Below are 60,948 nucleotides of genomic sequence, written 5' to 3' on the forward strand. Positions count from 1 at the left end.
TTTGCTTGTGTACTTACATTCAGGAGGTACTTCAGGGATAAACAATAAATAGCTGCCTGAGCTATGAAAACTAGGGTTTTAAAACCTAAGTATTATTTGATGATGCCACTACTGTTGAGAGCAGGGAGGGGAACCACCAGAGAGCAAATGCACCTTGTGCTTTGACAAGGATGCTGACTAATTTGTAGAAATAGAAAAAACAACTTGCATCATGGATGCCAAAAAAAGACAATCTGATTTCTTCTGTAACTTCTGATGACCACCTTGCTAACACTAATAAGAAGTCAAAACCACCTGGACCATCGGAAAACAACTTACTTTGCACAGATGTGGCCAAGTAAAAAAAAAAACAAAAACCACACCACAAAAATAAAACCAAAACCCCCCAAAATACCAAAACCCAACCTTTAAATCACTGGAAAAAAAATCCCCAAAAGCATCCAAATCCAATTTCAACCGTGACTCATTTCCCACTATCCCATTATTATTTCTAGTTTCATTCAGTTAATCATCCATTGCCTTTCACATCATGGCAGAACAAGTACATAAATTCTATACTTCTGCTTTGGCAGTATTTTGCATCCATTTTGGATGACTACTGAGTTGAACAGCAACACTGAATTTGGCTCAGCAAATTCTTACATAGCTGAAATGTTTGCCAAAATAACGCAAACTCATGTTTAGTCACCATTAAATAAAGAACTGGATCTGCAGAAAGAGAGAAAAGAGGCTGCATAAGGAACTGCTATCTCATGACCTTCTCCTTGCAAATCCTTGCCACAGCGAGATTTAAGTCTAGGTCAAGGGATCGTCTTTGTGTCAGGCTTAACTGCCATTGATCTACTTGCATATTTTTAGCCTTCATCATTGTGACTCGAAACTGGAAAGGATGACCCAAGTGCACAAGATGTATTGCTCTCTACCTGAGATTGCAAAGAGCTTAAAACTATAACCCTGAGTACAGCACACCAGAAACTTGACAATGACATTATCGGAATCCCTAGAAAGCTCCTGAGAGGGTGATGAGAAGCTGGTCACTTTCCAGACAACTGCTGAATGAAGGAAAGAGGGCTGCACCCGAAAGATTTGGCATGAGGTTAAGACTCAGGTTCTGCAATTCTTGGGCTAGGTGCGTTCTTCTTCCACATCTGGCCAGGCAAAACAGATTCCGAGACGCCAGCTTAAAATTTCAGAGTTTAAGCGTGAGCAAGAAAGACAGCTCTGTGTTTACTGCATTATCTTGCATCGCTCCTGGATAGATGCAAAGAAATTCCCTTTCTTACTGGGCACAGAACTATGCTGCATCATCTGTAACTCACTAGAGGATAAAGGTTACCTGATGATTAGTGCAAAACAGTAGATGCACAGCAAAGTTCTGGGGCACCAAAAGCCATTAGAGACCTCACACCACTGAAAAAATACAGTGGAACGCAAACTACCCAACACCACTTCTCGGAAAAAGGGTTTTCTTCAGAGAAGTTTTATAAATGCCAGCACAGAAGGTGGTTTGGTACATCTTGCTGCCATTTGACAATTTCAAGGTCAACTGCAGCCCTGAGTTTAGGAAGTTTGCTTTAATTCTGCCTTGTAGGTGGCTATTCATTTTACAGACATAAATTTTGTTATCCCTCTGAAGGAACTACTCAATACAAAAGAAACGACGATCCTGATTCTAGCAGCACTTTTAACTCATCTCTTAAAGCGACTACTAATCTGAAAGGTTTTGCAATTGGTAGAAACTTTCTTAAAGTTTGATATGCAACTTATTTAGACAATAAATATAAAATTCCATAAACATTTCTGTCACAACCCTTTATGAAAACAATCAAGTGGTCAAAAGTGCAATCCTGGGCATCACTGGCAAAGAAAAAGTAATTAGAGAAGAAAGTGACCAAGCACCATAAATTACCCAGCCACATTTTACAGAATTTGACAATGCTCAATCTTTTTGTTAGTTGCATAATAAAACAAAACATTTCTTTACATTATTTTAACTTTTTTTAGCCAGTTTTATTAAAAGTGAAAGCAGTTTCTATTCTTCTCGGCAATATCTGAGAGATATAGACCAACCAGTAAGACAGTTAGGAGAGCTGTTAGAACTGTAACACATATTTCCATTCTATATCAACAAAGACAACAAATTGTACATAAGGAGACTGGTTTAGAAAAGCAAGTAAACACCTTAAGTAAGTAATATATCACTACCAAGTGATATATTACGTTTACGCATAGTGATAGTGTGGTAGATTGCTGCCACCTTTTGGTTACAGATTGCTATGGAATTAAATTATGTACCTAAAACGCACATACAGTGGAAATGCATACTGTGATGTGTGGGTTCCCAGCATCCTGGAGACAGCAGGACAGCACAGCAACATCATTTATACTTTCTGTAATCTATATGGTGTGTGGCTGCATGTCTTGACATCTACTTAGCACTTTCCAGCTTATAATATCTTGACTGGAAGGAAGACACACATCTTCCTTCTACTGCTGAAACCAGCTCCCACTGGAATGCATGTAATTGTTGTTAAATTATGAAATCACAGAATCACATGAGGCTGAAAGGGACCTGCGGAGATCATCTAGTCCAACCCCCCATGCCAGAGCAGGTCCACCCAGAGCAGGTTGCACAGGAACTTGTCCAGGCAGGTTTGGAACGTCTCCAGAGAAGGAGACTCCACCACCTCCCTGGGCAGCCCATTCCAGGGCTCTGCCACCCTCAAAGTAAAGAAGTTCCTCCTCATGTTTAGATGGAACTTCTTATGTACAAGTTTGTGCCCATTTCCTCTTGTCCTATCCCTGGGCACCACTGAAAAAAGACCCGCCCCCTCCTCTTGACACCCACCCTTTAAGTATTTATATATTTGATCAGATCCCCCCTCAGCCTTCTCTTCTCCAGACTAAAAAGACCCAAGTCCCTCAGCCTCTCCTTGTAAGGGAGATGCTCCAGACCCCTAATCATCTTTGTAGCCCTCTGCTGTACCCTCTCCAGCAGTTCCCTGTCCTTCTTGAACTGGGGAGCCCAGAACTGGACACGGTGCTCTAAATGTGGCCTCCCCAGGGCAGAGTAGAGGGGCAGGATAACCTCCCTCGACCTGCTGGTCACAACCTTCCTGACGCACCCCAGGATGCCATTGGCCTTCTTGGCCACAAGGGCACGTTGTTGGCTCATGGTCATCCTATTTACCACCAGGACTCCTAGGTCTTTCTCCTCAGAGCTGCTCTCCAGACAGTCTTAGAATACCTTCTAAGATTAAAATTAACAAATATATTAGCCAAGAAAAAAAGAAAAAAGGAAGAGGACTCCAAGGAGGTAAATACATCAGAAACTACAACGTGCAGTTTGTGCAGCCTGTAGCAGATTACTCAGGTGAGGCATTAGCCAAGACAAAGCTTTTGTTTTGCACTTTGCAATAATTAACTTCCGAATAACAATATCAAGAAACTACGGAGTTTAAGTCAAAGGCCACATTTCACCCTAAAATCAGCTCTTTGAAATTTTTTACAGCACCGATTCTACTTTTATCCTCTTCTGTTCATTTTAGAAACTATTACTAACTAGTTGATGAGAAGTAAAACACGCAAAAAAAAAAAAGACTGCCACGGTCCATTTGACCTACGCAGCCCATGTTACAACTTGAGCGTCTACGTACGTAACGCGCGAGCAAGCGAATCCAGACTGATTTCCCCACGAGGAAGGTATTTCCAGACTCCAAGATCTGACTGCACCATAAATCCTCGGCCTTCAAATCAACGGCAAACGCTCCCCAACTGTAGAAGAAACAGCTACAATGACACTAACAGACAAGCACAAGATTATTTAAAAAAAAAAAATAAAATCTTTTATCTATTATTCTCCTTTTTAAAGACTATGCAAGCCAATCAAATGTTATTTGAACGAGGCAGCACATGTATCTGGTCAGCGAGGACACGAAATTCGTAGCATAATGAAAAGGCGGCAATACCACATGATGGCTCTTTGAGCATGGAGGCAGAGCAACGTTTTTAATAAGTAATTACACATGAACTTGCTCGCTGTCAGCAGAACGTCTCTTGACATCCTTTTATGTTTCCCCACCTCCCCACTTGTGTAAAAAGAAAGAATCCAGCTGCAGGCAACTGCTAATTAAATACTTTGGCTTTCAGCTACAGTTGCTCTATGCACACATCTGCTGTGCAATAAACACTGTTTTAAGTGTAATTGACGTATTTTCCATGCTCTAGGAGAGAATATTTATGACATGAAGGAAGAAAAAGCAAGCAGGGTCCAAGCCCCTGCCTCATATTCACTAGAAAGTAAAAGCTGCAAAGTATTTAAAATTAAAACTCCTTAAAACGCCTTTATTGCTTAAGGGCAGTCTTTAATCTCACATTCCAATGCTTTGCTCCCAAAACAACGTATTTACTAATTTTTTGGCCGTGAAGTTATGTAAATCCAAACATCTATTTCAGTGCCTAGACACGTTTAAGTGGCTCACGTTGAGCATTTTGGCTTAAATGAATTGTAAGCAACACCACGTTCCATTCCTCCCGATTTCACAATCTGGGTTTCAGACAAAGGATTTGAACTGAGGTGGACAAGTCAAATATCTGTGATGTCGTTCTACACTCAACAATGCGTTGGTCAGACTCCATATGCCTGTACAGATCTCACTGAGCTACGTGAGCTTAGACGTAACACGGATGGGACAAGTCAAAAACCAGAACAGAGCAATGACATTCAGGCAAAGGAGATCTTGGAGATCTCCAAGTTGGGTCAGAGGCATTAAACGTCTATATAACATAATTAGCTTTTGACTGTCAACTTGTCGTGCGTTACTAGTAGTCAGGTATTCCATAAGTCCCTCTGGAAATGAGAGTGAAATATCTTTCATGCCTTTTGCTTGACATTGTTGAAAGCAGCTTTTCTCACAAGTAGTAACGTTTCCATTTAGATTCACCTATCTCCTTACTACAGTAAACATTCTCCTTAAATAAAATGCAACTATACACTTTCAAGTAAAATAAAATAAAAAATCACCACCCCCCCAAAAAACCCCAGCAACAAACCACCACTGACTCTGCATTTCCTTGCTTCCCCTTGTTATTCAGAAGGGCTGACTGTCTCATTTCAGAGGCAGTTCACAGAATCACAGAATCTTCTTGGTTGGAAGGGACCTTTGAGATCATTGAGTCCAACCAACAAAAACCAAAAAAATAAAAAAAAATAAAAACCCCCAAAAAACCCCCACAACACCAAAAGCAAACCAAAACACCCACCCACAACCACACCCCACACCCACCCACAAACAGACACAAACCAACAGTCTCGGGCACTAGAGCATGCCCTGAAGTGCCATGCCTACACGTTTCTTAAATACCTCCAGGGATGACGACTCCACCACCTCCCTGGGCAGGCTGTTCCAGTGCCTGACCACTCTCTCAGTAAAGTCATTCTTCCTAATATCTAATCTAAACCTCCCCTGCCACAACTTCAGACCATCTCCTCTGCTCCTGTCATTATTCCCTTGGGAGAAGAGGCCAACACCCACCTCTCTACAACCTCCTTTCAGGGAGTTGTAGAGGGCAGTGAGGTCTCCCCTCAGCCTCCTCTTCTCCAAACTAAACATGCCCAGCAGTTCTTCAGAGTAAACATATGAGGGAATCTTCTATCCTCCACTGAGACTACAAACACGGGCAAAGTACTAAGACAACAGGATATTACAGTTTGACAAAACTTTTGAACAGCATCCAGTAGACAGTACTCAAATCTTCTGTAAGCAAGCCAACCCAAGGGTATGCTGATCAGCAATTATCTCTCATCTGGGATGAAGTAAACAGATACATCACATTACCTATTATTCGTGCTCTACTACCAAGGAGGATTTACACGAGTGAAAAGGGCCATTTTTAGAATTAATAAAAAGAAATAATGTAGCATAAATCACAGCGCATTAATCTTTGCAAAAATTTGAAAAAATTGAATTTACCCCTCCCTAACTGGCTGTCAACAAACAGCCCACTTTTAGCATGCAATCAACATAATTTTATTCTCTTTACACTTAGAACTACATTTCCTTATTCTGATGTAAGTTACACATCAAAGACATCTTGATTTTAACTCTTCTGTAGAAAAGAATTAGAGATTGAAGTGCAAGTATGTACATGGGCGAGAAGGGGAAATAAATATGAGAAACTTGATGTACGGCTAACAGCAAAACAGGATTGGATCAGAAGAGTAAGCGAGATCGGAACATTCCTTTTCTTTTTTGCCTTAAAACATTGGAAAGCAGAAAAGAAAAAAAAAAAAATTAAGTGTAGGACATAAGATCTCTAGTTCACAGTTCCTTCCAGCCTAGGACGCAGCACAGTATTACCAACTCTCAACATTCAACAGAGACCAACCTCAGAAGTAGCATCTCCTTCCCCTCTTGTTCAAAGTTGACATGAAAGATGACATCCACTACTGGTCCTAGTTACTCTATTACCTCCAACAGGACAGCTCAGCACAGTCAGCCTTGTGGCTATCAACAGATAACTCCCAACTCTGCTAATCACCCCTAAAAATGATGCTACGATGCTATATACTGGAACTGGCATGTATTTTTAAATCAGTTAAGAAATTACAGATAAAAGTAGTTTAAGACCAGGCTGCAAAACATGCTTTCGAAAATCGGGGCACACAAGAATTATGGGTGCACGTCGAACTTTACTTTGGTCCACCTCTGTACTTGTACTACTGCATGCTGTAACACAGTGTAAATGGATTAGCAGGGAAAGTACCGGACAGAAAACAAAGTTGGTGAATTTTTTTAAGGATTACACAGCATTAAGAGGCAGACAACAGTATTCCAACTATACAGTTCATTAAAGCGAAGAAAAGCACAAAGCAGTGATGACAGGAGATTTTGATAAAGCTACATCAAACCCCAAACGTAGGTACTCTGTAGATTACTGTAGAGAGTATTGTATACTGTAGTATAAAAATTAAGACACATGGACATATATTCCGGGGGCAATTTTTCACTGTAAGGACAAGTGCTGTAATACAATAGGAAAGTAAATTCTCAGTATTGCCATTTCCAGTTAAAATCTGAAAATACAGGTTGCAACACTGGCCTCCACTCATCACCACAGTTTCTTACCTGAAGGAATAAATCCACAACTCCTGTCTCCTGGAACCAATGTCCTGCTTTAAACACAAAATACTAACCTCTTGTTGTTTTACCCCCTCCAGGAGATAACCTGAGATTTGACAGCATAACTAAGCCTATTTATTTTTTCTAGTTTGTCAGCTATACTCAACAGATGGTTGAAAACAAAAAATCTTAATCTTCCAGGAATATGATGGAGTTGGTTAGACTTTAGTTCATTCTACATTAGAAAACAGAATTATAATAGAGATTACAATAGTGATGCCCTTCAACACTGTAATAATTCTTCTCATAAAAAAACCACTACTTTGAGCAATTCACCTCTAGCATTTATACCTGTTCTTCTCATTACAAGCACGACTACAGCTGTATTAATATGAGCATTCATTCTTTTAGTCTCAATTTGGTTTATGTAATTGCAAGCACATAGAATTTTAGAAAAAGGGGCCTTTTTAAAAAGGCATGAACAGACAGGTATTCTTAAAATACTTTCCCCCATTGTAATGCTCAAAACAGGAGTGCAGGTGGGGCTTTCTTCCCCCCTCAAAATATGTAATTGAGAAATTTTTATTAGAAGTTGAAGCAACATAGTTTACAAAGAGTATTCTTTGCTTGGAATCAGTAAACACCAGGATAACTAACAGATCTAAGGGCATCTTTACTTGACTAAGAAAATCTACATACTGTTCAGATCGTCTTCAGCTGCTGGAACGTTTTGTTTAGAATATCTTGTTTTAGGGATCAAACTGTTTATTTTACTTTCAGAGCCATGTGCATATAGGAGCCATTCAAAGAACATCTACTTAATAACTTACAGAAAATGACCACAAGAAACAATATTCAGCTGCTTTTTTTAAAAGCCAGCTTTCCCGATGAGATTTTTTTTTTCCTGTTTTATTTGTCATACAGTAATGTGAGAAGAGAAATACTTATGATAGGTTCATACGCAAGTTTAAAGTGTCACAGCAAGAACGCATTAAGTGAGGATATATCAATTTCAGACTGAAGTATTAAATAAGACTGATTTTCTCTGATAATCAATTCACATGCTGCACCGAAAAGCTGAAAGGAACAAAAATCAACCACTTAAATTCCTCTTATTAAAAACAATGCAGATTTAAATATAAATAATCTATTTGTTCCCCAAATGAAGCTGGTCCAGATTTAATATGTAATTTAAATCGGAAACTACTTATTACTTAATAGAACACAGAAGGCGAGAAAAACATAGTGTTGCAGATTATGCAATTCAGCCAAAATCTGAAAAATCACAGTAACTCAGAGAAACTTCTATGCAATATAAGTATTAGAAATGAACTGCTTGGTTTTCAATTCAAACAGCTCCAACTCTACTCATGATCTACGAACATACCAACAGTTTGCTAACGGGATCTAAACATAGCGGATGTCTTCCTGATTTAGTTCCGAATGACAGAAACACAGAATTCATGTTGGGAGGGACCTCCAAGGGAGCATCTGGTCTAATCTCCCGCTCAGTGCAAGACTAGTAACACTGAATCTAGACCAGGTTGCTCACAGCTTTGTCTGCATCTTGAAAACTGTAAAGGACGGAGATTTCTGGGATCTCTGGGAGTCATCTGTTCCAATGCTTGACTATCCTCATAGTGAAAAAAGAATTCAATTTCACTTTTTCAATTTATGACCACTGACTCTCAGCCTCCTGCTGTGCAGTTTTAAGGAGCCTGGCTCCACCTTCTCAGTAACTTCTTACGTACTGGAAGGCTGCTGTTAGGCTTTCCCAAAGCGTATTTTTTCAGGCTGAACTCATCCAGCTCGCTCAGCCTCTTCTCGTAGAGTACACACTGAAGTGTACTTTCCCATGATTTAACTTTACCTGTAAAATGAGTCATTTTCTTTTGCTCACCTTCTATAATGTGTTAAAGCTAATACAGAACCTCTAATCCAAAAAAGTATAAATTTAGGGTATTCATATAGTTACTCATTAAGGCAGCCTGCAAACAGACTGCAGCAAAGTGTCAAACCAACTACAGGTTTGTCTTGGTGACATTTCTCTACAAAGAAAATAAACACACTATCTGGGACGGAATGCATTATGTAGGTATTTATAAATGCTATTAAAAAGTATGTGCTTCAGAAAGACAAAGGGAAACCTCTATATGTTGCATCCCAAAGGAAAGAGCGTGGAACTACTCAAAAGGGGAGAGGGCAATTATTTCCTTAACACTTTTCAAGCATAAGAGCAGCAAGATTTTTTTCAGAACAAAGTGATCCATGTCTCCCAGCGTGCCGTGACAGTTCCGTGTACCTAGTGCTCTGACAAAACTGAAATTCATCCGGGGACACACACAAAACCTGAAGCAGAACTTTAGAGAGACACGACTGTCATTTGAAACAAAAAAACCACAGAGCAGTTACATAATTTGTAGAATGTAAACAACTTTCAAGCATAAATAGTTTTAGCAATTCACTTTGATAACTTCAAGGTAAAAACCAGCCAAAACTCCACTTACCTTTTGACTACTATGGCAAGTTTAATTCCAATACATCCATTTGTTCACAGGTGTTTTGAATTTAAACTGGATTTCTCCTTCCGAGGCAGAAGTTGTACCATGAGAACGTTAGATTATATTTTTCTTAAACCCAAGAAAAGAACATCACAGTCTATATGAGTAATATATGACTTGAATCCACGACTTCCCCATTTTGCAAAGGTATGTGTGTTACTGCTTACAGAGGAAATAGAGAGTGGCATTTTTATATTTATCTTTGAAAACTTCATTGAAATGTTACAATTTTGAAAGCTAATTAGGTTTGTTTGCTTTGTTTTATTAGAAAAAATACTCAGGCAAGGTCTACAATCATCTGTCAATTATAAATGACTTACAAGAAACTCATGAAGCAATAAAATTAAAAAAATACAAATACAAACTATATCTGAAACACTTCTATTTGGCAATTTTATAACAAATCCAAAAAAAAGAAACAAAGATTACGGATTACTTTATAGGTACAGAAAAAGCAGTAGGTGAAGTGCTTAAGCAAAAAAAAAAAAACAAACCCCAAAACACTGCATTTTTTCAAAAATAAAGTCACATCACTACAGATTTTATGAATAATACCCTTATTAAACAACCATTCCAGAACATCTTATATTAGTGGTGCTTTTAATCTGCACTTCATTTTGCTTGATAAGATTTTTTTTTTTTTTGTGTATATAAGTAAAATTTTTAACCCACTGGAGCTAAGCAAGACTCTCGTGTCAGTACCAATGCAGAATGCATTTGTATTATATTAGGATATGCTCACTTCTGCAACCAAAGGGTTACTTTAAGTTTTATTCTATTTAATAAAAATTTAGTGTAAAAACTGCTGGTTATTAGTTTCACTGTAGTAAATTCCTCCCCAATAAGGAGGACTAACTCTGCAGTTTGACTGCATATATCCATACAAATTTTACATATTAGTTCCTTCCAATAGTAAGGAAAAAACTAATTTCATGTTCACTATTAGAAAGGAGCGCCATGAATTAATTATGGGTACTATTCATCCCTCTAAGATTTCTGGGAAGGATGTTCAATGTATTTTTGTTCTTACAACAGATATTAACAGTAGTATATAGTCCCTTAGGTATGTAAAAGAAGGTTTTTTTATTGTTAAGGAAGGTGCTTTTTTTAAACAATTCTTCTGGCAGCACTAGTGAATTACAATATCCTTCAATATTATTTCTACCGTAATATATACATTTTAACTTTCATGCCTCTAGAAAAACATCTACAGTACATTTCATAATATAAAAATATATTACAAATCTGCTGAAATATTTACAAGCAATGTCCTATTATCTATATGCAACATTTTTGTCTCCATACAAAGACTAACAGGTTAGACACATCTCTATTTGTCAGTTACAAAAATCCATGGCTTCTTGCTTATTAAGCAAGAAAATGATTTTACTTTCCTTTTCAAAGCCAACTTTGGTGCATAAAGGATTGACTTTCTAGATTATTTTTTTTTAAAAATACCATTTTCTTTACATCTAGAAAACATTAGGCCAAATAAAAAAAAGTATACTTTACAAGTGAATGGGGATCCTAAAGGGTCAAAAAAGTAAAAATAAAACACCAATAACACTAACTGCTTAAGTAGAGGTTTTTCAAAAACCGTCCATTGATACGGATCACATAGAAGCAGATCTCATTAACATACTATACTACTCCTGAAAAGGGGGTCAGACATACTGCAACACTCTTAACATCTTTAAACCGTACTATATGTATTCATAGTTGATTGGAAAAGACAAGCATTCCATCAACATTTGTTTAAACATTATAATCCAACATATTTTAGGGATCTGCAAAAGGACACGAGATTACAAATGACAAATGATTACTATCCACCATACTCAAAGGGCAAGAGGATAATCCCCTGGTAGCTGTTTTATTGTCTGGCATGTGTTATATTTAGTTAACATTGACAAGAAGCCTAATAGCTTGTTAACAGTTCTCCTGGGAGTTGTGAGTAAATGGTGATGGTTACTTTTTCTTTTCATCAAATATAAACTACTGTATTCACTAAAGAAAAAAGCAGCTTAAAGAAGCAAGCATGCAAAGCCTTTTAGTTGTTCCACTAAGTTGCCAGAAGAGTGTTCGCTCAGTCTCCCACTGTACCATTCCATGAAAATGTGGATATACAGTAATATATTAATATATTCCACGGAAGCATCAACTTCATTCACAGAATGTTTACACTAAGCATAAATATTTATCTAAGAAAAAAAAAAAAAGGATGGGATTTGACTAATGTGCAACTTTATTTCTAAATCCATTGTCAGTGACTAAGACTGCAGGTGTCCCCACTTGCTTGGTTTTTACCTCTTCAACCTCTTCTGGGGCATTGTTCTGTAAAAGAAGATAGTACAGTTTTACATAAAGACCCCGAGATGTAAATTTGAGTCAGCTAGAGTATACTATAAAATCTTGACTATATAAAAATCTACTTTCATGTAATTTGATTAAAACTGAAAACCACTTTGGATGATCCCATATTAGTGTACACTTCAAATAATTATTTCAAACTTTCTACTGGAGTCATCATTTTAGCACGACATTAACAGCTGTCACTGAATTGCCTTAACCACTTTTTTCCCCTTGCAATGTTTTGGTCTTTCAACTTTATTTCTTTGCTCTCCCACAGTTGGTCCCACAGCTCTTTTTAATCACACGCTGATCTATACTACTAAAAACCTAGCACAACATTATGTGAGGGGACCTTCATTTTAGTTGGGAGAGGTAGAAGGGGCTGCTCATTTTTGTCCAAGGACCTAATCCCAAAGATCAGTACATTTTTATTTTAAAAGGCTATTTTTCCCTTTTCAAATCAAACTATTCTATCAAGTTCTGCAGAGGTAATCAATATGAAAGATGATTAACACCTCAATTAGCTTATAAAACAGTCACTGTGTTAAGCAGTTTTGAAAACACACAATCTGATTTCCTCATAACATTTTTATGATTTACTGTTAACATCAGTAATTCATATACTGTAGTACGTATTTTAAATTTACGTTTACAAAGATAGCAAATATAGTATGATGATTTATTTTCATATTGCAAACCAGGTTTTCATTAATTTGATTAGTGAAATACACTGAATATTAAAGGTGAACTGAAAGGCTTATCACATAACAAGACCTCAGATTAGTGTCCTAATTACTCCTTTAGATAACAGGTCACCGGGTGTTAAGGAAGAAACATAGGAACACTGAACTTCTGTTATGGTAGAAAAAGCTTTCTTTTTTGATTTTCATGAATTTTTAATTTAAGCCCATAAATATGTATCTTTGGACATTCAAAAGCTTAAGAGTGAATTAAGCATTTCAGATTACCTTTAAAAACTGTACACACAGAGAACTGTGGGTACTAACAATTATGTGAACACACTAATAAAGAGAGGGGGGGAAAAAAAAATCAGGAAATTAGAAACGAGATGGATTAGAAGCCAATCTGAAATCCTAAAAACACAGATATGAATGCAGTTTAAAGACAAGTAACATGTACTGTCCCCTTCTGTCCCCCTCTATAGAATCTTGTATTAAAAAATAACAGTACTTGTATACAAGTACAGATTTCAAGGTAATACTGCATGTATTACAGTTGAATATAAAATATGTAAAGATAAATTTGGACTTTAAAAAAATTGGTATACAAACCAGTATGTGATCTTAACAGAAGTGATCTTTCAGGATTCCACTGTATGTACCTCCTTTACTAGAATTTCTGTACACCAAGCACAAAAAAGTAAAATACACTTGGTAAATACACACATTCCCCGTTTCTCAGTAACTAGAGTTCAGTTCAAGAAGTTAAGTAATTCTGAAACAACTTAAGACCTCAGAACTTAACTCCTGGACGCTGACAGGATCAAAGCTCCCTGGTCTGGTGTATAATGCATTTGCAATCCCGATTTTCCAACGTCAAAAAGTTAAGTGAGGCTTAAGACTATATTTAAGGAAATAAAGTTTCAAAATTAGGATGTTACCTGTATATGTTTGGGTCCAGAAGCAAGGCAGTATCTTTTGGTAGTTTTGATAAATGAACTACTTTAGTTTTTAACTGATGTCGCTCACTTTCATTTACCCACACATCAGGCAGACTATGAATAAATAAATAAAATAAAAATATTCAAAAAAGATCAACTGTTTTTCTTACCATAAAATTATGCGGTAAACTAGTACATATGAAGTTTTTTTAAAGTAATCTTCACATTTCACTGGTTAAAAAGAATCTTCACTGGAGTGAGAAAAAGATAGCCATTCTTTACACATTATACATCAAAGTTTTTCAAGTTCTCAGTATGAAAAAAGATACTAAATAGATTATTCCAGAAGAACACTAAACCAAACATACAATGACAACGGCACTACATTCTCCATTTTAACAATTTAATGTGAAAATGGGTAGCAGGAAAAAAAAAAAAAACAAAAAAAAAAAACCACGCAACAGATCTTTGAAAAGACTTTATTTTACTGGGCATGAAATTCTTTGATGCTGTCAAAAAAGGTAAAGACCAGAAATACTGCAGGCACTGAGCTTCGAGTTACACTAATTTGCTTGCTCCAAGTTCAAAGCTTTCAATGTCAAAATGCTCCAACTTTGCTGAAGTTAATTGTTTGATTATCTTCTGAGAAAAAACAGGCAATCGCCACAATATTTTGGCTGTGTAACAGTTCTCATTGTGAGATGGAAGAAAACTTGGTCTTTACAGATTAAAAGGAATTGTTGCTTCACTGCCACTTGCCATAAAGGTGGGGAAGGGGGCTGGAGATAACATATACAATTGATCTACATTTTGTACTTTAATTCTTCAAAACCAAACATGCCTCCTTCAGAATGGCTTATTGCATTCTTGCTTCTTTTACTGAAAGCACATTGGGTTTTTAAGGCCCTGCTGAGGTTTTCAGTAACACATTGTTAAGAGAGGCACTGGGCTTGCAGAGGCCATCAAATGTCTTACTTGAAAACCCTCTTTCCTGCCTCCTGCCAAAAGTTAGCATTGACCAAGGCTGTGGAAAGCAAACAAGTGATCCATTTCGCTTCCACTACAAGGGGAAGAATGAACAAAGAAAAGAACAATGCCCCAAAAAGAAAAAACAAAACAAAACAAAACAAACAACCACCCCCTGAGATTATTTTCAGCCCACATAAAGTTTGGGGAGAGGGATTTGTGTGTATTTGGTATTTTTGTGGGGTTTGTTTGGTGGCTTTGTTGGGTTTTGTTTGTTTGCCTTTTTTTTTTTTTAATATGACCTAGGAGCTAAAAATTCATTTTGGGTTGGGGAAAAATGTTGAAGTTTGTAATTAAGAATTCTAACATTTTAACACAAGTTTCAAATTGAGAAACCCAATGTTTAAGACTATTTAAATGAACCAGTTCTTTCTCTGAGCAAAGCTATACGCAATTTTAGACTTCTACAAATTATTAAACTGAATCGCTATTTGTCAGCTATAAAAGTTAGCCGTAACTCAAATTTTTTGGGTAAGCCATCCAAAAAATGAAATGAAACAGAACTTCTATGCCAGCAGGAGAAAAGAGTTTCTCCAATGATACTTTTCAGATGCAGGTAGAATGAAAAAGAAAATAAGAAAGCAGGTGGGGGTGGAGAGGGTGAACCACCCATGAGGCAATCTATATATCTACTAAAGTTTTAATATGGATCATAAAAGGTGAAAAAACATCATAAGGCTTTTTTTTTTTTGTAAGTAAGGCCAAAATAATTTTTTTGACAAGCAACATGGGTAAGACATTTTAAGCAACATTGGTAAGACATTTTTAATAGAAGCTATATGCTGAAGATGCAAAACAATACAAACAGCAAATAAGAAAACTTTTCACGTACAAAGACTATTTGAAATGTACATAAAGACAGGGACTCAGTAAGCTAAGTAGTACTGGCACATAGAATAAATTCCTGCTCTAAATACAAGATTTGAAAGTTATTTCCCTCTTGCATAGGAAGCGGGCTAAAGACTAATACTTACTTTTCCTGAAAAAATACTTAATGTACAGATAACCTGGAGCACTTTAACAGTTTCTCAAGATGACTCAGAGTAGAAAAAGCTAAATCATTATTACTAGCTCCATCTGAAAGGCTGATGAACAGCTCAGCACAACGGAAAATAATCATCATGACTGCATTCAACTTTTCAAAGTGCGAGTACGTTCACTGTGTAAGACAGATGGATGACATGAGCCAAGAACCCTGCATTTGCTGTTCTTAACTATAATGATCAAGATTAAATTGAATATACTGAATACTTAATAATTCAAAACTACATCAATTAAGTGCAGGAAATAGACACTACTTAACCCAACCAAGATGCAAGAAATACCACAACATAAACCACATTATTCCTTTGACCTGACCAATCAAATCTACATTCTATCAGGGATGTCCTGACATTACTAAATAACTTGTCTCCTCTAATGCACAGATTCTAATATTATATTCACCTGCATAAGCAAAAAAATCCTCATTCAACTATTTATTTGAAAAAAGTACTCTGATTTTTTATTTACTTTTCATGTTCCCAGTGTGTTATATGTTTATGTTTTTTTAATGCTTTTTATTATTTTTTTTATTTTTTTAGCAAAAAACCTACACTTTTCTCTACAATATTTTAGTTATTCTCTCCCAAGTTGAATTGAAACTTGCAGCCTCTAAGTGCTGCAATGAGCAGCAAAAGCTACTAACACTTTAAAACTGCAATAAAATGCCAAACACTGCTGCAGATAACTTACCAGCAACCCTAGTCCTCTGCAAATAGAAGTTATAATAGAATCACACTGCCAAGTTCACACTACCACACATGACTAATTTGGGACACTACAAAACTGAGTAATTTAAACCACCAAAGCAAAGGTAAATTTCTGTTACGCTAAGTCTTTGCATCACCATCACACTCAATCACTTAAAAGCAGCACTGAATCTAAAAGATGTCCTTGTTCTAAAAGTTAATTGCATGAACCATGACTATTTCATCAGAAACTTCTATATATCACTACCTAATGATTTTTACCGATTTAGATATATCTTCCTGGTAAAACTGAAGTTCCTTTTAAGAAAGAGCCTCTAAACTTGTATGACCTACCTAATTACGAAACTATTAATCTTAGTGTGAACTAAATGTCCCAGTAACTTCATCTGTATGCAGGACTATGGATCCAGGAATTGATATGCGTGAGTATGGATCCAAGAAATAAATTCCATTATAATTATTCTTACCGTTAAAAGGAAAAGTAGTTACTCACCTTAAAGCTCGTGGAAACATGGAGTATACAGCTACTGCCTCTCCTAAAACTACACTGCCTACTGCTCTCCTACAGCATAGCTGAAACCAAACATTTCTTCTACTTTTCCATATAATTAAGATCAAAATATTTACATATAAATTCTTTTCTGAGCCAGAAGAAATATATGAGATCTCAGCTATTTCAAAGTAGTAAATTATTTCTAAAGTACATTTACTACTTCATATGTCCCAAGCCTACCCCAGTGCACAGTACCTCTTCCTGCATTACACACCAGGCTACTCATTTACAACAAGGCAGAACTTTGAAAAAACAAGGGAAAAAAACCAGCTAAACATTCTAGAAGAGTATTCCAAGCTTTGGTGGGACTATCCAAAGAAGCAGCAATATGAGATGGACACCTTAAAGGGCCAACTGTGGCTATTATACTTTTAAAACTGTAGCATGTAGGCAAAGATGCTTGTAGTTCTACTGTTACACTGATGATTGTACATTTTTTAGTACCTAAAAGTATTTTAGGATCATGATGAATCAGTGGGTAAAACAAAGCTGTCTCAGTGACAAAATTCCTTACGTATATGGCTGGCAAAACCGACCTGAACTCCCTATTCAGTAATTAGAGGACCTTGTTATTAACACCCATAGTGATAAAATGCATCAAAAATACAGCTTCAAATTTACTTGAACTGGTATCAGTCAAAAGACTTAAAGTGAAAATCAATTAAAGCATTGCTTTTTATTATTTAAACTTCTACATTACTTTTTGAAAGTAAATTGCTAAAATGCTTTTTAAGAAGCATTAATTTTAATACTCAAAGGCATAATGTATTTTAGTGACAGACAGTTCATTTACCCCGCTGTAAATCCTTCCCCCTTTAAATCCTGTATCGTATCACTAGCAATATACTCACATGTCCTCTGGTGTCCAATGAAGCAAGAGTTTTATTTTTCCAGAATCTTCTTTTCTTTTAGCTATTACCTGATAATAATTACATAAATCATAATTAAAACCAGATCTGCAGGTTTTTTGTTCAAAAACTGTTGTTCTTCATGTTCAACTTGACATTCGTAAAAGGCAAACTGTTTTACTCTTTGAAAGGTGCATTAATTCTATATATAGGTTGAATGTACCTATCACTACTCAAGCCATTCTTGGCAAGGTTTAATATTTTCCTTAAACATTTATCTACTGAGTTCCTGAAAAAAAAAAAAAATAGAAAAAAGCATCCTGCAAGTAGTCATCTTTCTTTTAAAAAAGTTCAAGTTTTTAAGCAGCTACTCCACAGGCTTTGAAGAACATACATTCCTCTACAAATCTGCTCAAGTTGTTCCACAAGACGCCTACAAAAGACACGAGAAACTGATGCAGCTTATAGTTTAATTATAGCATGGCATAAGAATAAAATCTTCTCTCAACTGCTTTGACATCTGGACACACTGTACGTATAACTTCCTATGTAACTTTTACTCATTCCTTTTCAATACCTAAACCAAACACTGAATCAGCAACAGGAAATATCATTTGGAAGAAGGCACAGCCTTACAGAGGTTGTTTAACGCAGACATAAAGGGAAGGCTTAACACTGTAGAGAGCACAATTGCTACTATTGTTATATGAATGAGAAATCAAATGATGTGTCAAAGACCTGTTGACAATTGATAAGTTTAAACAGAACATAAGCACTCCACTTTGACTCTTGTATCAAAGAATACTATAGGGTTCTTTAATTTACACATAAGAAACATTGCTGCTAAGACTTTTCCTCCTAAGTCTCAAGCCATACCCACAAGATACATCCTTTTGCTAAATTTGGAGCAGAGATGAATGAAAATCCTGACTTTTTAAATAAAGATTTTGAAAGCATTCCTCCAATCCCTTCCAACTTTAAATTTTAGCCTTTGCCCAGAACCCAGTTGCTTCTTTTGCAACACGGGGTTTCTGTCCCTCTCACATGATCAACAGCACTGCTTCTTTGGGAATTTACAGAATAATAAATACATGGCGATTCCAGAATCTCACAGATCTAGAGAGAACCACACAATATCATCACCTACATTCTCCAACAGAAAAAAAAAAAAAAAAAAAAAAAGAGTACAGACAAATTCTTAACAGTAACAATTTCTCATTTTCATGAATATGCAGCACAAAATATAGGACTCTGCTGTACTGCCATCACCACACTGAAAAAAGACACGTTTGCAAAAACTCAAAAAATGAAACACTGATTTGTAAAAGATTCAGGGTACAAAATTCAAGTGCTGCCTGAATTATACCACTGCAAGTACCGTTCTCTTATTCTAGCAGCCTATCTTCAAGCAACCAGTGCTCAACTAAGGGGTTGAACCAGCTTTCACACACCTAGAGAAGTTTAATAGGAGGAGAAAGTAACTTTTAGCAGTAGAAAACGAAATAATTTTTCAAAACAAAAGAGTTAATCATACCTAATAGATGAAGACTATGAAGTTATAGCTAGGATGCTTTGCAGAGAGATATACTTGTATCCAACATGAATTTTGCAGATTTCCTCCCCTTCCCCCCCCCATCATTTGCTTCTCTTGTCCCTACTAAATAATCAATACTCAGATTCTGAGCAATTCACTTGTTTTTGACTGGGATGAAAGACCATCTCTCCATATATGGAATAAGCCTATTATTTTCTTTAATAAGAAAGTATTATGTTAGCTTTCTGCTAGGAGACAACAGAAATCTGGCATCTATAGCTGCCATTGCTTTTTCCCCACATATTATTTTGAAATTGTCAAATTTTAAGAAGTTTTTATAAAAGATACCCACTTTTATTGCAGTTAGTGCAATGAAAATTTTACCACATCCTAGGCAGGCTAAAGTCAGAAATATAGCTATGAGCAGACAAATGCAAAATTGCCAAAGAGCAATTGAAAAAAATACTTGCTATTTTAACACTAGCGATCAGAGGTTTACGGTCAAGTCTGCAAAAGTTACCAGTGAAATGGAAGAAATCTAGCATATCTGCAATAAAGATGCTCTGAAGATTTAAAATTGCTTTGTAAAGAACTTAAGTCTATTTAAATTATTAATTTAAAAATATAATTCAGCCAGTAGATGTATGCTCAATACAGCTTTATTTGAAAAAACTTTTACTATATTCTCCGAATTTCATGCACTGTCCCAGAAAGGAAATTTAATTTGAATTTATCTCTGTGAAGGAAACATGCAAAGTTGTCTCAAATCAGAAATGGAGTTCTGCTGACCTCTTCTGGAAAAAGAAAAAAATTTCACCCTATAAATTGGTATGCGTCTTACTTTATTTACTTACAGTGTTTCAAAGTTTTAAGACTTCAAAACACATGTAACTAGTATCAATGCATGTGACCAATCAACTGAAATATCTAAAAAAATTAAAACCAGAGAAGAACAATTTAGTATTCAAATATTTCAGAGAATTAATTCTGGCCATTTCAAAAAGCTGGGTGGGGGACACAGAAAAGGGTAATATCCACCCTTTACGTTAAATAGAAAAGCTTCATTTTTTCCATCTGACAATTCAGAGAATGAAGGTACCAAGATTTTGACTCCAATTCAAAAAAACTAAGCAGAAAAAAAAAAAGTCATAATGAAGTGAATGGTGAACTCTGGAGGGCAAAAGCATTTCTTCAAAAAGGTCTCGTCGATTCTACAGCTTTCCACACATATAAAGAAAAGGATGGGTTTAAATATAAAAAAATAAATAAAAGGAGTGCCTTCTCATAGGAGACGAAAGGTATCTACAGTGACTGCTTAGAAATTCTTCACATAAATTATTTTCCATCCTGTAAAATACTGCATTGTGCTGACATTATTCTTATGCTGCATAAAAAAAAATAAACCTGCATCAACCTATGTCATACAGCAAGACAATTTTATCTTCATATTTTTCACCTTTCAAATTAATGCCCTTGATAATTACACATTTTTTCTTCATCTGAAGGTAGACCACACAAACCATATTATGCTATTTAGCCAGTAACCATTCAAAATCAATGTCCTAATGCTGGTAAGTTACGCAAAAAGTGTTTGCATCTGTGGTGACTGTTAGCTCAGTATAGGTGTGTACATCCACAAGACCGTTTCTATTCTACCTTTTCTTTTTAAAGCAGATTTTAGGCTGAGTCTCATCAATATAGCTGATGTTCAGCACAAGCCCACACAACTGTAGCAGCACACTAAAATAGCATAGCAAAGTGCTGCACAGGGCTGGAATCTTAGAGCAGCTCTCCCACTGGTACCACCTCTCACACTACAGAGATCTAAGCAATTTGAGATCTAATCAACCCCCTACCATCGAGTGACGCATGCACAGATAAGCTAAAAGGATTTTCACCACCTCCTCCAGGTTAATTCGAAGCCGTTTTAGAGCACATTCCTCCCTCTTAATTCCATATCCTTATGAATTATTCCAATAGCCAGAGGTGAGCTTCCACAACTGAGCAGTATGCCTAGATAACCTTTCAGATTAAAGCAAGCTGTGAATTGGAAGAGAATCTGCTTTTCTCACAGCACTGTAAAAATCCATGTTGGCCAGGAAAACTAGAATGATATTTAAATACAGTAACAGCTAAACCACCTGCAAATCTCCACTTCCAACTGGTATTCAATGCATATGAAGTCCAGGAATAATGATTTAGGAAAAATTTCTAATGCAGGCCACAGACATTTGTAACAATCATTAGTCTTGTAGAATAGGATGAAATAAGTTTCGTGCATATAAAATCACCTTTTATTTATGGAAAGAGACTGACAGTTTAATAGTTTGAATCACGTGTTCAGGTTAAGTCATAGCTGAAGACACAGCAGTCAGCATTCCTTCCTTGGACTGCAGTTCATCTTGCACCAGTCTGCCAATTTATAAAGCACCCCTTCCCTCATTTTGTCCCATCTCTTAATTCTTTTCTTCGCCCGAGTCTCTACCTTTTATGTGCCTGTATCCCTCAATTTGGTAAAGAAAACCTGAGGTTATATATAGCTTTTTGAACTTTTGATCCCTATAGTCCAATTCAGTACTTTTTCCCCCCCCCTTCTGACAGTTTCTGAATTAATACTGATGCCTATCCTATCCAAACAAAAGTGAAATTAAGAAAATAGCATATGGACACAGGACTAAAGACCAGTTCCCCCCCGATACTTGTGGCCTCTTAGCATTTCACTGACATTGTGGTGGTAAGTTTATGAAAAAATTAAAAAAGAAAAAAAGGGGTGCATTTATTCAGGATTCACTCTTTTATAGTGGAAAAAATAAAGGGGATAAACACAAATTTCAGATCAGCATCTCTAAATATTTAAGTATACAATTACCCTCAAAATTCCTTGTGATAAATTAGCACTGTCACCCAAAACTATGGAATGGCATTTGAATTGCATTCTTATTTAGAAGATATAACCAAATTTTCTGCAACACATACTTGCCGTTAGATATTTCCCCAAGTGTATCAGGCAGGAAATGTTGCAAGATACTCAGTTTGTGAGCTAGAACAACTACTAACACTACTTTTAAAAAGTTAATTTACTAATAGACAAATCAATGGACAGAAATGGACAAATCAACAATGTAAAATACCTACTATTATTTATTTCCGATTAAATGCCTAAAGCAGTAAAAGGAACACAGAAATCTTTCTAAAGCATTAGATTTTTCAGACACATAGGTAAACAAACAGAATGCAAAATGTATATACTTACAGTACTATGAAACACAACACTGTGGCCTTTTCCTAAACTTTCTATATGTGCTGAGAGGTTAAAGCAGATGGCTCGATGTCTTATAGCATCCAGTGTTTGCGCATCAAAGAAGTCATGAGGTCTTGCTAGAAAAAAAAGAGATGAGAGATCCTTAGTGTCCAACACATTGAACACATTCGAACACGTTCAAGCATGTAAGTAAATCTGAAGTGTCAATAGTAAATAATTTATTGTTATGGCAGTAGCACTACCTTGTAACTTAATGTTTACAGCTCTTTAAACTGAGAGGAAGAAATGACTCCAAGAGGGGCACAATTCATTTAATTCTGGTCAAAACATACACTTCTTGTAGATAATACAGCTATTTTGACAAACTGAATTACACTCGCTCGTTTTGTTTTGTATGTTTCAACTGAATTCTGCTCTTCAAAATTAAGAATTCATTAATTTTGCAGAGTACCTCTGGGAACATCCGTTGCTATCATCTCTTTAAAAAAAAAAGTCCCAGTACAAACAAATCAAACCCAGAGCTCATTAATAAATGTGAGTTCTAATTTAATGCAAAAACAGCCCAGTTAGAGGCAGTTGTGATGTTTATGGGAACCTAAACAGCCAAGCCACCCTTACAGCACAGTCAATAGTTCCAATATTACTGCTGTGACTTCTCAGAAAATAGTATTAACGTACTTCAAAACATGCATACAATCAACATCTTAAAAGCAGAATTACATCTATACCATACCTCTTAACTTGATTAAAAAGAATCTGCTTAGATCAAATTTATAATCAGTAAAAACCCCAGATATTTCCAGTGAATACTGGGATGCTGCTAAGAGATCAACAATGGCACTGAAAACAGAATTGCTTGGTACCACAGTGGAACACAAAGCAAAGGATTAAGAAGAAATTATTGTGAGCATACAGAAAATACTAGCTTGTCAAGAAATTTTTGATCTCCAAGAAGCAATAATGCTGAATAGTCAGGTGAAAAACTCCAAACTGCTAGACATATTTCTTTCCATATAAAAGTTGTCATTCCATGTTCTTTGATTATTAGTAAACAGATGATTTTCTAGCCAAGAACCACCAACTGCATCACATATTACACTTCAATTCATAATGAGCAAAGTGCAATTAACATCCATCTGATATTTTACAAGTAGTCTAAAACCAGCAGGCACTAAATAAAGCCCTTTTCCTTTTAGTAAAAAATTACTGAATTCTGGTTTGGAGTATAAAGAAGGTCTATCAACACAAGGTCTATCTACACAAAAAAGTATTTTAACTAAAAACCAACTGCTACATATTTGCATACTGTTAGAAATACTTCACACAAATTTTTAAAAATATACCATATAATACAGTAGTAAAATTACATGACCAATAAAGTATGAATGAAAGTACTTGGACTTTAAGCCTTATTTGAAACCAGTATTTCTCTATATAACACAGAAATTCAGAGCAGTTGATATTATCAACTATATATTGTCCTGTAATCTACAAAAACAGTGAAGTTCTATTGTCTTCATTTAAAACAACTTCTATATGCCTTTTCACCAAGATTATCTATCCATTATTTCAAAACAAACTACAAATTCCACTTAAAGCCAGTATTTGCTACACTCCTGGGACTAGTTGCTGTTAAGCATTCATCTGTACATTATGTTCTGTCCTTACTCTATCTCAGTTGGATACTGCCAATTAGGCAATCATCATAATGAAATGTCTTCTCGCTGTAAGTGGTAATGTAGAACCGCAGCTCATGCTGCAGGTGGTCAGTGATGCAAGCACATAAATATTTTATAAATAAGTATGAGGGAGGAAGGAAGGGAGGGTGGAAAGGAAAAGACAATCCCAAATTTTTGCTTTTGGTTTTATACAGCATATTTCTTCAGGATTTACCATTGGATAATATTCAACTGATGCAGAAGAATGGGCACAATTTGTCAAATAGTGACAAAATAGTGACAAAAAACTATGGATAGTTTTATTTGTTCCTTATTGAGTGTTAATGCTGTATCTTTAATCTAGTCCCTCAAAATTACTTTCAGAGTAAGGTATCTCCCTCCTTGCTTAATACAGCTTCCAAGTACAGATGAATTAAGTCAAATGAATTAAAATCTTCATACCAGTAGCCTACTAAATGAAATTCCAAGTCTTACGTGACTTAACGTAGTCTTATTTACAGTAGCATTTAATGATAAGTAAGTTTCCTTTTCTCACATTTCTCCAGTGAACTCAATTATCATGCTTATTAATAACTACAGTGCCATCTTTGCTATTTGAAAAGCAAATGACGATACCGTAAATACAATCTTAGGTTCTGAAAAATTCTTTGCGGTAGCTTCAGAATAGCAGTGCTATGAGCTATTTTAGAGATACACGTTTTCATTGTTTGGCTCTATACCTCTAAATGACAGACTATGTGGAGCAGTCAATGTGTATAACAGAAAAGAAAGCTACTGACTGTAATCCTGAATTATTCTGCAACATCAAAACTTATATGACAAATCAGACAGTCTCTATAGCACCAATGTAACCAGCTACAACGGTGTCTATAGTAAAACATGCTTTCATCATAAAAGTACTGATTTCCAAACTTAAAAGAACACATACTGTTTACAGACGTGAAAAAAGAAATGCAAAACACTTTAAGAATGGCAAGGTGTTATGAAAGAAAGAAAAAAAATATTAAGTAACTAAGAATTCTCTTTATAGTCTAAGTAAGAAGATCATATTCTTGTCACATCTAAAGCCACAGTAAAGTCTCCTTTTTTTATTTATGCATTAATGTCTCTCAGAAGCGTGTTTACCTTCAGATGTAAAACACAGAGGAAGCAAACTTATTATTTGCTGCATTTAAACTATTAAGAATTTATATATGAGGATGTTTCAATAGCAGCACAAATTAGCAAGGAATTGCCAATAAATATTTAGTATGCCACTCACACCTTGCAAAAAAAGCCTGGGTCTGATCAAACCATGAGGAGGTAGAAAGAATATGTTTTTTTCAGGAGTGATATCGTTTTGCGATGCAAAAGTGTAATTTTTTTGCCAGTTATTTATGAGTGATTTAAACAGACCGTACACTATCAAATAGCATCTTGCTCTACACACATTTGTCATAACTTCTTGTAACCCAGCTTGCAGAGATCCTGGTACATACATTCAACACACTGACACTTTTCAAATATCTAAATAAAAATCTATGTTCCTAGCTTTATATACTTTAGACTGAAAATACTTAATATTATTGTTTTGTTACTTTAGCTTCTTAGATAAGGGTCCTTGACCTCCCCCATTCTTCTTGTAAAGACAAAACATACAAACTTGCACACTTCATTCTTTAACTAAAACTAAGCTAAGAAACAGAAAGACAAGTGAAATTGTATCATCCATTTGTCAAGTTCACCTAATCAACAATAATTCTCACAAAGTTTTAAAGAAAAGCTTCTCAGCATTTTCAGAAAATGCCATCAACTTTGGATATATTTCTGGGTCACATACCCTCTGGAGAAATACATTACAGTAGTCAGTTCCCAACTCAGAGATGATTTTTGCCTTAAGGCAAAACTCTACAGCCAGCATTGCATTTGTCTCAAGAGGTAAGAAGATAAAAAATTGTTCAAGCAGCTGTCATTTCTCTTCCTGCACAACACTTGATCAAGACAACAGACCATTCAAGTACTACAGTCTGGTCTTTAACATTCCCATAGTATTTACTACTTACATTTTTTGCCACAGATTCATTCAAGAGTTCAGCAGTAAACTCTTATTACGACTAGAACACCTTAGCAGATAATTTGAAGTTTTAACTATGAAGCCCCAACTTGAGACGTGTAAGTCAATAATGTTCATCAATTACAAATAAAATGCCAACCTGAAAAACTACCTCTACATATAACTTGGGGGGTGGTGGCGGGGGAAAATTGAATTAAGATGCATTAAATCAGCCACCTAACAAAATCAATATGGAGAAACAAGCTAAGATGCAACTCAGGAATCTCTGAAAGTGAAAATTTTGACATGACCAGTCTTAGACATCTAATATTTTGTTTGATTAATGCAGTCACCAAATCAAGACAATCCTTTAGGAATCTGTAACTATTTTAAGTAAGCCTCTCTTTCATTACATTTAAGAGGAACTAAAAGGATGCTGCAAAGTGATCACATAACCCTTCATTCATCAGCCTTCCCTTCCTCAACCTTCTCATTTACATAGATTGCTAGAGTGAAAAAGAAGGCTCTTTGAAAGTCAAATTCTGAAAAGAACAGAAATAGCTTTCTACCTTCTTTGAATGCTGAATCAGCGTCAAAATTAAGAGGAACTCTTGAAGTTTACACTTTTAAGATATGTGAGCAACTTATATTATTAAACACATATTTTAAGAATACCCAAGCATTTCTAAAAAAATAAAAGGTGAAAGAAAATCACCATAACTGAAGTCAACAGTGGCTCTTCTAGAACTGAACTGCATAGTTGTCACACAGTGTGGAACAGACACAGTAAAAACTTTTCAGAATTGTAGGCAAAACTGTGACTTTCCAGAACAGGCTTCTTTGCATTCACAGCAGAAACGTGACCACTCCTTCATAAATTTCAGTTGCTTAAAACACAGCTGAGTTATTAAGATAAGAATAATCACAATCATGTGATATAGAGTAATCACCTAAGACTGCTAGCACATGCATCCATTGTTGCAGTACTATTTGAATAATCGGTAATTGTATTTTTTCCATGGGGACAGAAAGATCAATACAGCAAAGTGTTCTGTCACAGAAGAGTTCTGCAAAAAGTAAGACTGTAATTACTGACCCAGTGAAGTAACACAGGTTCTCCAGCACACCATCACTAAAATCCTAGCGCCCAGCCAGGAGACAGAACTGAAATAGTTGTCTGCTTATGAACAGAGAGCCATTTCTGTGGACAGTATAAGATACAACAGGTCCAGTGGTTCATAAAAAAAGGCATTTTGCGCTTCTCTCCAATACCACAAGGTTGCCTTTACACCACAGGGAAAAATTAATGGAAGTTTTGTCTTCAGCTATTGACACACCAGCAGAAAAAAATCTAAATGGGTTTTAAGTCTCGTCTCTAAAATGCAACTATCATTAAAATTAGTAAATAATCAGTTCAGTACTGGAGACTTACATCCAATTATAAAACAAAGTTATGTTTTTTAGCAAGTACCTAGTCCTTCCTAACCATTTATGTACATTAGAATGTCTAAATATATTTGACATGGTTATTAGTCTGATGCTAAGCCAACTCAGGAGTCAAGTAACTGGATCAAAACGGACTAGAAAAGGTAGTGGGTTAAGCGATTGTACTTGCTAGAGGAAATAATTAGTACTTTAAAAGATAACTTCTACTTCTCAGCACACTGGTTCATATAAAATTAAGAAACGTCAATTGTGTGGAGAATGATTTTAAAAAGCTGCAAGTCAAATCTGCCCAAAATTAGATCTCGGTTATGCTCATAAAACTGTCATTAAGCTAATGAAACGTTGTGCTCGAAAAAGAGTTTATATTATATACATTTATCTCTAATTTATATGAATCTGCAATCTGTCTGAACTTCAGATCTCATCATCACTAAACAGAACGTTTTCCAATAGTAATACAGTTAGTAAACAAAAAGTGACTCTAAAATGAAAAGCATCTTTAAATTGTAAACTCAAACTGTCGCTCACAGAAAACTGACCTTTCTTATTGAACATGTAAGATGCTTTACTCTAAAAGGGAACACAAACAGAATCTGGACCTGTTTTCCTCCCATCAAAAGAGATGCCAACACTATAACACTAAAGATCACCAACCCTACCACATCCACAACTGCAGAGAAACAACAACATTGAAGAGGAACTTCCTGTCTAAGACAAAACTTTCAAGAACTTCTAATTCTGGAAATACTTACGTAATGATCGTCGTCTCTTGTTCTTTAACTTTCTTCTTTTATTCATTCCAGCTTTAGATGGAGATTCCTCTTTGGCCTTTGGCTGACTGGCAACTTTTGAAGAGTTCTGCTGGCTGAAGTGTGTGGGCACATGACGGGCAAGTCCTCCCTGAGATGCAAAGCTGGCGTTGCACCCACCAACTACACACTAATGAGAAAAACAACACAACAACTGTATCAGCGTGCTACGTGGCACTCATTCACAAGAGTTTGATCGATCATTAAGTTTGACTTTTCTGGCTCAACCTCCAACATACTACGGGGAAGACAAATTCTTAAAGACTATGCAATCCTTAAAAAGGAAAACCGAAATATAATCTGAAATAAATTTCTATCTGACCTTTGTAACTCTCAATAATTATTCCATGGTATAATTTTTTTTTCTATGCTTTAATATACTCTACAATATTGTAGGGCATAAAACCAAACTCAGACAGTGCACTGACAGACTCTTCCCACAGAAATTAATGCTTCTGAAGAACTCTCCCCTTCACAGACCAACGTCCCCTTGTTTTTCAAAATACTGCACTGTTGTTCTGTATTTCTCAACAGCTCTCCCATCTTCTACATTTGACTATAGTAATGTTCTCTAACATCCTCGTTTCCTTTGACAAGGCAGAAGTAAAAAATTACATCATTCTGTGATCTTTACTCACATTAAGTCTGAAACAGCTTACCACTTTTTGTAAAGCTATACAAAGTCAATAAACACTTATCTTACAGTTGTGTCTAAAACTTTAACTTCAGCAACTTGAAAGCTGTATTATTTATAGATTTATTTTGGGATGCTACTATTACTTCAGAAGTATTTGAGGAAGTTCTTATTTAAAGAAAACGGTCTCTTTCTCAAACAGAAAATAAAAGATTCAACAATAATTAAGCAGAAACAGAAACAGCAAGATATGTGCAACTAAGCTAGTACTGGCTACAGTAGTTATTGGTATTTTTATAAGTATTTGGTTTATATTTACAATTATTTCCATTTGCAAAATGAATATTTAAATTATCCCATGGTAGGCACAAACCTTTTCTCTTGTGCCCTGAGTTTACAAGCATAATAGAAAAGTAATTTTAAGATATGCATTCCATCATTGGCTGCAATGAATTGTCTATCCACATGATCAATTTTTCTTCTGATCCAGAGAATAGGAGTAGGGCAAATGAGTTGATCAGCCAGCAGCAAAAAACCCATCACCACTCTAAACCACTGGAAAGTTCTCCATCTTCCGTATCTGTTCTGCTCCTTCCCCTCTTTCTCAGTTCTTTCATCTGTACCTCTCTTCTCTAGCACCTCCCTCCAAAGCAAGCTGATGAGGCAGCTCCAATGAGTTCGGGAATAAGTAATGCTGCCACTATGTACATTGCGCTAATTTTTTTTCTGAAGGCTAAGGATGAATTTGCAAGCTCTTACAGTAATCTGCCCCAAGCCCTCACAATTGACTGAAAGACAAGAAAACGGCAGTAGAACACCACTCAGCTTGTTTTGTCCCTAAAACCCAACTGTGTTGTTCTCCAACTGTGGCTGCAGAACTGAAAAGTCTATTTCTGCCTCAGACCTAGCAAGTGGTATTCCACGATCATCATAAAATAATGTAGTGTCCACGAAGGCAAAAACCTGTGTTATTCCCAAGGTCTTAACACTTGCTATAGGACTAAAAATATGTAGATGTATCTCAAGACAACAGAACACAAAGAATAGGAGGACATTTGTCACATTTTCATTTGCCTTTTTTTTTTTAAAGGAAAAAAAAAAAACACCTTAGATAAATTAGGGAAATTTTTCTAACTACTGAGCTAACTACAAACATATAATTCCCAGACAAAAAGCTGTAGGATCCTTCACACTGTATTTGTTCCTCCGTGTCTCCCCTAGAAATAAGTATCTTAAGAACTGTTAAGATTTGTACCAAAAACCTACATACACCTTTTCACCTTGCCCTATAGTTTTCTGTGTTCAAACAGCAATATTGTATACTTCTATTGTAGTGACTTCCAATATAAGAAATCCCAGCACATCTAAGAAATTCAAAACACTTAAGATCCTGATCTCATTTACATGCAATATTTATCACTTCAAATTAATATTAAAGATTAAAATTTACACTTATAGAATCATAGAATGGTTTGGGTTGGAAGGAACCTTTAAAAATCATCCAGTTCCAACCCCTCTACTGTGGGACATCATCTACTAGATTAGGTTGATCAAAGCCCCATCCAACCTGACCTTGAACCTGGCCTACTTAGTTGTATTAAAGATGATCAAACTCACAACCAGACACAGGTAAAATACATGCTTGCATTAGTTCAAGCAATTTTCTATTCTCCAGTTTTTAAGTCCTTGAAACAGCTGCCTTGCCCATAAAAGCAGATTCATGAAACTAAACAATGTAACTAAATTTAAACCTAGGTTTAACTTTCAATAAGGTGCTCCTGACTTCAGCTTCTAGCTCTTTCTGATCCTACAAATACTGACATTAAAAAAAAAAAAAAAAAAGGTGAAAAAAACCCACCCATACCCTCAATTTCAATCACACTGAGAAATTAAAATTTCAGTCTTGCCAATGACTGCTAAAGGTCAAAAATAACCTAGAGTCTTGGTACAGTGCATGCATTACCATACTCCAAGCTTATTAAAGTATAATATTAAAAGGCAATACCTTCTGAAAATAACACATAAACTTCATGTCAGGCAAACTTCTAAATTTTTTTTAACATACAAGTTCATAAGACTTAATTGTATTTCTTGTCAGATGGGAAACTGTTTTATGACAAGCTGCAGTTTGACTCAGAATGTCATAACTTGACTTTTGTTTAGTCGTGTACAAAGAAGACACAGATATTCTGTACAGATTATCTAAAGAAACTACCACTTACTTTTCTTGCTCTACCCAAGTTTTACTTTCAAAAGCCTCAAACCAGCAACCTTAAATCTTCAATATATGCAACTTGGAACTAGAAATTATCTTTTTCCAGAAAGCCTATTTATAGTCTGCAGCCACAGTATGAAATATTTGCAGAAATCATTACATTCAGATATTGTGTAGTTTGAGACTACCTGATCATGTCATCAAATAGCAGCTGATACATCAAAGATGACACAGAATGCCTTTGCAGTAGACAGGAAATAGTAGAAGAGGAGAAAAATCTTACCTTTTTCTCTTTTTTTTCTCTAAAATAATATATCCAGCAATCCGTTACTAATGGATAAAGTCTCTTCTCTCCAAAGATAAAGGAGCAGTTCAGGCTGTCACTTCAGGATCTCTGGACGGTAAGTCACACCAAATCAGCTTCCCACCAGATAATTATACAGATCTAGAGGGCTTCTAATAAATCAAACTCAACTATTATGCACAACTTAAAACCAATCTTTTCAGTTTTCCCCCAAAACCTAAATCTCAAAATTTTGCATTCAATTTTAAATATGGTAGATTGGGTCCGGATTGGTGGATATGTTACTTCAAGAGAAAATAAGTCAATACGTAAGAAGTTTAAATTCTCCAGTGTACCCATACCCACCACTACTAATGGGCAGTAATGACCAGTGACTTTAACAAACAGGGTATAAAAATATCTAGCAATACAGGTTATTTTCTAAATTCAAAATAACCAAATCTCCTTTTTAAAATAGTCAATGTGTAATTTTTCCAATAAATCTAACTAATATTTTAGACATCTGGTTAAACCTTCTTATTGTCTCAATACCTAAGGGTTCAGGCAGAATGCCTCTACATTTTCTATCTGCATCTGCAGTGCTCTAATAGATAGAAGATATTCTGCCAAGAAAGTAAAAGGTATGAATTCCAAATGAGGACTGAAGCTGCTTGGCCGTATTTGTTAGATTTCAACAAGTGTTACTCTACTGAGACACATACCAAATGCAGTCACCCTTAATGAATTCCTGAAGTTACAGATAGTAGAATAAGCACCAAATGCCATTTTTATTATTACTTTCTTCCCCCCCCCCCCCCCCTTTTAAATAAAAGATGCAAGCCTTCAATGAACCTGCGTACTGTTATTCATTGTTATTGAAAGCATTTACCCAACATGAGCAAAGCTTGCATGACTGATCTTAAACTATAAGAGCATACCCACTGGAATCTGTATTTGCCCTTTCATTGTGCCTAACATCTTGTATTTGGTCACCTAGACTACGTTTATTTAACAGTTCATTTGATATGTCTTCAAGTAACTCTCAATGCCTTGTACAGCAACAAAGCATGGTGAGTAGTACTTCGGTTTTGGTTTCTGGGGTTTTCTGGGGTTCTTTTTGAGTATCAGAAACCATGCTGGAAAATGCAAGTTGTCATAGCACATTAACTATTCAAGTACTTATTATTTGTAACAGCCAAGTTCAGGACAAGTAAGATAGAATTTCTTCATACGCCTTTTCTCAGCTTGCCAAAGGCAGTTACCGCCATCAGCTCATCAACTCAGCAGATTATTCCTCTAGATCCACTTGTCTACGTGTTCTGAAAGTTTTTAAGTTGCTGAGCCCTCAACAGGACCTCCACCACATGTTGATGATACTCCACAACATTCCACCAGTTTCTAAAAAGCTGCAAAAATTATGTAATAACAGAACTAAAAAAGAATGTTGTTTAGGTTTTTCTCTCTCAACTCTGAATGTAAAATCATACGCAAACATGAACACACTAAACATCTTCAGAGAAACAATTACATGCTCCAAGAATACCTACATTAAATGAATGTCTACAATGACCAAAAAAAAAAAAGGATGAAAGGATGGCTAGACTCAGACTGCAATAAGGAAAGAGAAAACTTCCAGCAGCACAAGAGCAGTGAACTTCAGGTATTAAGAGGAGAAGCATAACTTCAAATATACCCAACGGCGGGCCAAAGACAGGAAAAGTTCTCAACCAGAAACATGTTCTACAAGACCAGTTTGGTTTCTCCTGTCAAGAGGAAAAAAACAAACAATCTAGGAAACGGTGCTTACCAAAAGCAGGATTGAAAAAGCATGCTGCTTTGCAGAAATCATAGATTTATTTGACTACAGACTGAGAACTAGCTGCGATGGTAACTGTGTCTCATTTAATTGGACACTCTTTCTTTGTTGGAGGGATTGGTGGATGCCCGAGGAAAAGACACTTTATCAGTAACAAATCTTGGTGATGATTGGCTCAAAAAAACAAGCAAAAAATCCATCCGTGTGTTCCACGTGAAATGCAAGGGCATCAGTATTAAAAACTTAGAGAAAGAGTGAAGGAATAAACAAAAAAGCAATATGATGTCTAAAGAGGAACTGAGGACCTAAGTTCTGCCCCAAAACCTAGGGTATCTTCCCCTCCCCCCCGACCTTAGCTCAGCAGATGACTCAGATATAAAATGTCTCCTTATGAGTTGGACATACACTACCAGGAAATTGCCCCATATAAAAATGGAACTAGCATAACAAAGGTCTCAAAAATAGGTACTTATAGGGAAATTTACCTTTACCTTCCTAAACTACACAAACAAAACACAGGAGAAACTTAGGAAAATATGAAACATTTTGCCTTTAATTTAGAAGTGGGTTCATTTTTGTGACTAATGAACCATAGTTTGTATGAATGCACGGAAAGGGCAGGTAAATCCATAAAGACCTTTTAATATGAAAGCACAGCAGCTCATTTACAGCTGGATACAGCTTTTAATCGAAGGACGACGCTATGTGTCTCTCAAAAATAGATAATTAAATCCAAAATGGGCAACTACGTAAAATGAGTCCACTTGCAAGCAAAAGGGTGACAGGACACAGGGACATATCCTTCAACAGAGTAGTTCTAATGCAAAGGAGAGCTTTAAGCCTGAGACAGTCCCCAGCTGACATTCAATTTAAGAAAATACTTTTGTCTCTTATTTTGACTAGAAATGTAAGACTATAATGACCTGCCACATACTTATTACTGTCCTCTGGTCATTACACGATTATAGCATTCTTTTACCTTTACAAAAGTAAATTTCCCATGCTCTTAATTGCCACTTTCCTATCAAACATAATTTGCTTTTCTTAAAAACATCCTGAATCACAATCCTTCAGAAAACTGCATGTAGCTATACTATTTCCACTACTGCCTTTTATGGCTTTTCTCAAAAATTCTCACATTCATTTATTTATTTAACTGAATGACTAGGTATTTTCACCAAGTTCTCTAAAATGACAGATTCCTTCCCTTTATGGCAGAACTCAAGTATATTCTCATGACGCAACAGAGATGCGTCATTTCATTTGCAATTTAGGTTTTGGGAGATATTTTGTCGGCAGTAATCATCAAGAACAGGAGGTCCTTAATCCAACTCTGACTTGAAAAACATTTGGCTCTTCCTAAAAGGTGAGCAATTCAGATTTATAAAAACAGCTAAACAGAAACTGCTCCGTTTTTGAATGACTGCCGTTAAACAATTAGTAATGTCTGTTCTTGGACCAATCAAGACTAATACTCAAAACAGACAAAAAAAAAAAAAAGTGGTTTTGTATCAGACAGTAGATTTCAAAAGCTTGTAAAAGAAAAGTAAGCAAGGAAAGGAGGTCAGTTAATTAATAGGTTGCTATCACAGACACTTACATACTTGGCTACCTTACATGAGACCTGAAGTCTATATTCAGCATAAATGACAGGGGAACAAAAGACGTTACAAAATTCTATTCAGACCACAATTATCCTCCATTCAAAGCCCCCAGAAACAGATTGAGAAATACAGAGATAAAAACAAACAGAGGAAATAAAGACAACAGTAGGAAAAAATGCTGAAGTGACACACATTGAGCCGTGATGATTAACTACTGCAATCCTAGTCTGTGTTTTGTTCTCTCCTTTAGTATGACCAGAAAGTACAGAAAATCAGCTTGTGAAATAACACATACATTTAACACAAGATAATAATTATCAGAACTAATTGTTTTAAATTTTAGGGCTCCAGCTGTTACTAGTCAAGCCAAAAAAACTGAGATACGAACGTTTACTGATTTTGCTGTGTAACTCCAACAGACTCAAAAATACTACTGGTATTTCTGAGCTATGCCCACCTCTTTTAAACTCAGTGTCTCTAAAACTGAGTTTCTTTGATCTAGACCAAATAACTACCCTACTGGAAGACTTTCCCTTCAAGGCCAAAGCTTGCCATTGTACATATAAAAATATATATAAATATATATAAAATATTTAATATTTTAAATATAAATATTTAATTCCAAAATGAGAAGACCTAATGTACAAGTTTCCTCTGACGACTTGGTTTTTTATATTATTCAGAGATTTCTACTTAAGACTGTTCCAGCAACTGATCTAATCATATCTCCAAACTTTCAGGTATCTGTGATCCTTATGCTATGCTTCCAAGAGCATGCTAATCTTATTCCTTTGAAGAAAGGGTAAGCTAACCTCAAGAGCAAGTTTCCTGTTGTTATTCACTCATTCAGAAGTTTTTAGACTAAACTACATAGTTCAGTATGGAAAAAAAATCTAACCTTTATTAAAAAGCTCTCTCACGTGCAATGCGCTATTTTTACTCTCTAGGTTTTGAGTTTAGTTTTGTTTTCTGTCATAACTACCATTATAGGCTATGCAGAAGTAATAACTTCTGGAAGACATCACTGTAACAGAAAAGTATTTTTTAGTAATAAAGCTGCCTTAAAATAGAAAGGGAAAAAAAAAAAAGCAGAAGGTATTACCTGAGAAGGGAAGGGAGGGAAGTAGAGAAACAGTGACTAAAAGTTGGTGGGGTTGTGGGGTGGGGGAGAGGAAGGCATAAAATACTACCTAAACTTAAAACAAACCCCTAATTAATTTTCATATCCTACATGGAAGGAGAACTTCAGTCTGAAGTAGTGTGGGTGGGACTTACCATCAAGTGATCCAGGACTGACAGCTATGAACTGCCCCAACTGTATCCATAAGAGGATGAAGCAACTCATTAATAACGGATTGGTGGATATGGGAATGATAAACACTACTATACCTAGAATTGCAGGTACAGATTAGGGGGAGAAAGAAAGAGAAAGTTAGAAAATACTATGCAGGAAATACAGTCAGCTCAATGGTCCTGCATTCCCGATTTCCTTATTGTTCTCAGAGAGGTTAACTATAAATAAGTCACTGACCGTGTTTCAACTTAAGTTCATTAACCAAACCAGCTCTTACTCAAGCACAGAATATGCACCATCAAGCATGATCCAAAGTTTAATGTAGAAGCGTAAAGCATGAGGTAAAATACCTCACTGTTACAGCGCAAGCAGCTCAACTGGAAAATGCACCAAAAAAACCTGAACTTCAGCAGTGTTTAGTTTCAGATTCCCTTATCATTTATAGATTAAAAGAAACAAGGACAGAGAAGCAATAATGGTATCTTCACCTGTTTTCGTAACAGAACAGGACCTTTGGGCACAATTACTGCAAAGATGAAGGGTCACCTCACTGGATACTATTTTAAAATCCTTCTGTGATGGCATTTTTCAATTAAATATAACATATCAGGAAAAATAAATAGGATCACTTTTAAGATAAGGGATGATACAGCTTACAATGAACCTTACCTTGAAAGGTTTGTCCCCACTGTGTGTCAGCATATGCCTCTGCAACCAACTTTGACTTGTTGAAGGTGTATTATATACTTTGCAACCTTTCCACAAGCAAACAAACACCTAATAGAGTAAAAATGCAGTAAGTTTACATGAGTCAAAGAAAACAGTAAAAAAAAAAATAAAGATCATATTAGCAGAGAAGCCTGTTTTCACAATACAAAGTACTTCAAAGAATTTTGAACAATAACCATTTATTTTGCAACATACTCCTCATATCTCACCAAGACAAAAAATAATTACAACCACAAATATTCAAAAAAGCAGGACACTGGAATAAAATCTGAAAAAAATAGATGCTCCTGCAGATAAACACAATCGAGAGCCGCAGCATCCACTGTGAAGAGTTTGCGTTTGCACTCACTGTCTGTGTCCACCAGATATTAAACCAGAACATTTTTAAATGACAAGTTTACATTTTCTGGATAGCAGATATAGAAGTAAAATTGTTTACTCTCATAAGCCAGTAATAATTTTATGTTTTGAGCATGAAAAATAAAACCTCTTAATTACAAGATTGTTGTTTAGTCACCAGAGTTCTATATTATGGAATACTGGATACCTCTAGTTTGGCCTTATATTCAATTCCTGATGGAATAAAGTTACAATTTCTCACAGGATTCAAAGTCTATGGGTCTTTTGTGATTCCAGATCAGTCGTATGCACAATAGCGCATTAAAGGGGAGTAGAACTTACTCATGCTGCTTTTCTCTCTCCTCTCATTGTGTCTATCTATAACTGAGAGAATAAAAAAGCTCAATGAACTTGCCTTTCATCAGAATTTCCTCAACAGGTCTGCTCAATGAACTTGCCTTTCATCAGAATTTCCTCAACAGGTCTGTGTGTGAAGGGAGGTACAGACCTGATTTGTAGCAGCAATATACAGTCCCCAGGAACAGCACTGCCCGTAATACAGTTTTTCAGAAGTGCAGAAAACTAATTGGATTTGAGTTTCTTGTTCTCTTTTGGAGATTAAGAAACTCAAAATTCAAAAGACTATTTTCAAAACAAAAGAGCAGCTACAGGAATGCTGTGTACTTGCTGTATAATATATAGATAACCCAGCCTACTAATACAAAGCCGGAAAACCCTGCATGTCTGTATGACACAACCCCCTAAACCTTTGATGCCTGCTGCTCCTCAGTTCTGAGATCCCCCTGAGGGCACAGAAGTGGAACTTCTGAGCTTCCTGGCTCTGCAACAGCTCTGTAACTGTCCCAATGTTTTTAATCAGCGACTGCAGGGCACTTAGCAAAGGAGTACTACTATGAAGTCACATATTGGGAAATGTAATCCCTCCAAAAAATAAGCAATTGGCTTTACAACACCCCACCAGAAGTCCAGGCAAGGCTTCTTGGGAACGCTTGTCAAAAGGCTGAACCCAAAATATTTCTGAAAAAATATTCTGGGAGGTCAAACTCATTTTTCAAAACTTTCCTGGGCTCTTCATGGATCTGTCTGGTTTGGTTTGGAGTCATTATCTCAGTATTAGCTTGAAAATACATATTTTACTGTACAAGGATGCTTGTCACATTGCATCTAAGTTTTCAGTAAGCAGTTACTACTCCCATTTTTCTTCAAATTTATAGTCATTGTAGTTGAGTAATACCTGAAATCCAATTAAAACCACAAGAATGTAATTTCTAACACTGCTTAAACACCTCGCCAGCAGGTGGCAGACAAATCCCTGAAACAGACTAGCCAGGATCAGTCCTCTTCCACAGCACCAAGCTGAAGAACTTTTCAAAAAATAAACCAACTCCAGCGGGGGGATAAGAATTGTGAACTGAACGCAACAGATATCAGGCACCTGGTGCTTCCAACAAGCTCCTCTTTTGGAAAGACAGATACAGTCTAATTGTTTCATCCAGGATTCATATAACACTTTTATAAACTTACGAAGAGAACTACAGAAACCAACTCATGGGTGGCTAAAAAGCCAGCTCACTGAATAAATGATTCTGCTTAGAGCATGGAATGAAAAAAATCACCAAATATGAAGCTGAAAGTTCAGTCATACCAATAAATACAACCAGAGTCATGGCTGTCTTGGTGATGCAACTACCTAATAAATTGTCTAAAGTAATGCAAATTAGTGTTTTATTTAAGTCTCTTATTCACTCAAGATAAAGTGTAATGGCCCGACATCTTAGTTTTGGATAAGTGACAGGACAAATTCAAAAGATAATGATTATTCTAGGTTAAGATTTGATATTAGCCCTCCAAGAAATTAAAGAGCCGCAACATACAGTGCCAAAGGCAGGCAGATGGCTTGTGTCTGATGTAAAGCTAGTTTACATGACATATTCCAGGCATCAAAGGTAATTTGGGAGGTTGGGGAGGGCTGAACAGTTAAATAGAGAGTTGAAAACTACACTACTGGAAGATGTTTTGAAATATTAAAATTGTGAGACCAACAGAAATTGCATCATCTGACTAGGGATTAGACTGAAATACACGTGATTACGTATATACCAACAGCTTCAGGATGCTGACAAGTTCACACACATATCAAAAACCTGATAGCTTCAAATCACTGATTTAAAAAAACTCACTACAGTTATGCATTCAATTAAAAACACAGAATACCAAACCAAGTGAACTATGCAAGAGACACAGCTGAATGCCTAATACCAGACTGCTGAAGGTCCAAGCCTTAGTCGCCACTAGCTGCAGAACTGGTACTTTAAAACATCAAATTTGCTACTGTCACAAAAGAGCAAAATATTGGCAACTAAGAAAGGGGAGAAAACAAAAAGTGACACCAACCCCTCCTCGTTGACCATCCACATGTATGGAGCGAATGTGATCTGCCAAATCCGGGCTGGAGCTGAAGCAAGCGTGGCAATGGTCCCAACAACAGTTATAAGCAATGCTTTTTGCTGAGGAGGCAGGAACTCCTTGCCCATTCATCATAACTGGAGTTGAACGCCCACTGGAAATTGTGCTGTCTACGTCCATAATAGTGCTGCTTATGCTGTAAGACAAAAAAAAGAGAAAGTCTGTATTTGTTGCACATTAACAGAACAAATAAAAATCATAGCTCTTTGGGGTTTTGTTTCAAGATGTATTTAGACAGGCTGAAAATAAGATTTTACACAAACTTACTATTTATTGTGATTCATTGCCCTAACTATAACAAATGTACAGTCAGAAAATGGTAGCTATTACTTGACAGTATAACTTCCTCTGGACACCGGCAATAAAAGCGAGGGACGTAAAACTCTCCCATTCACTGACTCGTCAGAAAATTAACTATCATGTGATTAACACAGTCATTTTTAAGCTACATTAAACAGCCATTCATTACTTTTATTTCCCAGGAGAGAAGAAAAGGAAAAAAAAAAAAAGGAAAAAAGGCATGCTGGGTCAGACGACCAGAGATGTATCTAGCCCAGCATCCACCGCTAACACTAGATCCTTAAAAAGAATACAGCAGTGAAGTTCTACAGAAGGTTTAAGGTACTCCCACACTTGCCCCAGCATGGTGTCCCTCACATTTATGGTCTAAACTAATGCTTTTTATTTTAGGGTTTTTTTTTTAAAACTTTCCAAAGAAGCCAGCAGCAGCAGTGGGAATACGTGGCCAGCAGGGGTCCTTTTCAATGGACAACATTGAAAAGCCATTCTGCTCCATATCTTGGCAGATACGGAGCCAACTGGACCCCAAAAACATTGCAGAGAGTGTGCACCTTCCATATATAAGCAAAGGGTACATAGATAGACAGATATTCTTCACGGACAAATATTAAATAGCTGCTGATATATCTTTTTTTACCTGGTGAACCTGCTCACTGCTTTTTAGGATCTTTATGTTTTTGTCTTCCGCAAAGCCACAGCATTACACAGAACAGCTGATCTTTGAGAGGCCCTCAGAATATCAGGTTGTCAAATCTCCTGCTCAAACAAGAGCAAGTGAGATGAGGTTGCTTGTGGTCTTGTCCAGCCGAGTCATTAATGGGTGTTTTCAGAGGCTGGAGTTTCTGCTACCTTTCTGAACAATTTCCCAATGTCTGATTAACTTTGTTGCGGGGGAGGAGGAAAATTTCCCAACATCTCATCAGAATTTCCAGTGTTGCAACTTCTGTCTGTTGCCTCTCATCCTTGGCAGCTGTAGTTTAGATGACTCTAGCAGCTCCTTTGCTAAACCACCCTATCGGGTCACTGAAAACAGCAATAACCCTGTCCTCCTTATCCTAAAACTGAAGAAACCCAATCTCTCAGCCTTCTCATTCATAGCGTTTGCTTCAGCCTTCTAACCATCTTGGAGACCCTCCACCAGATCCTCTCCAGTGCGAGAGTATCTGAGATGAGTCCCAAACTGCACACAGTAATCCAGATATAGTCTTAATGGTGCCAAGCGCCAGTAAAGAATCACTTCTATTGACTGTATTGATATACTTTTGCTAATACAGTCCAGTACGCAGCAGTAATTTTTTCATAGGTGTCTTTAGCATCAACACCTATAAATACTTAAAGGGCGGGTGTCAAGAGGAAGAGGCCAGTCTTTTTTCAGTGGTGCCCAGGGATAGGACAAGAGGAAATAGGCACAAACTTGTACATAAGAAGTTCCATCTAAACACAAGGAGGGACTTCTTTACTTTGAGGGTGGCAGAGCCCTGGAACAGGCTGCCCAAAGAGGTGGTAGAGTCTCCGTCTCTGGAGATGTTCAAAACCCGCCTGGACAAGTTCCTGTGCAACCTGCTCTAGGAGGACCTGCTTGGGCACGGGGGTTGGACTAGATGATCTCCACAGGTCCCTTCCAACCCCATATCATTCTGTGATTCTGTCTTTACATATTCTTCTGAGCAAAGTGCAAGGAAAAAAAATATATCTAATTACATTAAAGAAAGAAAATAATTTCCTACTCATCTCTACATAATATTTGTAATTTTCTAACTTTCATCATATCCCTTTTCTCGCCCACCTCTTGCACATAATTGCTATGCTAAAGCATCCTGCTTTTAAAAATATAGGTGCTGTTCTATATTTTTGACCATCACTGTTTACATATCCATTGTTATTCTGTTACACATTTTGAGAAAGATGAAACAAAAACTACACCATTATTCAAAATCTGAAGATATCATTAGCATGTTTGCTATTTTTCTCTAAAAGCCTTTACTATTCATTTCTCACGTTATCTGTATCTTTTTTAATCACTACTCTGCTAGCAGTTTTTTCCTGTGATAGATTCTGAAATCATCATAGATTTTTGCACCGCTTAGATTTCCACCCCTCACCCACCATGTGAATTCCACTGTATTTATGAATATAAAATGTCTTGCCTTAGTCAAAATAACAGATTCCCTTTAGCAGTGCTTTCCAGTTAAGCTTTAGTTTTAACTAGCCCAAGCAGTTTGGTTTCACGAGCAAATTCTGATCCGAGAGATACAGCAAGGTAGCATTTTTGAAAACGCTGACTACCATATCCAAAGCACAGATTCCTTAAAAATTTTATTCCAACCCATTAGTCTCCTATTATCGACCTATGACCGTTATTCTTAGGCCTTTATTTTCCAAGTTAAAAAGAAAGTTTTAGAGACCTTCTCAAGAGTTGTTTTTTTCTTTAAAAGTATATCAAATACATACTTCCTAGATGCTAGACAAATGTCACATGCTTTTTTTCCCCCCCTCCCAATTTAAAAAAAAAAAAAAAATCTAACAGTTTATAAGGCACAGCTTTAACCCATGAAAGTCATACAGGCTCCTCCCTGCTACACAGCATTTTTCCATGTGCCCACTACTTCTATTTTCTTCCCTTTTCTATACCCTGAATACACACAGCTTTCCATGATCCCTCCCCGCCCCCATCCCCAAGGATTCTCAGTTCCTTTCATGACATACAAGCTCAAAATACATGACTAGCAAATAAAGAAAAAGTGGCCAACAGACACCTATAGATATGGTTTTGAATCTGTTACATATTGCTGCCCTTACCAAAAAGCTTGGTTTATATTCACTAGAATCTTCCAAGAAAATGCAACTAGCACTGAGCTGAAGCTACCAGTCCCAACAGCGTCAACAGTCACTGACTACTGGTAAGACTAGTTTAGGAACCCTCTAAGCAATAGTCCAAAGCTTTAAGTGCAAAATATATTGCAAGCAACCCACATTCTTCCACCATGCCAGGTCCACAACAGATGCAACGAAGGGACTGACATCCCCTCCTTCCTCAGCTGATGCCCAAGCCAGAAGTTATCCCCAAAAGTGAAATCTGTAAAACTGTATTATGAAAGCAAAGTTTACCAACAGAATGATCGGAAATTTGAATAAACAATTAAATGTGACCTCCCACACACCTTAATTTGAATTACCCAAATATAGTTTTCTCAAAATCAGTACTTAGAAGTAGGTTTGAACGCATACAAGATGGCACATAGCCTGACCACTTCTGCTGCATACAGTAACGTTACACAGATCAGTGGTTCCAACAGGAAGGTTCTTCATCAAGAATGGCAAAGCACCTTCAGATATTCGTGCAATAGCTGCCTCAGACCATTTCACGTGGAGAAGTAACCCCAACTTTGTCACAGTTGAAAGGTACCAAAGTACAGTACTTTAAGTAGAAGCTCAAACTTCCAAGCTATTGACAGTTGGTCAGAGTTTCTACATCCATTGACAGCATCAGTACTGTTCTCAAAAACCCTACAAATAGGCATAAACTTACAACTAAGAAGAGTTATGGTGCTAGTGACCACAAGGACAGACTACAAAGGGCTATTTAGCATAGTTCTCTCAAGGGTTCCCTGGTTTTACAACTTTGTCTTAAGCAGGAAAGCAATGAGAAAACATAACCCTGAACAAGTTCTGTGAAAGAACGGCGGGGGGGGAGTGTGCACTCATGCACGTGTGTGTGTGGTTTCTCCGCTTCACAGGTATGCAATCTGGTTAACTTCTCTAAGCAGAGATGAAAAAAACCTCAAACTGATGAACCTGTAGCATGAGAGCTTATTTCATACTGCAAATGCAATGCAGTATGATCACCTTATGATACAAAACCCCAGGTCTCTAATTTTACAGCCTAAGGAATACATACACTTAGGCTTTATATATATATATATATATATATATATATATATATATATATATATATATATATATGCTATCTTACCTGTAGAAAATTGGTCCGTTTTGGAGAAAAATATGTAAAAGTCAACTAGTAATACTGATCCAGCAAAAGATGTTCTGATAAATAGGGTTGTTAAAGACATGAGAAACCAATAACACTTAGAAAGCCGATTTAGTTAAATAGTTTAAATGTTTGCTTGGTTTGGTTCTAACAGCCTAAGTGTTTGCTAAGGACTAACAGATTAGAGTTGCACACACAATATTGAAATCTAGCATCAGAGGAACTGGAATAAATAAAGGTTGCATATAGCACATAAACCAAGTAGCAGTATATAGAATTTCTTAGAAATTGTGAAGTGCTACATTGGACTACGATTCTATAATCTAGTCAAGATACAGTCTAAAAATGGGGGGGGGGGGGGGGGGGGAAGTAACTCAAATCCAAGTGAATGATAACAGATCGGTATTTTATTTAACAGGGAACACCTTCCCTTCTTCTAGTTTGAAGAATTTAGCATAAGAGATTAAAAAGTACAGATGAATATTGCTGTAACAGGACCTACTAGAGAAATAGCTAAACCGCTTATAAAACAAAACAGTGGGAGTCACACAGGAGGTCACTGCTTTCTAGTGGTTCTCTTGATAGGCTCCACCAAAATGGAAGAAACTTGCTGCCCAGACACATTCCTTCTCTAGAAATAACTAATTAAATAAAAATGCAAAACGATTTCTTTTGTTTGTTTATTTGTTTTCTCTTCTGTGCCTCCAGAACTAACATATTTCAGGCAATCAGGTGCCTCACAGAAAGGCTGCGAAGAGAATCTGTGAAAGACCAGCAACATCCTTCCTCTCTGTCACAGTGCCCTGTGCAGCTGAAGCACATGTGTCTTTTTTCTAGCCTCCCATACACTGAAAAAGTATCAGGGGGCTTTTCTGAGAAAAGTTTGTAAATATATATAGCATCAGAGAAGACACTGGCTTGGGAGGTCCCCTTGCCCTTGACCTGCCATTTCAAGACGAAGCAGAAAGATGATGGTAAATTCCATAGTCAGAGCTGTGGCTGCTGCTAAGCATGTGAAGACTAAACTGAAACACCATTTTTGGTCAGAATTGCTGATACAATCGCTTTTTTTGGTCTCTTGGGATTTTAGAAAGGGTGTGAGGGCAGGACATACAAGCGGGTAAGATGTGTGCACACACTCCACCATTTTACCTAGTTCACTTGAGTCTTTTCCCGACCAAAAGTGTGAAAGCACATCAACTCAGCCCAAGAAGGGCTGGACTACTAAAATACTGTCTGTGTATCTTTCAATCTATGAATGGGGCTTTTCAATCCAATCTGACTTTCTATCTGCTTGGAATGATCCAAAAGACGGAAAAGCTCCTTAACAAAGGGAAGGTAGTAATGGAAATTACATCCTTCTGCTTTCTCATCCGAAATCCACAAAGCCTGTAAGTGGGAAAGTAATAAGGTGTATCAAAGAGGAGGAAACAAAACGAAGTAAGGAAAACATGGACATTCTGGCAAACTACTGATAACAAAACAAAAGACACTGAAACAATTTTTTAGCTAAATAAATTCAAGCAAGTTTTTTCTGCCTTTTTCTAAGCCCCCTTTCCCCAGCCAGGAGATCTGTTTAAATCCTGACTGCCACTATCAAAGCAGAATGACACGAGTAGAACTTAAGCGCTTGTGGCATTCCCCTATTGCTAGTGACAGACAGGTCTGGGTTTGCTCCCAAGCTGTAACAGGCTCCAGCTCCATTGTAATGGATCTACAGACCATAGCCTGATGAAGAACATTGGACATTTGAGTTTCAGAGAGTTCAACTCAGGGGTCATCCCAAACAATAGAGCATCAAAAACAGTCACTGCTGGAGAGAGCCTGCACACACAATAGCGGTTTTTAAGAAGCAGTATTCAAAAGACAGACTAATTACTAAAATTTAAAACTGTTACAGCAAGCACAACATAGTCTCCGATCTTACGTTATCCTTACTTTCATCCTAATCCGAGCACCAGAATCAACTTCAAGTAAAAATCACGGCTCTAGAGGCAAGAACTGAATGCCTTGCTAAAATACCTTACGAAGACCACACCTCATTTTATCAAGTCTGCAAACACTGGCAAACAGTGCCTTCCAAACACAGCAAGGTAGAACTGAAAACACAGAATTTTCTAAGAAGACTAAGACCTTTTTCCCTCCTCCTACAATTTTTCCCTCTACCAAGAGATCAACAGCTTTGAAACGATACTGACATTTAAACTGTGTTCATTAAGCAACAACATTAATGCAAGCTTAAGTAGAAGAATCATTACCTCAAAGGCACTGTTTCAGGTCTTATTTTTACCTGTACCTACTTTATCTGTAGCTAAAAATAATACATCTTCATAATCAAGATGATTAAGATTTTTTTTTTTTTTTAGCATCACTTTCATATTAAAAGGTTAGTACCTGCACAATCTATACGTGCCTGTGAACCAAATGCACCTAGCTGGTTAAATCCAGTCCAAACTGTATTTAAAAACAATCCCGAAACAAAAAATAATAGCTAAAAACTTACAAGATGTTCCAAGTCATTTTCACTTTATAGAGAACAAAACAAACAAACAAACAAATGTTCTTCAAGCATTTTGGGTTCTGGATTATTCTTTTCCTTTAAGGATCTGAGCAAAATTAAGCCATTGTTGGAGTCATGTAAATAGGAATATTTTCTATAAGGAAAAAAACCCTCCAAATTATTCCCAGTTTAAAATGCACAAATTTCAAACCACATAATTTACCACATGCGCATTTGGGCATTAATTGTTGTGTACAGTTAAATGCAAATGAAAATCCAACGAGCCCGTGATTTAATGCATTAAAGAAAATAGTGTATTGCACATCATTCCTGACACACGCTTGGCTCTCCAAAGAGATCAATTTCCTCACTACTGCAAGTAATCCCTTCCATTGAATTTAATGAATGGAATGCTCAAAATTTTTTCTTTCCTTTTTTTTTTGTTAATCTTTCAGAACAACAGACAGTAGGAGTCTAGAAGGAATATCAACAAAAACAAAAGAACAGCATAATTCCATTTTTACTTTCCATGAACCTGCATTAGCAACTGTCCACTTGAAGCAATAGTAGAGTCCGGCACCGAACACATGCACAAAAGCCCAATCAATTTGCTATTATACTTTTAATGTCTGCTAAACGTATTCCCTCTAGACCTTAACTGAAGTAACCTTCCCTCAGGCAAAATTCAGACCTAACAGATGGGCCTTATACCATGCCCTTGAGGGTCAACAAGCACTACTTCAGTCTGATCAACAGGAGCTCATTGCAGAGTTACAGTACCTCCACCGAGAATGCTTCGCTTCCAGTCCCCAGATGTTCAGTAGGTAAGCAAAGGACCCAGCTGATTTCAGCTAACACCAAGGGAAATGGCTGTGACAGACCCTATAATAAATAACCTCATCTTGTAACATGCCAAATTAAAAACGAGCAGAGATTTCGGTGAACACACATTGCCGGGTTGCTAAAACCAACACTACTGAGTAGCCATCAAGCTGCACACTACGCTAACGCAAGTGAGGAATGTTCAGAAACAGTTCCCTCTAAAGTACACAGAGATAATCCAGTCATAAAGCATCAAATCCACAGAAGATTGCCTCTTACTAGATGAAAAGCGTAATTAACAGTCAAGAATCAAATACTACGGACCTCACTGGAAGCAGGTGAATATTTTCAGGATAAAAAAATACCCTGCTAGTTTTTTTTTCTTTTAGCTTTTATTAGTCAATGAAATACACCGTCATTTTTGCACAGAGCTTCAGCTACATTGTTCAAATCCATCAGGGAAACTTAAGAAAGCTGAACTGTAACACTCAGATAAAACAAACTCTGAATAATGGGAACACTGTGAATGACAGTTGTTTCTTACAGCAACTTCAGGGGTTAAAACCTGGAATATAACAGGAAAACTTTTAGGACATGGAACACCAAATCACAACTAGGTACTAATCCCAAAAGAAAACAAACAGCATCAACTGCAATCATTCAATTACAAATGCCAAGTCAAAGAGATCAAAAATTGAAAGGAAAATTAAAAAAATTTTTAAAATGACACGCCTAGTGACATACCCCACCACCTCACTATTTTCATTTCACTAGGAGAAGTCAGGAGAGAAAACAGAAACTTCACAAGTTTCCCCATTACTTTATCCTACATTCCTCTCCAAGACAAGGAATGGAAAATTCTGGTGTACTGCTCTGGCCAATGGACTAGTTCCACAAAAACAACAGGCCACCTAGCAGTTTTACAGTTTTTTGAGGCCACCAAATTCAAAGTGATTTACACTCACTACTTCCTAATGCAATCAATGGTCAAGCGAAGATAAATCCCCAGAAAGCCTGAAAATGAGTAAGTTATCAACCCTGAGCTCCCATCATTGATAGGAAGCCTATCTGTCCCACGAATTTTATCTTTTTTTTTTTTTTTTTAATAAAAATTCTCCATCACTTTCAAACACAGAAGCTACTGTATCTTCTCCAACAAGTAGCATGTGATTAACTTATTACTTTTTTACATTCCACCCAGCAATATGAAGGCTGTTAAAAACTGAAGTAGGACAGAGGTCGTTTCTAAGAGCTAACGATTTCAATAGTACAACTGAACTTGCTACAACTGATTAATAACAGAAATTGCTACACTGGCTCCTAAATGAAAGCAGCAGAAGAATAAATTCATATGGTTTTAAATTAAGATTTAATTTTTGCTGACCTTCAATGAATACTAAGCAAAATTTAATGCCAACCTTTTTATGAAGTTACCATCAGAACATCTGCATCAGGGTACCAGTATGCAGTAAAATGCAGTGCTCAAAGCAAGTATACTAGGTGTCCAAGCAGATTTTAATTAATCTTTGCTTTACGCTCTCCAAATAATCATGCCCATTTAAAAGTGAGATTAAAACAGATCTGAAGAAAAATGAAGAGTTCACAAACATGAGCAACCACTATGAGCCAGCAACAGAGTAGAAAAGCGTAACATTTGCCTTATCTTTTTTATTCCTCTCCCCATCTTTGATGAATTTGTATTCTATGATGCACCCACACTGATAACAGATATACTCCTCCTACTACATTCCCACGATTTTTCAGTTTAATTCCCCAAATCAAACATTTATGTTCCACACGAAAAACAGTTTGCCTTATTTTAATGGATATAGTTTGACTGTGGCATGGAAATGCCATAATGCTTTAGAGCACCTACAGTTTCTTTTCATCTAACCAGCAAGTAACCCAGAGAGAATCTTCAAAGTAGACAGAAAATAACTTCAGCTACCAGCATTTCTAAGGGGTTTTTTTGATGATTTTTCTGAGAAAACCATTTGCCTTTAATTTAAATAGGAAGTATCAAAAAAAAAAAAAATCATGACTGATATTACTGATAATCATCAGTTTTGGAATTCAGGAAAATCTAACACTGGTAAGGAAAACAAAACAAAAAAGTAGTGTATGCAGATAAAGCACCATCAAAACAAAAACAGAACAACAATAACAAACAGACTGCAGAACACTAAATGGCTGCTGAAGAGAAAGATAATTCACATGGCAACAAGAAATTAGAATACCTGGATCAAAACAATAAACCAGAACTACATGAAGTGAAAGTGCACCACTGTGTTTTAAAGGCAGTGCCTTCTGTTCACATCTGTTCTTGCAGCTCCTATCCACAGACCCCTAATATCGGGCAACACAACTGGCTCCCATGGCTCTTCAGAGGCAAGGGAGGAAACATAGGATAGGCAAGAACTGCGTATGTTAGCAAAGTTACTTTGTGAAAATGAGGGAGAATTAACCTAGCAAGCGAGAGATATAATACTAAAAAGTTAAGAGGGATAGAAAAGGAAAATAGCACTGTTCGGTGGTCTAGCATGTTCCAGAAGCACCTTCGCACATGATACCTTTAAATAAGTAAAAGCAACATTAAGGCACCTTCTAGGTAAAGCAAAAAAATCATGATTTCCAAGACTGCATGATATAAGAGAGCAGCCACTCACTTGGAAGCACATGTGCTTCTGAATCACTTAGGCATTTATTTTTAAGTCAAACCTATGCTTTACACAGATAAAGTTACTCTAACAAAAACTTCTCAAAATGAACAAGACTCAAAAAGTATTCATAAATCAATCTTTTCAAAAAGTTTGCAAAACTCCTTATTGAATACCTATATAGTTATAGGACTAAGAAAGCAATGTAGTAGAAAGTAAAACCATCAAGGGAGAGAATTTTATACAGTTTGATAAGTGATAACAGTAAAAAACTTGTTTTGAAATTCTTTTTGAAGCAGCAGCTTATTTTAGAGCAAAGCTCTGTCTATATTAGGTATAAATACCTAGAAAAGGGAGCAACACTGCAAACACTTCAGACTGATAATATAAAACCAGGGGAAGATAGAAAAGCTCTTCAAGATAGAGAAATCAAAGGAACTTAAAATAACAAACATGCACAGGAAACAAAACAAGACTGAGAAAGTGTGTTATGAATCACCACCTCTCTAGAGCTGTTTCCACTCTCCTGGATCACTTACTTTGATTATTTAGATTGTTGGTCCTAGAATATTTGGGCTCATAATATTCACGTGATACAAACCCAGGTTATTGGGGGATTTGTAACATACAGAGGAACAGATAACATAACAAAGAAACTTGGAAGACGAAAATATTTGTCAAGAAGAGCAGTGAGAGAGTAGAGCGGGTTAAACGTGCATGCCTTGTGATATGACAGCACAAAGACTACATATGCAAAAGGATTACACAAATCAAGAAACTGTAAGTGGTTCTACCTTAAAGACACAAATAAAACTGACTTCTGGGAACCACATTCTCTTCAACTTGATGATCTCCTTGGAAAGTTAGGGAATGGCAACAAGTGGTTCATAATTGTCAATCTTTACTGATAAAACAGTACTAGCACAGCTTAAGAAACATATTCAGTCATTAAAAAACTGCCAGAATTACTTTTATTTTTCTAACTGTGCTTTCCATTCCAAGAACCATAATCAATATGCAGTAGTCTTACCAGCACTGGAAGTTAACACCCTTCAGGCATGGTTTCGAGGAAATTCCACCCGCTGTAACTATTACCCTCCCATTCTGCCATCCTCAGGATACCTTCCCTCACCCCCACCCCCAGAGCACAAAACTCAGAAAATGAGCAAAAGACAAAACATCCAGAGAAAGGTGCAAAACTCCCAGAAAAGACCTAAAAAAAACCCTTCAGTTTCAGTTACCATCATGTTAGGTTCAACTTAGAGAATAACAATACATACATATGATAGCAGCTTTGCCTACTCATACCTCAGTATTCACTTGAAGTTGCTACTTCAAGTATTAACCAGGCATCAAAAGCAGAGAAACCAGCAAAGTAAAACTCCACTAATTGACTCAATTCATAATAGGAAGATAATAAATTAAGGTCTGATTCCTGTTCTGCTGGACACTGAATTAACTACTACTTGTACAAGTTGTCTTATCTACAACTTGGCATGTAAGTCAGTCCAAGGAAGTCTACTTGAAGACTTGCCAAAAGTAGATTTATTTCAAATGAAAAAAAAAAAAGTTTACATCTCTGTTTACCGTGTATGTAATGAAAATGTTTTCTTTGCACCTTTAAGATTTTTCTGTATTTGAAATCTAAGTTATAATTACAGCACAATAAACTATAATGATCAAAATAAGGACTCCACTGCAATTTTACAAGGGAACTGGCAATTTGTACAAATTGCTGCATGGAACAACACTGAGATTAACAACAAGTAGAGATTCTTTATGCTTTATTCTTATTTAGGTAAAGTATATTTAATAAATGATAGCACCACGGTATGTGCCAATAAACTAGTCTTTTACAAGTCTCTCAAACAACTTAGATTAATTTTACTCCCTCTGAGACCACACAAACTATCAGGATGACAACAGGACTTTCAAGATCATAACAAATCTTTTGCTATTCTATCACTATCACATATCTTTGTATATACCTTAAGTAACCCTCTATTAAAGAAAGTATCCATTAAATGTTAGCAGCTGAAGTTTAGCAAAAGATACTCAAAATCTTAAACTGTAGTACAGAGAAGGAAATTAGATATGGGAAAAGAAATCCCAGGTCTTCTTTTTTTTTAATTGCATTTTACCATCATGAAGGGAAAAAAAAGTACACCAGTATCTTGAGTGAGAGACTTCAAATTTTTTCCTTGATTATTTGTTGTTTTTAGTTTTGCAAAATCACACAATCTTAGCACATCACAAAACCAATGATAAATAGCAAGCATAACATAGAATATTTATATTTCACTTCCTAAAACAAGTTTATTTGAACACATTCACATTCTAAGCATGAACAACTCCAGACAGAATGCATATAAAGTTATAAAAAGGAATCAGTTATATAGATAGATAACAAAACAAAGAAACCCCTACCTTGAAGAATCTCCCCAGAACTACCACTTTTTTTCCTGCAAGTCACACCACCATATTTTTTTTCAATAGCAACTGGGACAGTGGAAAAAACTCACTGTTCACACAAAAGAGTTCCTTACTGTCTTCTGCTCCCTTCTCCCGCACAAGTGATCTGGAGATTACATTCCCACCTGTTCCAAGGATTCCCTGCAAGTATTTGGCTCCTTTATGGCAGGGACCAATTTTTCACTTCCTTTGGGTTAAGCTCTTGCTTTTTCCTCAGGCTATCAGGCATATCTCATTCCCTATCATACTACAAGTTTTCTGTGTTTATCTCACGTCCCCCTTGCCAGAAACCCCTATTCCCATTTCAAATGTTCCATCTGCTCCCTTCTATGCCATGTCCCCACTTTCCTACCCAGTAATAAACTGTTCTACAACTACCCCAATGCAATGGGTTCTACTTGTACTTCCATACTGCTGGTTTTCGTGCTAGCTCCGCACACTGCTCATTAGCCCACCATTATTCTCTCAGTGGACAGTGTTTTTCAAACAAGATGTAAGTATCTTAAAGCTATTGGAAAGCTGTGCAGATTTGAGTACGAGTGGCTATGGTAGAACATTTCCACTGCACCATCCAAAAAAGTTAGTTTGATTTGTGACCAACTCCATAAATGCATGATGTCACATCTTTGCCAAATGGAAGGGGGAAAAGAAAAAAAAAAAAGAAAAACACCACGAAAGAAAGAAAATAAAAGGCGAACACAGTTCTTTCCACTACTGCCTAGGAAATTCCCCAAAACAACCCGCCAATCAACCCTTATATTCAGAAGTTACCAGACTTAATGATGTCACAAACTTAAACAAAAACCACGTAGACCTGTGTGGATGTACAAATGCAACATAAAATCAATACCATTTCTCTCTTACACTGAATAGGAAAATATTTTTCTCAAATTCTATGAAGCATATTTACATCTTACTACAATAACAGCTCATTATACCAAGCTCTTTGATGTAGTTCACAAAAAGACCTCATGTTAACCACTCAACTATACCAGCCAACAGCTTTATTACTAAAGATACTCACCATATAAAATATCTGGGCTGTTCTGTCTTCCCATCAAAAGCTATTTTCTTCAGTGCCAGAAAGGCCTGAACATAACCATTACAGAAACAGGGGGTTTATTTTACAATTTGAAAGCAAATAACAGCAGCAACAATAAATGCAGTCAGAAACACTGCAAATATAATTTTCAGCAGAATTTTGGAATCTCAGGTAATCTTCTATATAGCCCACTCTGACGTATCAATATTACACACACTCTAAAAAAAATTTAACGACTTGACCACCTTGCCGTAAGTGCTAATGAATGAATGATTCTTCGCTTCCTGAATAGGAACAAGTGAGACTACGCAGCAAGGAGAGGCCTGAAGCGCTTTTTAATCTGGGCACATGGATACATGAAGCATACCTATTAATACTATATGCCTTCCTGACTGTATTTCAAATTTACTATTCTGCCTTCATAAACATATCTCATATAATTCACAAGTCACTGCCTAGTCAGTCTTGAATATTCTTCACTTTGAAGAGTTTAAAAACTAGATAAAGATTATATTTAAACCTTTAAATAACTAATATTTTAAAACCAGCATACGTATTAAAGGTTGAGGAGGTCTTCATTTTAAACAAGATTAAAAAAAACACAGCCTAGATCTTGGATTTTCATGTCTAAATCTCGTCTTTCAACCTGTTAGTTTCACACCGCCTCATTTCTCTCAATAAAATGAACAAGCCTGACAACCTGAAGTACAAAAAGGTTTATTATTGAAAAACTTTCCTGAAATGTCTGCTTTCAAAACTGCTCGCCTATTACTCAGGAACAGAATAATAACATTTCTAGAAGTATTCTACAAGTCTAATATGGCTAAGATAGCTAAAAGTTTCCTTGAATATTATTGAGTATTCCTTGAGTCAGTCCCTCCCAATAACAGTAAATATGAAAAGGCTCAAAAAAAAAAAAACCAAAACAACCCAAACCTTACAAGTTATATGAAAATGATGGACAATAATTAGTGCTGTGCCTGAGGGACAGATTACTATGTAGGTCCAACAACAACCTGTTACATTTGGCCTACCATCTAGTCAATCAGCACTTATGTACCAACCAGCAAAACAGCTGATATGTTTCAGCTGAAATATTTTTTTCAGTGCTTCTTGCCCAGTCAGTAAGAGGAGGGAGCAAAGGATAAACCACTAAAGCGTAAAGAGGATTTAAGAATGGAAGACCAGCAGTAGCTTCTAGGTAAGAGTACAAAGATGCAAGACAAATTCACAAGGGGGAACAAAAAAAGCCCTTCATATAGCTTTACTACTTACATTTCTGCTAAACATCTCATTACAATTGCAAGATCTACCACTGTTCTCCAAGTCAAACAAAATCTGATAATGAAACTGTTTCAGATTTAAATATTCTTCCATAATAAACTTTCCAGTAAACAGCATTTAAATTATTTCAGTAATTTAACACTAAGTGTTTCTAAGTAAATATTGTATTTCAGCAATAACACATCAGTGAGCTGCAGACTCATCTTCACCGCATTCAGATCAGCTGATTTATACCCAAATCCATGCATCCGCTTAGGTCTAGGCTTCAGTACCTGTGGCCCAGTGCTAAACTCGGTTACTATGTTTACAGTTAATTGAACTATTATTTTTTCTTTTAAAGTCATATCAAATGTTTCTCAGCATTGTAGTAAGACTAGCTGTTCAAGAGAACTCTGGAGAAACACATCCATCCTTTCAACACGTCTGAAGTTAGGGAAAGGCACAAGAAAATTACCAGCATTCACATGCTGATAATAGTCTTTGTTCTAACTATAAGTCTAGAGGATAACTTGAATGCAGCCTATTATTATTGAGCCAGCTGATTCAAGCTTGCTCTAAAGTTGTAGACAAACTTCAGCACAGTAGTGGGTTCTTAGCACAATTCCCAGGAAAAACCTGGAGTGGTAACAGATCAACCTACCAGTCCTAGAGTTACTGTACTCAGCTCTCATTATTAATACCACTGAGCTGAAAATGCCACCTGGTTATCCTAAGTATCAGTCTGGGTTTTGCTTTTTGGTTTCCGGGGGCTTTTTTTAGGGAAGGATAAATACGTTTTAGCAAAGTAGAAAGTCTGTCTATGTGCGTGGAAATAGCTGGCTAAAATTCACCCTAGGTTTCAGGGCATCGATATTCAACATTATATATATTTCTTGTGTTGTTACGAATACTTACAAACGTCCTACAGTAATGCCCCAAATTGTTTATTCTAGTAGTAGATACTCTCAAAATACATTCAAAATGTTAGCAATAGAAGTTGCTGAAGAGTAATCATATTTTGATCATATGCAAGATTTTCCTGTTCAGCTGTTTTATTTGCAGTTTATATTTGCTATCGCTAAACCAAAAATCAAAGAGGTAACATATTGATAGTTGTGGAGAATGATAAAGACCGTAGAGAGGGAAACAGGAATTTGATCACTCATGGAATTCAGGCCCTCTCACCACACCCTCTTATTTATTCAAATTTTCTACAGAGGAAACAAGAAAAAAAATCCCAAGCCTGGGGGCATGATCTGAATGTTACCAAACCTGCCTACAGCATGAGAGTCTTTACCAAGTATAACCTTCTACGAGCTTCCTCTTGCTTAAACCAGGGACTGTAAATTCAAGCATGTTAGTTCAATCTCTCTTTCATTTTCTCTCTCTTCCCTTCCCCAGGTAATCTTACTGTACAACGCACTGTGAGATGAGACACCAAGTCGCTTAGGACTTCAGAGACACGGGTAGTTAGCAAAGGTCATGAAGTACTGTACAATACACTATTTCATATAGAACATCATTTAATAAATAGAATATCATTCTCTTATAGTTACAGAACTTACAATTTAATGCAGAGGTGATCAAATCAATGAATGATTAAGTATTTAAGAATTCTGATGTATTACCATAAATGTGTACTTCCAGCTATAAGTCTAAGCTGTTGCCAGCTCTTCCCTGATATTTCACCACCCCACCTCACATCCTCTTTAGTTCTTCGGCACATCCTCTACCTTTTGCAACACTCTGCTTGTCTGTCTCATCACCTAAAAGCCACAAGATTACATTGTGGCTGGCTCCTGTGCAGCAGCAATCATTTGGATCACCAGGTCAAGCAAGTGACTTGCTGCACTACTACGCAGCAAAAATAATATAACATTCTACCCTGCTACAGCAAGGAGTGCACACAAAATAAAATTTTCTCTCACCAGGAATAACAAATGGCACTCTTGATAGCATTGCTCTTTTCCTACCCAACTCAACAAGCAGGCTTTGAAATTACAGCACAAAATTCCCTCCCAGCACCCCAAGTTTTCAGCCTGGCAGTTCAAGATAAAACTTTGCAAAGATTAAAAACAAGCTGCATTCCTTGTTTAAATTATTAAACGCCTATTAAATCCCACTCCTGCAACGGAGTCTGTACCAAGGATACTGGAAAGAAGCAACAACGAGTATACACACAGATGGAACCGTGTGACCGCAGCAACAGAACCATGAGAACAATGACAGAGAAAGTAGCACGCTAGCTTTGGAGTGCAAAAGCAAGATACAATGACACTGTGCTTCCAGAAAACCCCTGCAGGTTATTTCTGTTATTTCCTCAACCCACAAGTTGACACGCACTCAGATAAGATCAAGATTAGATTTAGATTTTAATTCAATAACAAACAAGAAACTATCTTAAAACTCCATTATGTACATGTTGTTTTTCCAGAAGTCTATTCCCATATTTATGCAATTTCATATAAATTTTCAGCTTTTGAAAAAAACAAGCCAAACAATCCCCAACACCCACTCCCCTTTTTCATCTTGCACAAGTTTAGAAGAAAGAAAATGTGACTCCTATGAGTCTCAAAAGTCAGATGGAAACCAAAGAACTGAATTTCGTCTTCGGACTTTTAGGCGAACTGCACGGTTTTGGGGACCTGACTCATGAGGATTTTGTTTGTTTTTAAAACTTGAGGTTAGATCTAGTGATGCCCCACTTCTGAAATATGGGTATCTGCATAGCTACGTAGAATTTGATCTAGCACATATTCAAAATACGTTTCTGGACCAAACCACACAAATCTTCACACTTAACAATGAATCTATCTTAAGAAAGCACAAACAAAATTGTAATTGTTAATAAACTATAATTCTAACAGGGAAGTCTGATACTTTTTAACGCTAAACTGAAATAAAAAAAATAACAAAAGTTTCCTAAACTATCTGAAAGGACTAATTAGTAAAGGGACCTACAGCATTTTAAGATTGCTCTTATGTCCATTTTTCATCTGATTTTCAGTTAGTCAAATTGTTGCACACAACATCCAAGAAAGCTACTACGCAAGCCATGATGTTTGAAATGCTTGACTTAGTGGGCTAAACCAGATCGGAAAGGTGGAATTCAACCATGTGTGAGAATTTGGTTGTGCCTTTCCACAAGAACCAAGCAAAAGTCTTGGTAAAATGAGATGTGCGTATTTAACATACAAAAAACTAAGGATTTTTGCATTACTGTTACAGAACTCATCCAAAGATTACTTTGAGCCTCAAATTACTGACCCTCACTTAATACAATAAACATGCACAGCTTATTACTCGGGCATACTTAATAGGGAAAGACTGGGCTCCTTTTTATTTTAGTAAACCAGGTATTTTTTTCCCCCCTTACGCTTTAAGAGGTTACCACTCAGCTTTCTGCCTCTAGCGCAGAGACCCTGGTCGCGGGTGCAGGTAAAACCACATCCACAGATGATACGCCATCCTGAACCTTGGGTAGACCCCACCTGTGCCTTAGCGCAACATACAACCCCGAAGAACCCTAAAAGCACCACGTTAACAAATAAATAAATAAATAAATAAAATCAGCAGCTTCTGAGGAAAGCAGCAACCAAATATCGCCACCTGAATGGGCAGCGAGCGCCCCACGCTCAGACCACAGCGGGGGCCGATCCGGGGCTCTCCGTAAAACGCCTAACGGTGATGGCTGCGGCTCCAGCAGCCCCAACGCAGAGCCTACCGCCCGGTGCCGGGGCGGGGGGGACACAACACGACACACACCCCCACCCCTCCTCCCAAAAGCAGCGGGCAGGCCTTCGGAGGGGGCCGTGAGGAGCAGAAGCCGCGGCGGGGGCGGTGGGCCCGCCACAGGCCGCCCCCCCCCGCCCCGCCCGGCGCAAGTTGGCCGGAGAAACCTGTGGCTGGCCCCTGCCGCCGCCGCCGCCCTGACAGCCCCCGCGGTCGGGACGAGGCGGGGGGGGGGGGGGGGGGGGGGGCGAGGGGCGGTCGGTGCCCGGGGAAGAAGGGCCCCTTCGCCGCTGCGACAGGGCGGGCAGGCCGGCGAGCCCCCCGGCGCTGAGAGGCGGGGAGGCGACTGGACATGGCGCCCGCCGCCCCGGGACCCAAGGGACCCCACCACCCCCCACCACCCCCCCCCGCTCCCCGGGAAGGCGGCCGCCGGCGGGGTGACGGGACGCGCACTGACCTGTCCTCCGAGTCCATGCGGCTGAGGGGCTCCCCGTCCGAGGACATCTCCAGGCTGCCCCGCCGGCCCCCCGACGTGGCGCTGCAGCTGCTGCTGCCGCTGCTGCTGCCGCCGCCGCCTGTGCCGTAGCCCTCGTCGCCACCGCTGGACACGCTGCTGGAGCTGCTCCCCCCGCCGCCGCCTCCGCGGCCCAGCCCGTCCTCCTGGCTGCCCCGGGGGCCCTTGGGCTCCTCCTTGGCGTCGGCCTCGCTGCTGCCGCCGGGGCTCAGCGAGCGGGTCTCGTCGCTGCAGCAGCCGCTGCTCGTGCTGCTACTCCCCACCAGGCTGCTCTCCTCCTCCTCACCGCCCTCCTCTTCCTCCTCTTCCTCCTCCTCCTCCTCCTCATCCTCGTCCTCCCCGTCCCCGGCCTGGCTGGCGCTCTCCGGGCTCGGCTCCGACATGCTCTCCGCCTCGCCGTTCAGCAGCAGCAACGACTCCGTCTCCGCCGCCGCGGCGGCCGCCGCCGAGGAGGAAGGCGACGACGAGGATCCAGCCCCGGCCTCCTCCTCCTCGGCGACAGCGGCGGCGGCAGCCGCCGCCTCGCCGGGAAGCAGCCCCTCCGGCTCCGCCATGTCGCTGCGAGCGGCCGCCATGGCGCCTGCGAGTCGCTGCGAGCGGAGCCGAGCGGGGCCGGGCGCGCGCGGCGGCGGCAACGGCGGGGGCGTGCGCGTGGCCCGGGCGCGCGGCCGCGCTCGCTCCCGCCCCGCGCTCACCTCTTTCCCTCCCTTCGCCCTCCTCACCCGCACAATCGCGCGGCGGCGCGAGCCGCAGAGAGGAGGGGCCGGGGCTCGGGCGGCCGCCGCCGCACGCGCTACGGAACGCGCCCGGGGACAAAAATATGCGGGCAGGGCGCGAGCGGCGGCCCCCGGCGCGGGGGTGCCGACGGAGGCGGACGGGAGGGGGGAAGGCGGCGCGCGGGGGGGGGGCGGCGCGCGGGAGGGGCGTTAACGGTCGGGCGGGGCGGGGCGGCGCGCGGGAGGGGCGTTAACGGTTGGGCGGCGGGGGCGCTGGCTGCCTGCTGCCGGCTGGAGTGAATCGCGTCAGCGTTACTCACCGCTTCAGGGGAAAAGAAGAGCGGCTAAACCCTCATGGTGCGGGGCGGGGGGGGGAGTCCCGCGGGACCAGCCGGGAACGGGGAACGAGGCACTCCCGGCCAGGAGGAGCAGCAGCAGCAGCCTTCCCCTCACCCCCTTCTCCCTCACCCTGGGAGGACCCCGTCCTACAGCTCGGTAGCCTCCTGGTTGGCTGTCTCGGTTAGAAGCTGAGTAGCCTTAGGCCTAGGGGGCTGCCGGAGGGAGGGGGCAAAGAGAGGGGGAGCCACGGCTGAGGAAAACTTCGTGACATCTGTAGGCGTGAGAGGAGGGGGGGGCGGCTGCAGGGACTCCGGATCTGACTGAACTCGTAGTAACTAAAATAGGGGGGAAACGAAATACAGAGTTTAGGAGAAAAGGAGAAGCGAGGCTCCTCAGCAAAGAGAGCTACAGGGTGCAGGTCACGATGTGACCACTACCCGGTGAGAACCGTCAAAAGACGAGCTCAGCTGAGAGACAAAGGAGACAGAAGAAAGTTTTCAGTGACACTTGACAAAACGGAATGAAAAAGCCGTCGCGCTGTGCAGTGAGGAGAGGGAGCAAAGAGAATAAAACTAGATGTGGCCTTAAGCCTCCATTTGCAGTA

The 60,948-nt window shown here is 37.9% G+C and overlaps 1 protein-coding gene across 1 annotated transcript; it reads right to left on the bottom strand.

Moving 5' to 3' along the window:
- Nucleotides 1-9,948: 9,948 nt before the first annotated feature.
- AEBP2 (AE binding protein 2) lies at nucleotides 9,949-59,332 on the bottom strand. The gene is made up of 8 exons (XM_074168155.1): nucleotides 59,233-59,332; nucleotides 39,925-40,132; nucleotides 37,111-37,218; nucleotides 28,539-28,725; nucleotides 22,621-22,745; nucleotides 17,837-17,904; nucleotides 13,656-13,769; nucleotides 9,949-12,016 (listed from the first exon to the last, which is right to left on the bottom strand). Exons 1-8 carry the CDS (start codon nucleotides 59,277-59,279, stop codon nucleotides 11,986-11,988), a joined length of 888 nt encoding a protein of 295 aa, XP_074024256.1. The 5' UTR covers nucleotides 59,280-59,332; the 3' UTR covers nucleotides 9,949-11,985.
- Between the last annotated feature and the right edge of the window lie 1,616 nt (nucleotides 59,333-60,948).

Source organism: Numenius arquata, chromosome 2 (genome assembly GCF_964106895.1).
Source record: "Numenius arquata chromosome 2, bNumArq3.hap1.1, whole genome shotgun sequence".
In the NCBI taxonomy this organism is placed as follows: Eukaryota; Metazoa; Chordata; class Aves; order Charadriiformes; family Scolopacidae; genus Numenius; species Numenius arquata.

Excerpts from the sequence above, each read along its gene's own strand:
- AEBP2 (XM_074168155.1), bottom strand. The coding sequence starts at position 59,279 with ATGTCCTCGGACGGGGAGCCCCTCAGCCGCATGGACTCGGAGGACAG. Across the intron at positions 37,219-39,924 it reads TGGATGGTCAACGAGGAGGG|GTGTTTGTTTGCTTGTGGAA; the intron begins GTTGGTGTCACT and ends TTACTCTATTAG. Across the intron at positions 13,770-17,836 it reads CATTGGACACCAGAGGACAT|TCTGCCTGATGTGTGGGTAA; the intron begins GTGAGTATATTG and ends ATTTATTCATAG.